At 40.6% G+C, this 72,089-nt stretch overlaps 1 long non-coding RNA gene across 2 annotated transcripts; it reads left to right on the plus strand.

The window, feature by feature from the left end:
• The first annotated feature begins 4,338 nt into the window (after window positions 1-4,338).
• Window positions 4,339-41,920, plus strand: LOC130908863 (uncharacterized). Of its 2 annotated transcripts, XR_009061659.1 has the most exons (7): window positions 4,339-4,558; window positions 5,547-5,649; window positions 7,774-7,829; window positions 11,770-11,915; window positions 34,957-35,041; window positions 38,996-39,117; window positions 41,593-41,920. It is a non-coding gene; the product is annotated as an uncharacterized LOC130908863 (long non-coding RNA). The 2 variants fall into 2 exon arrangements; XR_009061660.1 differs by lacking the exon at window positions 7,774-7,829.
• The last annotated feature ends 30,169 nt before the right edge of the window (window positions 41,921-72,089 follow it).

Below are 72,089 nucleotides of genomic sequence, written 5' to 3' on the forward strand. Positions count from 1 at the left end.
ATGTTGATTTCTGTGTTCTCACGAGTCAAATCATTCAGTCCAAAAAAAATCTTGCAATGGAATAACACCATGTAGCCATTGGGTGGGCGCAGATCACATTGTGGTTTCATGGAATGATACCAAACATCAGACTCCTAAGAGGCCTGGGTCAAGAAATGCCCACAACAGTGTATGTGAAGGGCGACAAGAATTTCTCTAAGCCACATTCCGGCATTTGGTAACCCTACAACACGTCAGAGGCAGGAACTTGAAATGTTTTAGGTGTGTACTGCTTACCCCTGGGTGTGGTGAGAAGAGTGAACCGGCCTGGAGCCAAGATGGTGGTCAGGGTGAAAACCACAACGTGAAAATAGAGGCAACTTGGACCAAGACATGTCCGGCTAGCACAGATAAAAGCCTAAACACACAACAAAGAACAGTGATGAAAGTTGCTTGATTGTGATGGAATTGGCCAGTGGATTGTTAACCTCAGCCACAGGAAATTAAGATTCACAAAAAGGACTTGTTTCAAAACGAAGGTATATAAAACTATTAAGATTTATGAGATTGCTCATGAATATACCTCATTATACTATGGAGAATCGGTGAAATGGATGTTGTCAAATGACACACATAATAACTGGCCGTCAACATTTCGCTCGTGCACAGTATAGTACAAAACCTGACCAGCAGAGGTGGGAAGAGTAGCCAAAAATTTTACTCAAGTAAAAGTAGCATTATAAGTAAAAAACATGTTTTTTTTCTCTCTGGCAACAGTCTGTGTTGAAAAAGAGAGTGTGTGTATAATGTACACATGATACGAGTCATACACACATGCTTTTTATGGAAAATAATTCAATTATTTTTGTTCATCCTATTCAATGAGGATTTTTTTTTTTTTAACCCAGATATCTATAAGTAACACATTTTGAGCTGTAATTGCAATACTGTGATACCTTGAAACCGTTATATTTTGGATAAATGTTGTCAGACCGTCAAAATATCATACCGGCACATGCCTACATCTTATGTATGTTCTTAAGTAGTTAAAAATGAGGTTTTGTATTTAGATGTGAGGAAATGAGGGAAAGTGAGAAGGTGGAGGTTTGGATTACTCTATGGCATTTTTGTTAACTGTTATTTTGCACATAATGGAAAAAAGATACAATATAATTTTGAATGAAAATCAGTTTCTCATGTATGCCTTGTCTCAGTAAGTGTAATGCACTAGCCTAATGCATTTGTAAAACCTGTTGTGTTTTTTATGTGTTTAACTGCTAAAAGCAGATTCCTTTGCCTTTCTGTGGTTTTAGGAGGTCTGCCCCCCCCATCAACCTTCCTGAAAAAAAGGTGACCCTCATGTTAGGGAGTTCCGGCAAGACATTCTAGCCACTTTCACCCCTGCTAATATGTACAGTAGAATAAAGAAGTCAAATGTAATGACTAGTGTAGCCCAAATCAATGGCGTAAGAGTAGCTTTTCTTCACAACTCTACTCAAGTAAAAGCAAAAAGTATGGCTTAGAAAAACTACTCTTAGAAGTACATTTTTCTCAAAATGTTACTCAAGTAAATGTAACGGAGTAAATCAAGGAGGTAGGTTTGTGTAGGCATGGTAGGGACATAACACAACCAACTTTTCAGGATGCTCAAATTGTCCCCACCAACCTTTAAGCAACCTTATAACGCATTATGTATATAATGAGTTCAGCTATAAAGGTAATTTAGATTGTCTTCCCATATACTGTAAGGATAGAACTGACCCTACCATTATTAAGTGAATTATTTTCATTATGTTCAAACTTACATTTACTCCTTTTCACTTACTAAATGAGCTGGTCAATTTCCCCCCCACCTCAAACGCACATTTGATTGGCTGATGATTTGACCCATCCCGTACACACACACACGCACGCTCACACCCATACAGCCCCAACAGAAATACATGTCGACAAGATGCCATCTTCTCCACCCCCTTTGAAGATGAGGGATATTAGACGTTATTTAATAAGACACCAATGTTGTGGAAGTGGGAAACACCACTAATTTTGCTACTGAAAGTCCGACCTACATCAGAGTTAGCTTAACATTAAATTGTGTAAACTTGCTGACCTGCAAAACTCGAGTAGGAAGCTGCTTAGAGAGAAGTGTCCTACTGTTTGTGTTTTGTACTGTTAACGTTAAACTGTGAAAAATGTATCGAACTCTGCTGGAAACTATAGAACCAGAAAAACGTTAGCAAGAAGCTGCTTACAGAGAGACGGGTGCTGCGTAACCTCATATGTTCCTCACACAACACAACCTACACACAACATAATCATACTTAAAGCGCATTAAAAAAATGATAACAATGTTTTTGGGGGGGGGATGCCACGAGCTAGCCCCACTGACCGACTGGTCGATCGTGACTGACATAATGAGCACCCCTGATTTAGCGTATAAATTTTTTAGGTTCATATTCATGAGAAATGTAGCCCTGCCCCCCGTTCACCCAATTATTAACCCTTGAGAGTAGAAGGACGCGCAGCGCACGTCGTCTTTGAAGCGCCCTCACGTTTTACTTACGTCACCCACATGCCGTTGGTTGGTCTCGTTTTAAAGTGCGGAAGTTGTGGTTTACTCTCGTTATTATTTGAAGTCAATCGACCAACTAAAACGTGAGATATTGTCATTTAAGTTTTATAGTTTTAGTGTCCTCTCAAAAAAAAAATTAAAACACTGCATGGATCATTTGTTTATGTCTATATTTCCATCATTTCTTGTCCTTTTTCAAAACGGAAGCTCCATGAAAAAAAAACAAATCAAACGAACCCTTTCGAAGTCACAGTGGAAGCACAAAATGCGTTTTTTTTTTATAAATATAACTGCCGTGCGAGGTTCCACCGAACGAGAGGGAGGAGTGCTCTGAAGCAGCGAGGTGGCGAGCGACGGCCGTTTGGATCGAGCAGCGACTTTGTGTGACTTTGAGAATGAACGGAAAACTAAATTTAGCGCAAGCAATTGTGCTTTTTGATCAACTTGAGGAAGAGGATGGTCCAAATTCGTCATCATCGTCTTCTTCGGAAGAGTCCTCGAGTGAAGATAGTGACGGATTTGAACACGTGGGTGACGCCATCGACAAGCACAGGTAAGCCAACTCACTTTTTTTTTTTAATGCTGAAAAAGTTTCTTCTGAAAGTTTCTTTTGATATTGCAAGACAAAGGTAATTTTGATGCAATATAAGTGTGTGTTTGTGCATATAATAATAAAATGTGCATATCAGATCAAAGTCGTACGTGCACTGTGTGTATGCCAGGCAGGAATTTATCATTTGTGGTGTTTATTCTTTCTATATGAAGATTAGGGATGTAGCACATATTCAGCTATGGTGTTCTTTCTATTGTCATACATATAGATTTCCATTATTATTTATTGCTGTATATATTTTTTATTTTATACTTTATTATTTTCATAAATACTGACTTTTTCTTCATGTACATTTATAGTGACAATGAAAGTAAAGTGAAATGAAAATGGAAGGGTGGAAAGAGGACCGACACCCCACGGAAGTGTGGGCTGTGGGATGTAGCCCTGTGTCTAATTCCAGGACGAAACTGCTTTTCGGAGTGGCATGCCTGAAAAAAATTTAACTTGTTTATTGTAAATATTTTTGAAAATACTTTTTTTTCCCATTTTATATTTTTTTTTTTTCCCACAATCAGTCTTCTCAATTTGTGTATATAAACGTGTTTTCAAGAAGCTTGATTGTGTGTACATAGTTTTCATCAAGTGATGGGCCGCAATACCTAAACTCATAAAGAGATGGCCTCTAAACACTTTTTGTGTTAGATGGTATATACTTTTTCACTGTTCTTCACTGTTTGGTCTGCTGTATATAACCTGTTTTGACTAGAGCATGTATAAAGGCAAAAAACGCCTATGGCTATACCTGTTGTTTATGTTGAATTGTCAAATATAAGACTGTTTATTCTAAATTTTTTTGGTTGAATGTTCATCCTAACATGTTGAATAAATATAACAAAGTTTCAAAACGGTTCGTTACGCATGTTTGGTTGTCAATTGGACATCAATATAAAAAATTTTGACAAAACGATTTTGGAATTTTTGGTCTTTTTGGGCCCAAAATGATGATTTATAATTGGTCAGTGAAGGAAACAACAGTTTGGACATGAAGTTCAAGGTGTCACAAAAAAAGGGACCAAACCAGGCCATCGTAAACAATTCTTTCTTTGAAATATAATGGCAACTTCAAAGGCATGCAAAATCAGACAAAATAGGCCCAGACCTTAAAGGGTTAATGTCCCATCCCCGAGCAAAAAGTGTACATGCAGGTTATGCCGTTATATTGTCCCTACCAATGTTGAGACAAAACCTACGCCTTTGGAGTAGATGTAACGCGTTACTACCCACCTCTGCGGACAAATACAACAAGTGGTTGTTGAAGACTTGTAAGATATCTCAAGATTGCAGCTTTTAAAGACACGTTACAATGAAAGACCAACAGTGACCAGGATAGAAAAGGAAGTCATTTGCAGACACTAAGCCTAGACTGTCTGAAAATACTCATGGTCAAGTTCAGGGTAAGTGTGTCTGGTTTTGGTGTGCTTACAACTTCAAGGTTTGTGGGCTGCGTTTACAAAGGCAATAGCCTCAAAAGCACGTATGGTATTGGCTCCACTTTTGCTTTAAAGACCATTAACATGTCATAGTTATCAGATATACAGGTTTAGTGACCAAAGTTGTTTTTAAGTCAATGTGGGAAATCCCTATGTACTGGATTGATGGATTTTGAAAATGATTTTGATAAATAAAAGCTGTGAGTGACGTAAGGGCAGCCACTCTCCAACATAGGGCACTGTTTACAAGGGATTGAAAGACTACTTGTCGAAGGAAGCTTTCCCAATACTGATGCTTTCCAGGGCACGCTGGAGATCAGAGAAAAGATGTTCTGCACTGTTTGTTGGCATGCTCAATGTAATGAAGTTCTCAGACACCTCAAATATTTCACAAGTTAACAAGTAGACATGGAAAAAACTAGATGGGGCGCAGACAAGAATGATGCCATTGAGACATTCATTTTTCAAACTATTTAACGACTCCATGGCCGGACCAAGATGCAGCTGGACGCGTGGGGCTTTTTCCGTGGTTGAAAAAGGGGGGAGAAAGTGAAAAACCATCTTCCACTCTGTGTGCCAGACAAAAGTGGAGAAAAAGAAAGGAACAACAGAAGGATATGGCGAGGAAGGGAGTAGTGTGTGTTTCATGACACGAGAGCATGCTGTAGTAGAGCGTTCAAGATGTTAAGTGGGAGCAGATGAGAGAAGGAGGCACAACTGAAGGGCTGTGGCTGAGAAGCACATCAATACACGTTCACACATACAGTATAGAACGTTTGAAAATTTGATGATACATCATTAGTTTCTCTTCTTATGAAAGCTTATATTTAATAACGACTCGATAACAATTGTTCACATTGTGCATATTTTTTCATCTTCTAAGTCATCATATCAATCTCTTAGATAGTCATACTTTCATACTGCTAAGTCTTATTGCTTTTTTTCTTTTCAGAACCCGTAGAGCATCTGTTCATTCATCTCACATACAATAACAGACGTGACCTTGTGGACTTGGCTGTCATCTCCAGAGGCAAACACACATTTTGAGCTTCAAGGTACTGTGCTCTTTTTAAGATTTTTTTTTAATCACTATGCGCTTAGAACTTTGGAAACTAAAACTGTTTACAGATGGCAACATAAAAGCAAGCTTAAATTGTGACTATAGCATGTCAAAACACTAATGGAAAGTGAAAAAACATTTCAACCGGGTTTTTAAATTTTGTTACAGACTCTGAAGTACACATCAGTAGTTAATAAAATGTAAGAAGAACAAATTAATTATTAGAGCTCTGACAATATATAGGCAGGGTCATCGACAGGTCCTCCTGGGGTCCTTGGGATATGGAGAGGTGCTTGATGTCCCCCTGCTGGAGGCAGGGTTGTCCTCTGGTCGCTGACACGTGGTGTGGCGCCCATTTGCGGATGCGGCGTGGGTGCCCTGGGGGTGGGGTGCATTGGGAGTGGTCTGGGGCTGGGAGTGGTCGGGGCCCTGGTTATTTTCACGCCCTGCGGCCGGCGGTTCTGGCGTGTGGGGCCCCACCTGCGGGAACCTGCCTCCTAACTCACGCACTCTTTACTTTACGCTGTAAATATCTTTCAATTTTGTCAACTACAAACTCATTCAGAAGCCCAGGTCCCCCTTAATTTTAATGCATCATACACCAATGATGTGGGGCGGGTTTGACTATTTGGGTGGGTAGGTGACATGACAGTTGCCTCCTCGCCGCCAGCCCCGCCATTACCGCACCTCTTTTAACGTACCAAATACATTGTACATTATCCACAGGGGAGCTTTGACGAGGGACGGTGGGGTCTTTAGCTGGAAGAACACCCAGGTCCCACTGCCCTCAGCTGGGCTCTCCTATTTTAATGCATACACTGCACTACCCTCCCCACACAATCCCATCATTGTGCTGGGTAATGGCTGCCTGTCGGGAACCTTTGCAAACACAGTAATTGGGCAGTAGGTGGGTCCCACACTTTTCTTTATGGCTTGGCTGCCAGGGCGGGGCCACCATTTTGCCTGGACCGCCACTTGCATGGGTCAGGCATTCCCCTCTCTTCTTTACCCGGGTATCTCCTTGGGCCCCGGCGCGGGTCGCTGCCTGAGTGCCGGTGGGTCGGCGGGGTTTCGCTCACTCTGAGTGGGGATACTGTCCTGCCCCCGGCCTAGCTGGCCATGTGGGTCCCGCGGTGTGCAGTGTCGGTTGAGGGGTTGTGACGGTGATTGGGGTGTTCGTGGGGGCCGGTGGTGCATCCCCTCATCCTTTCCCTGAAGCCCGGTTGACGGGAGCGCGGATGGTCCGGGGAACCACCCTTGATCCTAGGGGGATGGCGTTGGACCCCTTGCCAGAGCTGCAGGAGAAAGTATTGGCCGCGTTGGCTCATCCCCCCAATTAGCTGGGGATGGGCCGGGGCCCTAGGGCAACCCCCACACAGCATTTCCACTAGTCTGCAGGACTATTACACGTCTGATGGGATTCACGCATGACTGGGTGTAGAGAAACTGTTGGTGCCAGGATTAGCGATCAGGCAGCATTGAATAGGAGGTCATTAGGGCCCCCACATGGCGTCCACGGAAAATACAATTAGCTAAAGATAGCACCACTATATTATACTATATATACACTGTATATAGCACCACTATACTATATAGATAGCGTAGGGGTTTCATGTATTTCTTGTTGTTGCCTGTTCTTCTCTTCTCTCTCTCTCTCCTCTTCTATTTTCCTTAATGTTCCCCATCACCTCATCCTGCTCGCTGCTTTCTCCTAATACACAATGAATAATCACTTTAGGATTATACCATACTTCCATGTGATACACAAAAACTCTTCAGACCAATAGGGCACTCAGATTCCCATTCTCCCTGTCAAGCAGCTGAAAAGAGCTCTGACAATACTTACTGTACCTTCTAGCTTTTGATCTGTACTTAGAGAAATAGAGAATTTGATGTTTTTTTCCCAGTGCATTTTCTATAGCCATACAAATATATGCCAAAACATTTGCATGTCATTGTATTTTTCTTTTTCACCTACCTGATTTCAAACAGCAGTAGTCTGCCCGGGCTATTCCTGTACATTATTGGTTAAAGCCATAAATTGTGCCTTTAGGAATTATTTGTATTATTTTGATCTTTGTGTCATTTGAGTGGTATTTTTTTGACCCATCTATCATAGGACCTGTTCTGCTGCAACGAGCAAGTCAACAAAGTATCTCTTACCCTCTCAGCAAGGTAGGAAAGAGTCCTGATTCCGAGAGGTCCATTGGTGATGTCTCAATACTGTTCACCCTCAGCTCAAAGCAAAGTGAAAATCTGTAAAAGCTGTACTAAAACTGCTCCGTATACTCTAATGGTATTATGGTATCTGCCATTTAAATTATTGATGAGCCATTCACTTTTCAGTTGAAAAGAATGATTGGCCTGCAGTCTCAGAATACGCATTCCAATTTCAACCTTTCCTCCCTTGTTCTGACACTTACTGCTTCCAGTGAAACCACTGAACATTATCCATCAGGCCTAACATCCTGACCTGTGAGAGTCCGCTCATCGACGGCACTTCCTTAAATCTGACATTGCTCCCCCATAGCCATGCATAACAACCCGTAACTGAGCCACAGCTAATTTATTGCACCGGAATGCTCTCGGAAGTAGCAATAACAGCTGTATGCTAATAGATAGCACATGGGGGGTGCTTTGAATGCTGGCTGTTGACATCAAGTTACAGAAACACAGGTAGAGGTCAGTGACATGCGGTGCACTGCCTTAAAAACAATGGTGAGGGAAAAAACAACAACAGAATGTATAGCCATGGTTTTGGCATTTAATTTGGAGCAGCAAAAACATATGGTAGCATAGAAATAGGGTCGCCAACTCATCTGAAAAAAAATAAAGGCAGATCCGGCCGGCCTGATAACGATCACCGTTCAGTTATTTTTAGATTTTCTTTTTTTTATGTATGTGAAAAGTGATTTTTTTTTTTTTTTAAATAATAATAATAATAAAATTTGCATCTGTCACGCTTAATTTAACACTCAGGTGCATAGCTAAGCCCGTCAACGGGGGTATGTTGTCCCGGGTCTCAGGACCATAGGGGCCCCTGAATGACACTTAATTTATTTTACTTTACATTCACATATTTCTTTCTTATTTAAATCATTGTCTGATTAAATATTATATTCTACTCGATATACTTAAAAACTTTAACATATTAAATATTTCAAATATATATTTTTTCCTTTTTTGGACAATGCCCCCGCCCCATCTGTTTTATCAGAGAATGATTTGACCCCACTGTGGCGCACTCAAGGTTACACTACGTACGTGCCCTGAAGCAGGAAATTAAAATTTGTCATTGTTATAAACTCTAAACATGGCGAGTCGTCATAAATTGGGTGCACAGAAAAGAAAAGGAAAAAGAAAATGAAGATCATAGAGGTGAACGTGAAAAAATGATTACGTTTTTAAAAGGGGGACAAGAAGCCAGAGAATGGTGTATCGCACGCCGTGACCGCATCGTGAAGCGGAAGTAAAGTAGAAGTGGGACATTATAGACCCGCCCTCGCATAGAAGCAACTTTAATTCTGCTACTTTTCTCTGGTAATCTTTCAAAAACGAACATGCTGATCACGCATTGCTTTTTTGGAACTTTTTTGAAAGGACTCTAGACTAGACGAGCCATTTTGATATTTTTAGTTATTTTTTTAGCGTGCTGCTTCTGTCTGACAATGAATGACCTGAAGAGAATTAAAATGGTATTTGACTGCCAGTTACCTTTTCTGTTGTAAAAAAACAACTTTAGTAAGGGGGAAGTGTGAATAAATTATAAATTAAGTAGGGTTGTTCCGATCATATATATATATATATTTTCGCTCCCGATCCCGATCATTTTAGTTTGAGTATCTGCCGATCCCGATATTTCCCGATCCGATTGCTTATTTTTGCTCCCGATTCAATTCCAATCATTCCCGATCATTTTTCCCGATCATATACATTTTGGCAATGCATTAAGAAAAAAATGAATAAAACTCGGACAAATACATACATTAAGCATACAGTACATAAGTAATGTATTTGTTTATTATGACAATAAATCCTCAAGATGGGATTTACATTATTAACATTCTTTCTGTGAGAGGGATCCACGGATAGAAAGACTTGTAATTCTTAAAGGATAAATGTGACTTTCTATATTGTGACTAAATATTGCCATCTAGTGTATTTGTTGAGCTTTCAGTAAATGATACTGTAGCCATGCCCAAATGCATGCTGGGAAGTGCAACCATGACTGTGCGTAGTGCTACCAATTGATATATCTTCTCTGCGTTGGGAAATAACATAGGGTGTTAGGAAAAAGATCAATTACTACCTTGCTTCCCACATTATTTCTAATCGTAGGGAGAGGGATTGTAAGGCTTTAGCCAATTAAAAAAAGGCTCCAAAGGCTGCCAAAATTCACTCTACTCATTTTACGCTGCCTTTTAGCTCTTTATATAGGTAAATTGGCGCCATTACAGAATGAGTGCAACAATGCGTGAGTGGGTCGTGCAGCGCATGCATTAATTGCATTAAATATTTTAACGTGATACATTTTTTTAAAAATTAAGAACCGCCGTTATCGGGATAGATTTGATAACCCTACCTTAAGCCTAAACTAAAGACTCTGGATGAGTGTAACATATTATGTCTGTAACGTTAAATACAACTACAAAACGATTTAATTAAAATATATATATATATTTAAAAAAGGCATGTCCGATATTTTTTTGCCGATTCCGATACTTTGAAAATGATGTGATCGGACCCGATCGATCGGGATGCCGAGCAATCGGGACATCTCTAGAATTAAGATTTGTTAACAATGAAAAAATTAAAAGTGTTCGTTGGCTGTCACTGAGTAGCATTTGCGATCGTTACACAAAACTAACTAAATTACCCCAAAGAATGGTCAGAGACGTAGGACAACCAGAGGATATAATATATAAGAAAGACAGAGCTGGTGGTAAATGACAGCTTCTTGAAACAGGAGAATGTCATTGTCAGTCGCGTCAATAAAAAAGCTAAGGCTATGCTTAGTTCGGCTCGTTTTTTTTTTCGTCTTTATCAGCTTTCGACACTCAAGCCATCTCTTCTTCCACATCTTTGCCAGTGAAATTGGCACCAGGGACATCATTTTCGGAGAGAATTAGTAGGTTTAGCTCTGTAAACATCTCCTACCTACACGATTTCCATTCATTTCCTATTAGGGACAAACGGTGGTATCTCCCCCCTTAGCAACAGTAGCTAAGGTCATGAATATTAATGAGCGGAAGTGACATGTTGCTTACCTTACGCCATTAGGGCTAGAATTGGCTGTGGACAGCGATGTCGGTAAGTCAACAACAGCCGCTAACACTGAACGTGTTTCCATTCACGATCACGGTGACAAAAGCCCATTTCGAGTCTGTCACCGGCCGCTTGAAGCCTATTGAGCTGCGGTATGACAAGACATGTTGCTCGCATTGCGTGAGAGAGAGAAGGTGATGGGAGATCAGGGATATATGTTAGCCTGTGGGGAGCAGGTGCGCGAGGCTGAACAGACTCGGATCTGGCGGCTGGTTTTATCTTTGGTTAGCAACACACTGCGTATTATAGCAAACGCTAATACGAACCCATCACCGAAACAGCACAAGCGAGCAGCAGGGGAACAGAAGAGGAGCCTGTCAAGGAAAGACAGGGATAATGGTCTTTTGTCCCCGGGCTCCTGCAAGTCTGTCCCTGACGGTCACTACAGTGGACAGCTACTGAAGCGTACCTTTCTCTTTAATGCATTGGTTTCTCTGGTCTAACTGCTCAGCAATCTCAAGAGTAATCTCTGCTGCTATACTCTGTTGAGGTCTATTCAGCAGTCAGCTGGTGCAACTGCAAGTAAATATCCTCTGAATCCACGATAGCTGACAACCTGCCACCTATGTCGACTATGACTGCCGTATCCTGTCAATACTTCTATGCCCGATATATTTTAGAACAATAGACCCCACTCACATGATGTCACAACCACACCTCCTTGCCATATTGTTCGTCAGCTCGTTGTGTTTACGCATTACCGCTACGTAAATTCCTCCTATTATGGCGTGTTTTTCTGCTTAACATTAATAATCAAAATGGTGACAGCGTGTGTGGCGGTTGGTTGCAGTAACCGAGAAGATAGACGGAGAGACTTGAAGTTCTTCCGTCTTCCGAGAGACCCGGAGAGGACAGCGAGATGGACTGCTGCAATTCGACGAGAAAACTGGGCACCAAACAATCACCACAGACTATGTAGTAGTCATTTTATACCTGGTAAGATGCATTTAATATATATTTAGAGGGTTTTGGGCTGACAACCACAATTAAGATCATTGCGAGGCTAATCGCCGACAACATACAGTTTCAAATTCAAGATGTTTATTTCTTCCGCCATCATTATGTTTTGAATAATATTTAGCTGGTACCAAGTGAAAGAAGCTGGCCTCGTCTACGGATCATCAGTTAAACAGGGGTATCCAAACTTTTTGCAAAGGGGGCCAGATTTGGTGTGGTAAAAATGTGGGGGGGCTACCTTGGCTGATTTACGTAGAACAATATATTTAAACAATTTTTAGCAATCCCTTCTGTGTGTCACATTTGCTTTATTTTATTTTTTTTAATTCATAATTTCAACAATCTCGCCTTTGTGGCGTTCTCTTTCGACACTTGAGCTCTTGCGAAATACTGCTGCTGTGAAATTAAACTAGCTTCAAGTTGCTATAATTTCTCGCTGCGTATCTTCCTTGTAATGTTGTCGTACATGTCAGCGTGTCTTGTTTCGTAATATCGCGTCACATCAAAATATTTGAAAACAGCGACTGTCTCTTTGCAAATGAGGCAGACACAGTTGTTGCGTATTGTATTGAAGAAATAGTCCAATATCCACCTATCCTTGAAGCGTCAGCCATCGCAGTCAACTTCTTTTTTTATTGATTGTCGCCATTTTAGAAAATTGAAAGTAAAGGGTCACACGGGGTAATGTTGCTTAGAGTGCTGCTCTTGAAGTTTTTCAAAGTTTGGTGAGAATAGGCTGCGTTTCTGTGGACAAGATAGTTGTAGATATCAGGGTAGCAGATGTCAGGCAGAGACGGCGAAGACAGCAAGTCGAAAAAATATCGATTTAGGCATAAAATATGGATTTGGCGAATGGATAGACTGAAGCTTTTCCACATAACGCCTTTTATGCAACGCATCCAATGAGTTTACATTGTCTGAAAGCACCGGGGCTTCCATGAATTGCACTATAAATTGCACAACAAATTGAAACCATTAAGAATACGGATAAACAATGACGGACAATATGGTGGCCGGATACAGCGACACGTCATTGTGTGACGTTGGTGAGTGGGGTCTATAGTCACATAATTGTTACTGTTTTATGACTGTTTTGGTTATAATTTCCTATGTAATTGTTATATTTACCGGCAAATCATTTTAAATACACATTTTTGTGCATATTACTTGTAGTTTGCATTACTATATGCATTTTATCTTATTTTGTCGACTTCAAAAGAGTAAAGCAAAGAATAAGGCAAAGTTGTACTAAGTTCATTTTTTGCTACACTTATAGATGGATCAGAGACAAACGTTTTAGGTTGTTTTTATTGACCAATGTATGTTGTATGGAACATGATGTCTATTTTTTTATTTTTATTTGACTCAAAAAAGATCACTCTTGCAAATGGATATTACAAAGTTATTTGATCTCAGCAAGTATAGATAAGCAAGGAGGAATAAGAGAGGTAAGCTAGGTAACCCACCTAGGCAACATAAACCACTATTAGGTCAAAACCTACGAGTTGAGAAAAACTGATTAATTGCATAAGAGTTACTGTGTTATTTCCCCATCTCTGCCCAGAAAAAGTGGAGCAGCATAGTGTAGGAACAGGTAAAGGAGAGATGAAAGTTGATGCGCATGAGCAGAGGTGAATTTACTATCAACAAGGGATGTCCCAATTTTGATTTTGAATACGGATGGCTGAGAAACTAAAAACTGTCACTTTTTGAGAGAAACTTGTATTTTGTTTCAATTATATTTAGTTTATAGCGCTATTTCTGACTTTTCATGATAGATAAGTGCTTTAAAAAAAAAAATGTTCGATTGTTAGTGTCCCGCTGGGCCCCCGTATTGTATTAGGTGTAGTGATGCCCCTGAGTTCTGCCAAACTACTTCTTATATTAAACTGAATTTGGTTGATTTTTCTACCACCTCCAACCACATGTCCCTGCTACTAGAAAATGTATCACATCCCTTTTCTATGGAAGCCTTTTCCTGAATATGTCAGCACGTCTTAATACGCCTCAGAGTCAGTGGATGAGGTACTTAATGCGGTTACATATTTTGGTATGCGCAGAGACCTGAAGCAGAAAGGTGAGCCAAGTAGCACAAGAAAGAGTAAAAGACAGGAAGAAAGATGTGCAAGTTGAACCGCCCATGTTTTCCAGGCATCCTGTCCTGTATGGGCCCATGTGTTTATGTTCATTAGGGATAATAGGGATCTTAGAAAAACAGATCACTGAGCTTGACTAAATAAACCTGCTCTTACATTCCTGGCATAGGCCTCTAATTTAAGGCCTCCAGCGCCACCACCTATGCGCTCGTTTTTCAGTTTGCGGCGCTGGATCAGCAGGTAAGTGTTTTGGGAGGGACATGCTGTGAGAGGCATTCACCCTCTGAGGTACTGCTATGGGCCATAACACCCACTCTGAGTCTTGAGACTAAGAACACATTACTCAAAGTCAAAAACATTGTATTACCTTTTCCACTTATACCACCGTACGAGCTGATGGAAACAGTTGGCCATAATAATTGGCACTTTAATCACTGTCGATATTAGTCTCGTTGAAGTGGGGATAATGCGCTCAAAATTTGTTTATTCATGTGCAAATCATAGAGGCAAGGTAAGAGTTGCGGCAGAGAGGTCAGACTGAGAATGAGACGAAGGCAGTTTTAAAGACCTGAATCATGTTTCTGCTATTGGAATGGAGCATTTTCAGACATGATTAAGAGTGATAGAGTTACTATCACACAGAGACGACATTCAAAAGCAAAAACCATCTGCTTGTGTTTTGAATACATTGGCTCGTTGTTTACACTAGGTATGTTTGGCAAGGTAAAGACTGCCTCGACGTACAGCATTTATACCTCCAGTTTGGATTACAAGAAAATATAAACATCTTATTTACTAAGACCTCAAAAAGTCCAAAGGTTTGTGTTCATTTTCAATAGCTTTCACTACTGATATTTTGATATTGCTAAATGACTCTGTGTACTTACTTTATGTGTTATGTCCTCAATGTTCATTTTGTTATTGTGGCTGTAATACTAGAGTTGCTTTACTGTACAATCACTAGCGGAGATGAATTAATTGTGAGATTCTAAGGCTGCGTTAGGACTGCAGGCATATCTCATTTCAATCGGATTTCCTTTTCAAATAGGATTTTTGGGGCTGACTGTTCACACTATTTTTAGCAAGTGTCCAAATCTGATCTGGGCCCGTTCGGACGGGGCCACATTATTGACACACCTGCAGTGGTAGAATGTAACAAAGTAAAAGTACTTCGTTACTGTACTTATTGCATTTTTGTGTATCTGTACTTTACATAAGTGTAACCCAAGGGAAAAACACACTACACTGTTTCAATAATTAGTTAATAACTAAATAAATAGTTAAGATATAAATAGAGCAGCATACAAATTAAATATGTACAGTGGGGCAAATAAGTATTTAGTCAACCACTAATTGTGCAAGTTCTCCCACTTGAAAATATTAGAGAGGCCTGTAATTGTCAACATGGGTAAACCTCAACCATGACATACAGAATGTGGGGGAAAAAAAACAGAAAATCACATTATTTGATTTTTAAAGAATTTATTTGCAAATCATGTTGGAAAATAAGTATTTGGTCAATACCAAAAGTTCATCTCAATACTTTGTTATGTACCCTTTGTTGGCAATAACGGATGCCAAACGTTTTCTGTAACTCTTCACAAGCTTTTCACACACTGTTGCTGGTATTTTGGCCCATTCCTCCATGCAGATCTCCTCGAGAGCAGTGATGTTTTGGGGCTGTCGTTGGGCAACACAGACTTTCAACTCCCTCCTCACCCCGTGGCGTCAAAATGATAACAAGAACAGTGAGCAAAAATCCTAGAACCACACGGGGGGACCTAGTGAATGACCTACAGAGAGCTGGGACCACAGTAACAAAGGCGACTATCAGTAACACAATGCGCCACCAGGGACTCAAATCCAGCACTGCCAGACGTGTCCCCCTGCTGAAGCCAGTACACGTCCAGGCCCGTCTGCGGTTTGCTAGAGAGCATTTGGATGATCCAGAAGAGGACTGGGAGAATGTGTTATGGTCAGATGAAACCAAAATAGAACTTTTTGGTAAAAACACAGGTTCTCGTGTTTGGAGGAGAAAGAATACTGAATTGCATCCGGAGGACACCATACCCACTATGAAGCATGGTGGTGGAAACATCATGCTTAGGGGCTGTTTTTCTGCAAAGGGACCAGGACGACTGATCTGTATAAAGGAAAGAATGAATGGGGCCATGTATAGAAAGATTATGAGTGAAAATCTCTTTCCATCAGCAAGGGCATTGAAGATGAGATGTGGCTGGGTCTTTCAGCATGACAATGATCCCAAACACACAGCCAGGGCAACAAAGGAGTGGCTTCATAAGAAGCATTTCAAGGTCCTGGAGTTGCCTAGCCAGTCTCCAGATCTCAACCCCATAAAAAATCTGTGGAGGGAATTTAAAGTCCGTGTTGCCCAACGGCAGCCCCAAAACATCACTGCCTTAGAGAAGATCTGGATGGAGGAATGGGCCAAAATAACCCGCAACAGTGTGTGAAAAGCTTGTGAAGAGTTACAGAAAACGTTTGGCCTCCGTTATTGCCAACAATGGGTACATAACAAAGTATTGGGATAAACTTTTGGTATTGACCAAATACTTATTTTCCACCATGATTTGCAAATAAATTCTTTAAATATCAAACAATGTTGATTTTCTGTTTTTTTTTTTCCACATTCTGTCTCTCATGCTTGAGGTTTACCCATGTTGACAATTACAGGCCTATCTAATATTTTCAAGTGGGAGAACTTGCACAATTAGTGGTTGACTAAATACGTATTTGCCCCACTGTATTTAAAAAATTTTAAGTTTAAAAATGTTGTTCAAGAATGTTAAAATGTTGATTATAATCCATTTCCACTATGATGATGTGAATATTGTTGAAAAGTAAAATCTGTCAAGCAAGTTTGTTCAAGGGCAGTGTTTTTTTTTTTCTTTTCTTCAAACTGTCATTCATGTCATATGGGCCTTTTGATTGGTTATTTGTATGTGGCCTGATGTTGTATTCCAATGGGGAGAACAACAAGGGTAAGGGAATTTCGGGCTAGAACGAGGAAAATGGAAGAGCGAAGCAGTCGAGCAGAGCTTACATGAAGGGGGAAAAACGTCTGTCCTGGAGTGTGTACAGTGTGTAGACCTTAAAACCTAACTAGCATTCCCAATCAAAATAGCTATGCAAAATACACATAAAACTTTCTCAGACTTTGGTCAAACTCTATTCAAACATTTCGTTTAGCTCAACAAATACACTGGATGGCAATATTTAGTCACAATATACAAACTATCAGAGGTCTCGTACATTGTGAAGTCAAAACTCAAATGAGCGTAAGGTACAATGAACCCGGAAACTACGGTGTCAGGCAAGGGGCAAAATGCACTCATTGGCTAGATCTCTAATTAATTTAAAACTCGCCATTGACACCTTGTTGTGTATTTCAATCACTACCTTACGTAGTTAAAGACACTGTGGAAGAACGGCAGGGAGGCCATGTGACGTCCCACTCGGTGACGTCAGCAAAGGCGAGCTATTAGTTTATTTTTTGATTGAAAATTTTACAAATTTTATTAAAACGAAAACATTAAGAGGGGTTTTAATATAAAATTACTATAACTCGTACTCACATTTATCTTTTAAGAACTACAAGTCTTTCTATCCGTGGATCCTTTTAACAGAAAGAATGTTAATGATGTTAATGCCATCTTGTGGATTTATTATTATAATAAACAAATACAGTACTTATGTACAGTATGTTGAATGTCGAATTTGGAATGGAATCTTTCCATTTCAAGAATAATTTACAGAAAAATATGGTACATTTTAGAGATGGTTTGAATTGCGATTAATTACGATTAATTAATTTTTGAGCTGAGATTAACTCGATTAAAAATTTTAATCGTTTGACAGCCCTAAAAATTACATATCAATTTGACTAATTAGACATTTAAACTCTTTTTTTTTTTTCTTTTGTTTTACTTAGATCCTCATTTTTTTATACCGTTCGATGCATTCGAGGTTAGGCATTTTAATTTACTTTAAAATTAATTCATTTTTAAATGCATTCATTGGTCTTGTAAAAGTGCAATTCTGTAGAGTTTGAAGAAACACATATTTTTATTTTGTATTTGCATTTAATGCTCTTTTGAAAGTGCAATCTTGGTGCAAATGGATGTGCAGGTCAACATAAATGTTAATGCAAGCATACACACTTGTTTCTTTGTATTACATCTCCTAAAATAATTCTGCAACGCATTAAAAGTTTGTTATCAAATTACTCGATTAATCGAACTAATTCATCCATTGATTAATCGATTGCTTAGATAATGGATAGCTGCAGCCCTAATTGTGACTCTGTGCTCATGACTAAAATCTGCACTGTATAAATGGCATAGCACCCATCAGTATGAGCTCATGTATGGCAATCTTAACATGTAGCTATGAACACACCGATGTGGGTTGCGCGTGTGATTTTTCTCCCAGCCTTTTATTCCTGCTGCTCCCTACCCACACTTCAGTGTGTGTTTTCCCTTGGCCCCTGTTCTGTAGTCAACATTTAGTCCTTCATCCCAACTGAGTACAGACAGATCTTTGTTTAGGACGGTTAACCCCTCTTCTGCATGCATTCTCACCAGATCCAGAGAAACAGTCATAAATCAGAGCACAGATAGAGTAGCATGGCCTAAGCTTAGGTAAAGTGCAACTTGTCTCAGACCTACAAGACATTAATCATGGATGCACTCCAGCTCAGTTCCAGATCAGTTTCTGTGTCATGAGAACCTTGTAAAGTACATCCACCTTTGGTTTTTGCACCAGTTATTTCCATAGGATTTTCAGAATCAATTAGTTAATTTAACGGAGGGTAGCAATATTACACAAGTCCTTGACAAGACTGAACTTTCTTCTCAGTCAGTTATCATTCTTTTTTTTTCGATTGTTTTTTTTATTTATTGCTGGTCATGTCATACAGTACTTCTCAAATAGTGGCACATGTGACCTCGGAGAACATACTAGAATAAAGTGTAATTGCACATCCACTCAGTGGGTGGCAATGGCGCTGTCATTTATAGAGTGCGTGCAGTATTCGTGAACCAAACAAGAGCACACGGCAAAGAGCACTGGTGATATGAAGAGCTAAGACGAGGAAAAATGGCAAAGTGTATGTAGCGTTTGGCTTTTACTTTTAATACAGTGGGAGATAAGTAGGGATGGGAGTCGAAATCCGATTCCAATTCCGAACCAGTTCCTAGTGTTTCGAGGCTTCGACATCACAATGAAAAAGCCTTAACGATCCATTTAACGATTCCTAAAGACGCGTATTGCGTCGTGACGTGTCTTGTTGTCCAGACGCATCAAACTAGCATGGCGCCAAGAACCACTCGCTCCAAAGTTTGGCTACACTTCACCAGGAAAGAGGGTGAAAATGAAAGGTTACGATGGTTTAGCACGAGCATTGCAGCCGTAAACATAACAATGACAGCACGTGGGTTCAAACGCTCGAAAGTGTGTCTTCACTTCACCAGGAAAAATTACAACAAAGCGATTTGCAGTCATTGCAAGGTGGAGATAACTGTGCGGGAGGGAATATGACTGCACTGTCCTCACCGAGACGCTAAGGCTCAGTCCTGGCTATACAGCTAGCTAAACTCCCAAATGACGATGCAGAAGACAGTGGTATAATTTGCTGACTTTATTCAACCATCACTTGACGAGTGAAACTAAAAATAGAAATGAAACTAATCAATTTCGTCCCCAATAACAAACAGGTTCGCATCAACGTAAATCAGCGATGATTAGCTGCTAATACAGTAATAACAAAAACGGTTAGCATGCGTTCGCTAGCATTAGCACATCGTTCAAACCACTGCTCAACTGGATTTAAGTGTCCGATCGCGAGTGGAAACACACAACAACAGCCCAAAAGATGATATATACAGGCGTTGCCTCTGTAGATGTTTTACAAACATTAACAAAGAACGTAGGCTCGTAGCAGTGTTTCCCTCTCTCACTAACTCGCGCACTCGCTTGGATGCGACACTTCTTCATGTGTAAGCGCGCTTTTCTTCACGTGAGCACGTTCTTCTTCGCGTGAGGGCGCCCCTACTTAAGCGTGAAAGCACCATAAAAACTAAAAGGCATGCATTTCAATATAATGCTAACTAATACACAGGTCCCCAAACTACGGCCCGCCTCCACATTTGGTCCGGCCCCCTGAACAGTACCAGAGCATTTTGATTTTATTTATTTATTTATTTATTTTTCTCAATAGTGTTATTTATTTCCTGGCTTTTTTCTGTGAAGAACCCAGAGAGGGTTATTATATTATATTATATTATATTATATTATATTATATTATATTATATTATATTATATTATATTATATTATATTATATTATTATTTTTATTTTATTTATTTTTGTTCCGTGAAGAATCCAGAAAGGGTTATTTGATTGTGGGTTTCTGAAAAACAATAAATTTTTAGCTTTAGGCACTCTTGCAATCGTCACACTTTTTCTGTTACAAACTGACCCTGTCCCCTTATCAGAGAAGGGAAAGGTTATGTGGCCCTCACAGGAAAAAGTTTGGGGACCCCTGCTTTAACACATTGCCAAAGGCAGAACAATGACCTATATGCCAATATATATCAATATTTTTTATTTCTATTAGAAAAATGTTTCAGTAAAATGTTACAAATTCTTGTGTATTTGCCACTTATTGCCACAGTTAACATTGAGGCTTTGGGCCTCTTTTGACCTCGTTGCGAGTTTGTAAGGGTGTGACTTCTGATTAAACAAACTCGATGCCCATCAAAACGTTTGTTCTTCTTTTTCCCCAAATTAGAATCGATAAGAGAATCGATAAAGAATCGAATCGTTAAGCAATGACAATAATGGAATCAGAATCGTAAAAATTGTATCAATTCCCATCCCTAGAGATGAGGAAAGACTAGTCTGTTTACTATGTCTAAAAATGTGGACAGCAGGAAGCCAAATCAATTAAAATGTCACTTAAAGACATTAAACCCCAATCACATTGAGAGGCCGCTTTGTTTTTGTTTTTTTTTTCAGCGAAAACCTGCTGAATATTGTCAACAAAAGTCCCAGGTTGTCAGTGTTACATCAGTAAACCAGAGTGCACTGTTAGCATCATATAAGGTGGCATACCAAGTTGCTGAATGCAAAATAACCCCACGCCTTAGCAAAGGAGCAGAAACTGCCTGCAGCAAAAATAAAAACTGTCCCTCTGACCAATGACAGTCATTTTTGTTCTATTAATTTTTGCTTTTTTCTTCTCGGTCACATTGTTAAGTCTTTTTCTGTCACAAACAAAACAATGTTAATAAAGTTATACTTTATTGTAAGTTGCTCTATTAAGTTTTTTTCTTTGAAATAAAAGGGACACAATGTTATGCCGAGGTGTACTTATAATAATTTATAGACACATGATACTATATTATATTTTATGTATACTGAATACATACATAGACTTCATAATACTTGACATGACACTGGACACAGGGGCCTATTTTCAAAAACTTCAAATTCAAATATTAACAAAGCCAAAGCTGCTACCGACCTAAAACCAAAACAGGCGCCTACCTTAGCCATATATGAGTCTCCGTGAGCAGCGGCATCAAAAATGTCAAAGTCGATCCTTTATAAAACTTCGATTAATTATTTTTTTATATAAGTATAACAAAACTTAAAATGGCTATAAATTCTAAGATTTTACACTAGATGCACAAAAATCACCAAATGCAGAGATAATCACCTGTATTTTCAGGATCAATAGCAATATTTAACATATCATGTAGGTTTTTTTTCCCAAAATAGCAATTATTTTCTTTATTTACTGCAAATTTTCAACACTCACTCAATCACTCAATTTTCACATCAGAAACTTTATACTTGAGGAAAACATGCAGAGTCAATTATTAATCATTTATAAATAGATTATTAATACATTTTGTATACAATCACAGCTTATCACTCCATTTTCACATCAGAAACGTAATACTTGTGGAAAACAGGCAGAATCAATTATAAATAATTTATAGATTATTAATACATTTTGTATACAATCACAGCTTATTATAGAATAGAATAGCCCTTTATTGTCATTATACGGTTGTATAATGAAAATGTGAAGCATCTTCCTTTACAATGCAGGATAACATGAGTTAAAATCTCAAAAGTGACTTGCAAGTATAAAGTATGAAATCTAAGGAAACATAAATAATATAAAACGTATGAGATAGTCCTATAATTCAGGCAGTGCAAATAATCGATGTGGTGTTACCAGGATGTGAGCCTCGTCTTTCAACAATCATTAGCCTTTTTCTATGCCTTGCGTTTTCTGGTCAGCTTCCTCGACTTGTACAAGTCCCTGTTCCTCACCGTCTCCTTTCTGCCCTTCTCGAATCTGCTTCTTTTCCTGCCGAACGGCCACTCCAAGGCCTTGTTCTTCCTCGCTTCTGAAGTCACATCCTTGGAGAAGTTTGCATCAAAACAGTTGAAGAGGGACCACTAGGAACTCCAGCAGGTGCTCTTGTGCTTCCTGCACATCAGGGACTCCCACAGCGATATTCCGAAGGACGCCATGTGGGTCATGGGGAGAAATGGCTGGTTGAACCGCCCAGCCCGTCTCCAGGTCTCCCTTGTCCTCTGGAACATTTCCAGGATGTCGGCCCTGTGTGTCCCTGTGTTCCTCCTTGCCCGTGCAACCATGTTGGGGTTGACGACCGCCATGATGAGCCCGGCGCTCTGCTTCTTGATCCAAGAGCAGCACCTGCTGGATCAACTTGTAGCCAACCTTGTAGTTCTCCCACCTGGCCAGCACCTTCCGGCTCGAGAATCGGGCCGTTCTCATCCTCTCAGGCTCCTAAAATACATGTTTGTTCTAGAAAGATAGGTGTTTTGATTAATCTTTTTTATAAAGTGAACAATGCTGGTTACTTACTTCAGCCCCAGGACACCTGGGCAGTACCATGCAGCCGTTGTTGTGGAAGGTACTGTAGATATTCTTCCAAAAGGTGCACGGGGTCAAAGTAGATGAAGATCTGCTTTTTGCCGTCGGTGTAGGGGTTGGTGTAGGTCCATGGTGTTTCACTGAAAGGCTCTCACCCTCCCTCCTTGTAAGCAGTGCAGCCGAACTGTCCAGCTTGCGTTTGGTATTTAAAATTAATGATGATTGACACGTTTGTTGCTCTGATCTTGCCAGAGCTTGGTCGCTCTACGATCAAAGGCACACATGTGTCAATCATCCTTAAACTCTCATAAGTGTGCTGTTGCAACTAATTGTGTAAGTGAGAGGCTGTTCTCAGCAGAGGGAGTGTCCAAGCATGAGTGGATTTGAGTGGACTCACTGAATAAAGCATTTAATAAAAGACAAGCATTTTTCTATGTTATTGTTGTTTAAATATAATTCAACATTATGAAGGTGGCACGGTGGGACAGTAACATGTTTGAAATTTATTTATTTATTTATTTATTTTTGGAACAAAAAACTTTTCGGTATCAAATCGGGACTCGGTATAGGCAGATTCTCAAAATTAGGTGATTCGAGCTCAGGTGCAAAAATATGCAATCGGGACATCCCTAGTTCAAATGACGTATCGTTCAGGTTTACTCTAGAAATAATTTTCTCTCATTCTCTCTCACTTAAAGAGCATACGACACCAGAAAAAAAGTCTTAAATGGCATTATTATGTGAATTAGAATCATATTTTGAGACGATTCGACCATATACAACAATTTAGCAAAGCGCAGATGACGAGAAATTAGTCTTTTAATCTGCCGGTTAGCCACGCCTACAATTATAGGGCTTTAGCGTCCCCAACAGGTGGATGACGTCAGCGGTAGACTAGGCTCATCGGTTTTACTATTCAGCCCATTGAGGGGGAATTGTTCAGAACGAGGAAAACGAGACGAAGAGAGCTGCAAAATGTCATTGTTTCAGTCTCTCTACTCCCAATATTTTTACAGGATATTCTTTTTATCCAAGTATTTTCCCCAATAGCTATATAAATGGCTTGAGAAGGACCAGTCAGCCCGTCGAGGGGGAACTATTCACAATGAGGAAAACGCGACGATGAGAGCGGCAAAATGTCATTGTTTCTGTCTCTTTACTTCAATATTTTTACAGGATATTCTTTTTATCCAAGTATTTTTCCCCAATAGCTATATAAATGGCTTGAGAAGGACCAGTCAGCCCGTCGAGGGGGAACTATTCACAATGAGGAAAACGCGACGAAGAGAGCGGCAAAATGTCATTGTTTCTGTCTCTTTACTTCAATATTTTTACAGGATATTCTTTTTACCCAAGTACTTTCCCCAATTGCTAAATAAATGGCATGGTCATGACAAATAACTTGTGCTAAATGGAAAATAATAAAAATCCATTTATTCAAGACGACATGGCAAAATTACTCCATAATGGTCAAAACAGTCGACTTTACCTTTACTGTCACACCTGCCGAACGATATTTTATGACACCTAAATCGGACATATGTCATTTCCCTTCCCCGGCTTCGGAGAATGTAAACAGACCAGAAGGAGTGACAGCTAGCCGACATGCTAACCCGAACCGAGGGATGTTTCAAAGTCTTCGAAGTGGAAAATCACACATAACTAGCCTGGATTATTTGACATGACGACCCGGTTGTCGAGTTTCTTTGCGGATCGGCAAACCGCCCGGCGGAGAGCAATTTACAATTCGTTCCCTGGAGGAGGGTGGCTGGAATTGTTGTGTAGCTAACGTGCTAACAGCTAACTGCTAATGAGCGTGAGGATAGCTTTTTACATGCCTATCAATGATCAAACGTAAGTAGTCCTTTATGTAAAGGAATTTTATAGTGTTTACTTTGTAATCACTGTATTCGTATTTGACATAATACAAAACAAGATGTTTACTCACTTCCTTGTAAGTCCAATGGTCCCACAGTAAATATCCACGGTGAATGGGAACCTTTTGAAACTCCAAAAAGGCGCATACGCCTCTCCCGCATACAGAATGATTTTTCTGCAGCCGTTTGGCTGGCGTGATGCAAAAAATAAAAGTATTAATCCGCAAAATGAGCTGAATCCTTCGTCCTCATACACAACAGTACACTGTAGCGTGAAGAGGACGTCTTCTACCGTACACGTCACAGCGCCCTCCTCCTCAATGCGAGACCGAAGCCGGAAGTCACTCATTTTCCTGGCGCAGGATTCAAAAAACTAAATAAATATAGCGATCGCTTCCACACACATCCAAGCGGTCCATATCATTCAGGAGCATAAAATACCGCGTGTATTATGAAATAAACATGCTTTTTCGTGTCACAAGCACTTTAAGAGAAAAAGGATCCTCCGGTTGCCATGCTTTTTGCTAAAATGGGGCACTTCAGGGACCATTTAAATTAGAGGTGGGGTCAGTGCCCATGTGGTTCCACTCCTAATACCGCCACTGCCGGAGGTGTCAGTCGCAAGTGATAAAGTGTCAAACTCCAAATTGTCCCTTCAATGGCACGGTTGGTAGAGTGGGTCGTAGGGATGGGAATAGCGAACCGGTCCCTATAGAGAACCGGTTCCGTGTGTTTCAATTCCATGCAATCGTTTGGCAGTTTATCTAACGATTCTTTTATCTATTGCAAACAGTACGATTTACGTCAAGTAACTTACGCATGTTACGCACATTCAACTCAGCAAGCAAGACTACATGATTAATCAAAGAGGGACCACTCACCAAGTGTAATCTGGAGAGTCATCGCCGAGTGTTTTTGCATTGGGTTTTACAGGCCATGTGATTATTCATGAGACTATTGAAAGAAATTGTGATTTTCTTCCAAAAAAGTCTATTAATGGGTCTGTCATATTCCTTGTCCAATACTCTATAAGAAAAATATGACATATATGCATCTAAAATAATCCTAAAATATTTTTTTAGCAATTTTAATACTTCTTTTAAAAGGGGTTCTTTTGTATGTGTTCGTTCCCATGGCAACCAGTCAGTTATCCGGTTATTGTCCTACATCACACGCGCTGCGTTTTCTGGGACCGAGAATAGACATAAGGTGCACATTTCGGTCAGAGTGCGAATGTAAGTATTTTCCTCTTACATTTCTTACATTTCCCCTAATGTCATAAAGTTCTTTTGCCTGGCACGGCCAGACTGTTCTCCCTGTATTTTCCAAACACTGAGAGAAAAGTCTGGGACCCAGCCCATTAACGGCCTCTCGAGCAGGTACAAAATCAGTCAACAAATCAGATTTGTTTATTTGTGTGACGTGTTCTTAACGAGCAACGTCACTCTTGCGCGTCGGAAGTCGTCTCCACAACAACACAGATGGTGAACGGGAGAGCCGAGAATATGTTCCAATCCACGGTAAAATCAGTATTAAATTACCAAAAACACATCGACACGAGTCATTGACAACAGTCTGTCTCGCGCTAGCCATGTTGAATAAACTCCGCTCTCCTCATATGTTTTCTTTCGCGCGCAAGTCCCTCGTCCTGCCCTCGTCGTTTTACTAACGTCACGTCTGCCCGTCGCTGATTGGTCCACTCCGCTGTCTGTTTGCTGTGGCTTGCTCTGCCCTGGAAATTGTATCCGCTGTTATGGTGGCCAGACTCAATAGCTGGAACAGCGGTAAGTCTGGTGTACCAGGCAAAAAGTTCTTATGATAAATTAGAGCCATTATCAGCGCGACCGCTTCGTGTTTTTACTGTTACGTTGACTGTTTGCTCCCGCTCGTCCTCGCTGCATCGAGGAGAGCGTTATTTACATTATATTCGCGTTGGACATTTGTGTTAAGAGGGAATGTGTGAGTTTAGCATCTTAAGATGATGTTGTATATCCATATGAGTGTAAAGTGCTTAGTTTTCGCCACTTTTATGGCCAAGATACCGCACGTGCACGCAGCGTGCTTCCAGGTTGTGCGCGTGCACTGGCCCCCCCCCCCCACCTTTGTCTTCATTATTTTATGCGAGTCATGTATGTGTGTTATTGACTGCTTTACAGTCAATAACACACCCCGAGGCGAATGAACCATAAAACATATTGAGCCCAGAACCTAATACAGTTCATTAGTCCAAATTAGAATCCATAAAGAATCGAATCGTTAATCAATATCGATAATAGAATCGAAATTGTACAAATCGTATTAATTCCCATCCCTAGTGGGTCGTTCATTTTCCCAAGTGTCAGCATTTCAATCCTGGCTCCTACTGCTAAGTGTCCTTGGGCAAGACCCTAAACTGCTCCCAGCAATATATAAATCCTCTTCATTTAACAAAAATTGATCTAAAGCTAAATCTTCCAATTTCAAACAAAATTACGCATCTTCTTCCTTCTCTGAGTGAAACATTGCTGTATTAAACGAGCTAGTAAGCTTTTTGTCATTAACGCAGTTGTGGATTCATGTCGTTATCTAAATACACTTAATGTAACGGATAGTCTAAACAGATAGATTCAGTGTGCTACTTTATGTGGTCAGGCAGATGTTGACAGAGGTAGATAAATGTATTTGGATAAAGACCTTGGTGCTTTGGGAATAAGGGACCAGAAGTTTGTCAGAGGTAAAGACTCCTAGTGGGGGTTGCTTGGGCATTCCATTAGTTTAGTCTCACTGGCAAGAGATCCCGAAAAAGTCACAACAGTCAAGGCACAGCAGCTGAACCATATTAAACTCCGAATTACATCACTTCATCAAATATAAATGAACTCACTTGAATAAAGTGGATATGACTAACAGACGTAACAGTAAAACAAAAACAGCAGCACAAAAGGGCAGGATGTTTAATCAGTTGAGGCAGGTAGATCCAGCAAAGAGTTGTTGGGGTCTTCAGTACATAAGTTAACATCTTTGACAAGCTACAACATCATCCATCATTTCAACACTATGACACTTAAAAGTACGGGAGGGATAGAAAGGAGGCAAAGAAAGACAGAGAGCAGTCCCCTGTGTTGCTGGGTTAATGCATCTTGTTCTTTATCGCAGCATGGATGACAGATTGGACTTGTCCGACAATTTATCACGTCTCTGCTGTTTTTGCGCGCCTAAACGTGTCACATTTTCCAATTTTAGAAGTTCATACGAAGACAGTGCAAGAATTATGCTATTCCCCTCTGGAACTGTAAGAATTGTGTTTAAATTCATGACAGGTAAGCAGTTGTTTCTATAGTTACCACATTACAGTGGGGCAAATAAGTATTTAGTCAACCACTAATTGTGCAAGTTCTCCCATTTGAAAATATTAGAGAGGCCTGTAATTGTCAACATGGGTAAACGTCAACCATGAGAGACAGAATGTGGGGGGGGGGGAAAAACTGAAAATCACATTGTTTGATTTTTAAAGAATTTATTTGCAAACCATGGTGGAAAATAAGTATTTGGTCTATACCAAAAGTTCATCTCAATACTTTGTTATGTACCCTTTGTTGGCAATAACGGAGGCCAAACGTTTTCTGTTCAAAAGCTTTTCACGCACTGTTGCTGGTATTTTGGCCCATTCCGCCATGCAGATCTCCTCTAGAGCAGTGATGTTTTGGGCTGTCGTTGGGCAACACGGACTTTCAACTCCCTCATCTCGTCGTGGCGTCAAAATGATAACAAGAACGGGGAGCAAAAATCCAAGAACCACACGGGGGGACCTAGTGAATGACCTAAAGAGAGCTGGGACCACAGTAACAAAGGTGACTATCAGTAACACAATGCGCCGCCAGGGACTCAAATCCTGCACTGCCAGACGTGTCCCCCTGCTGAAGAAAGTACACGTCCAGGCCCGTCTGCTGTTCGCTAGAGAGCATTTTGATCCAGAAGAGGACTGGGAGAATGTGTTATGGTCAGATGAAACCAAAATAGAACTTTTTGCTAGAAACACAGGTTCTCTTGTTTGGAGGAAAAAGAATACTGAATTGCACCATACCCACTGTGAAACATGGGGGTGGAAACATCATGCTTTGGGGCTGTTTTTCTGCAAAGGGACCAGGACGACTGATCTGTGTAAAGGAAAGAATGAATGGGGCCATGTATCGAGAGCTTTTGAGTGAAAATCTCCTTCTATCAGCAAGGGCATTGAAGATGAGACGTGGCTGGGTCTTTCAGCATGACAACACCCAGCCAGGGCAACAAAGGAGTGGCTTCGTAAGAACCATTTCAAGGTCCTGGAGTCTACATGTCTCAACTCCATAGAAAATCTGCGGAGGGAGTTGGAAAGTCCGTGTTGCCCAACGACAGCCCCAAAACATCACTGCTCTAGAGGAGATCTGCATGGAGGAATGGGCCAAAATACCAGCAACAGTGTGTGAAAAGCTTGTGAAGAGTTACAAAAAAACGTTTGGCCTCCGTTATTGCCAAAAAAGGGTACATAACAAAGTATTGAGATGAACTTTTGGTATTGACCAAATACTTATTTTCCACCATGATTTGCGAATAAATTATTTAAAAATCAAACAATGTGATTTTCTGGGGGGTTTTCCACATTCTTTCTCTCATGGTTGAGGTTTAACCATGTTGACAATTACAGGCCTCTCTAATATTTTTTTAAGTGGGAGAACTTGCACGTTGGTTGACTAAATACTTATTTGCCCCACTGTATGTCATGATAGTCGCAACAGTTTTGCATATATCTACTTTGAAAAATACTGCAAATTCTGTCCTTTGATTCAATTTTTTTTATATTGGCACCCACAATGAAAAATATGTTTCTGTGATTAAATCTCTAACCACATGTAGGTCTGGGGAAAGTAAAAGATATAAGTACACACCAGGTTTGACCTGTGAGCTGGTCTAAAAACCACACCCCCAAACGCAAACACACCACCACACAGTTTAGCAGTAGCAAACAATTTTGAAAAAAAAAATTGACGGGTCACAGCTGTCAGCCACTGCGGAATGCCTTCAAATAGCGAATAACGAAAAAAGCTCTTTGTCTGTGATTCCACTCAGTCAGCTTTGACAGTCACGCTTATGAAGGCCCCCTATTAATCGGCCCCGCACCCCATGTCCGGTCAATATCATTATGAAGTCTTTGTCTGTAAAATAAGCTTGTTTTTGGGTGCCAAATATATTGCTCTCCTACAGCTATTATACGTGCACTCCCAAGCTATTATGAAGAATACAGTTTTAGCCCATGATCATGTGCTTACCGGTGATTGATCACAATCTGCTGATAAGTAGATGCACACACATATGTTGATTCATCACACAACATCTCAGTACTTTTCCATCAAGCTACAGTACTTTGATTGCAAATGTGGGTTCAAAACAAAGATATCTTGCCTGCTCAGGAAATTCAATCAGGAAGTGTGACTGTTCAATCACTGACTAGAATAAGGAATTTGCCCGACCGAACCTGCCACGTTGGACAACAGTGTTGTAACTGAACTCTGCTCATCAACAAGCCCTCAATAAAAGTTAGCAGCGCGGGAGAGTTCAGAGAGAGAATCACTGACATTGCGAGTAAAGCGGAACGCTCTGTCAAGTCCTCTCCCTGGCGGCCGCCGGTGAAAACATATCTCCGTTCCTGGTCTGATCCTTCTCCCGTCCCTTTCTGGGTCTTTAATTAATTACAAAAGTGAGTTTAGACCTAACAATGTCGAAACAGAACTAATTTTATAAAGTGGCATTCCCTTCATAGCAGTGAAACATACGGTCAGGGCCGGCGCTAGCTATTTTGGTGCCCTAGGCATAAATGCTTTGTGGTATCCCCCCCCCCCCCCCCCCAGCCCCCCATCCACCAATACAAGACAAAACATTCAGGGATTATACGGTGAAATATTGTTTTGAACCATGGTACAAACATTTTCTAAATTAATTATAGTATTATGCAGGTCCATATTTAAAACACAGATACATGAAAACTTTAATATTATACCTTTATAGACATGGACTGATAGGGCACTATATAAACATTCTGGACATAATGTGGAAACAATTTCGGTATCAGCATAGTCGTTGCATAAAACCACTACCGGTATGTCTCGTAACATTCCATTTAATTTTCATTGTGCAATGAATTTGCAACTCACATCATTTCCACCACAGCATTTTGGAGTGTTTTTTTTTTTGGTTGTGCACACTAATAAACCGATCATAACCCGATTTCTGGAGTTACCAGATTATTCAAGTGGTCATGTAAAGAGCATGATCCGCTATCCTTTATCTGATAAACACCGCTATTTTACATCTCGGAGCATGTGTACAAATGGAAAAACGGATGTCGCTAGAGAGGCCTTAGGGACGCCAAACTGATTCGCTTTCAGCCTATGGGCCTACTCTGCAGTTAGCGAGCATGTGTAACGCAATCGCCACACTCGCATTTGAAGAGGTTCAGTGGGACAACTTCAAGCAAGCATGGGTTTTTGGTAGACATGGAGGAAGACCTATGCTGAGACCAAGAGTTTTATGTCATGTACTTGGAAAGAAATCGAACTATTGACTTAACATGTAAACCAGGTTTTTCCTGATTATCACATCACTGAAGTGCACGTAAATGCGTCACATCTCATTATTGTCATTACCTGGTTATTCCCAGTTATCAGATTATTGTAGTCATGTAAACTTAGCTGATAATAAATTAACAATTGTTTAAGAAAAAAAAAAAAACATTCTTACCTGCAAGTGATGCGCGGGCATCATCTCACTGCTTTTTCCTCTTCCTTTTTTCCGCCCCCGACTCTTGTTGTCTTTTCGATGACATTTCCTTTCAAGAATAAACTTCTGCCAAATTTGCGACTGAAGCATAATGGAGCAAACCACTAGGGAATTGGCCGGGATGGGGGGGCACCAAAGGTAGACTGACGAGAGGGCCGCACAGGAGATTCTTTTTTTTGTGTAAATAATGAGCCTGTGTTACTTATACTTGCATTTATCAGTTATACGTTTTATTTTAAATACTATATATTGTTGTTATTATTACAATTAATATTTTTTAGGATTTTTTACAAACTTGATTTTTTTTTTTTTTGTGCCCCTTCAGGCAGAGTTGGTGCCCTACGCGCAGTGCGTGTTATGCGTATGCAGAGCGCCGTGTCTGCATACGGTCCATACGTTTTTTGTTTGTTTTTGTTTTTTCATCTTAATAATCACTGCAATACATTTTTCTTCATTAGTGTGGATTAGTCCACCTCACTCTACAAAGAGCAGATTGTTACCTCATTTCTATATCAGCTATTAGGGGGACTATATGAACTACACAACAAACCTCTCTAGTGGCTTCCAAATGGTCCATCTCTGTAACTGAAGGCGATTTTAGGAAGTTGTCCTTATACAAGTCAGCCTCCAGAATGAACCAAGGACGAAGGTTTGCATAAGGACGGTAGGGGCATAACACTACCAACTTTTCAGGATGCTCAAATTATCCCCACTAACTTTTAGGGCAACCTTATTTGCAATATATATTGAGTTCTGTTAAATAGGTAATTTAGATTGTCTTCCCAAATGTTGGACAAGGATATAATCGACCCCACCATTATTTAGTAATTATGTTCAGACTTACATTCACCCCTTTAGTTGCTGAATGTGCCGGTCCATTTTTTGCCCTCAAACGCACGTTTGATTGGCTCCTGACCAGGGGTTAATTTGTTTTTGGACTCCCTGTGTTCAGGGATTTATTTGGGCAGATCCGGCACCTCTCGTTTGACAGAAAAGAAAAAAACAAAACTTATATGCAGACTAATATGCGATATCTTTTCTCACAGCATTTGAAAGTTAAAGTTTGTAAACCATTACACTCTTATATGGGTGAATTTTTTTTTAAAAACGGGTGACTTTGTTTTTTGGGGGGGGAATGAATAAGACTGTTCAATTCACTGATCATTTAGCCTTTCAATTAATTAGGTTCATATTCATGAGAAATGTAGTCTGTTTAGTCCGATTAATGTCCCCTCCCTGGCAAAAAGTGCACATGCGGGTTATGCTGTTATATCGTCTTTCCAATGTTGAGACCAAACCTACGCCCTTGCAATGTACAGTGCTGTGTTAAATACAAGTTTTGTGTTGGTTTATTAGTTTTACCTGATGGACTGTGACCATTATGGAGGATTTTAAAACATCCAGCATAGTATGAGGTTTTGGTATCTTTAGGACAAATAAAGAGTTAGCAAACAATCAGAGCAATTTGTAGTTAAAATGTTTTAAAAACCATTGTATCTGAAATGTTTTGTTGAGAATGGTTGTATATTTGAGCTGGAGCAGTCACCTGCTGTGTGACTTTAGCATTGCAGCCAGTTGCAGGGTGGGGGTGCGGTGTCATTTTATGATAGGCAATAAATTGGGCCTCCATTAGCTGCAACCCAAGACCAAAATACATTTCATCTAATGCTTCAGCTTCAACTTCAATACTGGTCATTTAGAGTGGCGGCTCAGTTGAAAAACAATCCTCCTTAGAAATACTCCGCAAAGCAACGACAGGCTTTGATACGCCATCTCTGGGCTTTGTCTTGTTACCTGATAATCCCGTGGAGACTGTTTGAGGGACATTTAGCAGGAAGCATAAATTTGGAAGTCTGTCATTTGAAAAGAAGCATAAGAAAGAAAATATCAGTTTGAGATGAAGGCTGATAGTTGGAGGTCAGTTGAACAGGGTATGGGTTGTTGCCATTAAGAACAGTACAGACAGCAGAGTCAAGCCAAAACATTCTTGTTTCTTAGTCTGCTGGCAGATACAGTTTGTGGGATTGTTAAAGTTGGAGTACAAGTAGTGTGTGAGCAATATTTCATGGAAAGGCACTATTGTTACTGTTTTTACATGTAAGTCTCAAGTTTCATTCATGTTCTTAACCCAACCAACACTGGTTCTTTTACCGCAGTCAAGTTGGCCCCCCATCATATACCAAATTAGAGAAAAATTATGTCATTTTTATTGTTTCTCAATAACTGAGGGGTGTCCCAACAACAAGTGCAAACGTAGCACAAAAGAATGGCACCCCTTCAGGTCCATTTTGCAGTAAATGGGGGCTTCAGATATTAATTTCGAGTGATGACGTGATTCGCAGCCCCACATTTACTGCAAAATGGACCCTAGGAGTGCTATTCATTTGTGCCACATTTGCACTAGTTGTTGAGACACCCATCTGTTATTGAGAGATTTGGTACGCTTCATCAGCTTCATTGGTTGACGTCAGCACTCAAAATTAACATCTCAAAAACGATAGCACAAACATATTTTTTTACAGCACAAACTGGCACAAACGTAGCACAACGATTGATACCATTTATAGCAGGGGTCCCCAAACTTTTTCCTGTGAGAGCCACATAACGTTTCCCTTCTCTGATGAGGGGCAGGGGTCAGTTTGTAACAGAAAAAGTGTGACGATTGCTGGAGTGCCCAAATGTTAAATTTATTGTTTTTCAGAAAGCCACAATCAAATAATCCTTTCTGGATTCTTCACGGAACAAAAGTAAATAAAATAAAAAATAATATAATATAAGATAATAATAAATAATAATAACACTATTAATTAAATAGATAATAACCCCAAAAAATCTCTGGGTTATTCACAGAAAAAAGCCAGGAAATAAATAACACTATTGACAAAAAAAAAAAAAAAAAATCAAAATGCTCTCTGGTATTGTTCAGGGGGTTGGACCATATGTTGAGGCGGGCCGTAGTTTGGGGACCCCTGATTTATAGCATACGCGGAAATTAAGGTGGGGGTTGGAATATCCCCTAGTGGCTGAAAATGTCATTCATATAATTGACTTTCCTATCTATGAATTTTAAAATTAAGACTTTGCCGGTAAAATGATGTCTAAAAATATTTTTTTTTTTTTATTTTTAAGTTGTAAAGCAATTAAACAAACAACAAAAAAAGAATGAAATAAACAAAAAAAAAAACATTTTATAATATGTCCAAATTATTTTCCGAACAGACCATGTGACCAGCAGCTAAGAGATGGTCATTTGCTTTGCTTAACCAAAACTTCCTGAGGACAGATACAAATACAAATACATAATTTTTTCAAACCTAGCCTTTCAAAAGAGACAACATCTACTGAGCGAGAACCAAGGACTGAAAATGTGGACCATGAAACACCGAAGAGCACTGCCAAAATGGTGAGTTTCCCCCACTAAAGATGTTAAACAGGCCTGAACGATATTGGAAAAAACTATTGTTGTGATTTTTGGGGGGTTTGCGATATATTGCGATATTATATTGCTATATTATAAAAATGTATATATATTTTGTTTAAGAAATTTTCACTAGATGACTTGAATAGCTGTTTGGAAAGACTTTGGATGACTCACCTTCACCACAGTGTACAGTGATCCCTCGTTTTTCGCAGTGAATGGGGACCAGAACCCGCCGCGATAAGTGAAAAACCGCGAAGTAACACACACACACCCCAATTTTTTTGTTTTTGTTTTTGTGGGGGTTTTTTTGCTCAATGTATTTATTCAGATTTAGCATTGGAAATAGATACCAATAAGACGTGTTTTTTTCTCACTTTTCCCCCCAAAGTGATTTAAAAAATGTATATAAATAAATGGTTTCTAAGCACTTCAAATGTCATAATTATGATCGACTTTAAACATAACTGTCCAACCAAATCATTTTTGAACAAGAATATAGTACTGTAGTAGATAAATGCTTGGCTTTATTAAATGCTTCTGTTTATCTACCTTAGCTGTGAGTGGTGAGATGACATGTAGAAATTTCAAACTCCTCATGATCACTTCTGGCATTTATATGTCTCCAACGTCTCCACACACACACACATTCATTCCAGCGCGGCTTCCTTGCAGAAACTGTTTAACAAGTTAAACGATGATTAACAGATTGCTGCCCGGCTTCTCTGGCCAGATTAAAGCCATCGTTAACTTTAATAAGCAAGTACCACAGTGACTGAGAGGAACAAAGGGCTGGGAGAAGGAGAGTGTGAGGCTGTGCGCAAAACAGAAAGCAAGGCGTATGTGGATTAAAAAAAATAAAAACTATCGCATGTGCTTGCGATGGGACTATCGCGCACATCGCGATGGCGATGTTTAAACGATATATTGTTCAGGCTTACAACAGAGCCACCACCAGGCGTACCATATTCAATGGACGATGAGCTTTGGCCAAAACCATAGCTGTACTAAGCAGCCTGATTTATAATTCCCCTCAAAAATGATAGGAAACAATAAAAGCACGTGTTTCAACGTATTATGAATATTCCTGGCTGGAATATTCAGTCAAAAAGGATGCAGTGTCTACTTCTTCACTAGGTAAGACAGAAAAACGCACGCGCACACACACGGAAGTATACGCACACAGCTGGGATACCGGTGTGTACGAGCATGGGCTAAGCTATTATGCGAGTATATATCTTGTAAATTATTTTTTTTTTACTGTTAGGTCTAAACTTATTTGTATCTAGCAAAATAACAAAGACCTAGAGGAGGACGAAGGCAAGGATCAGACAGGAGACGGAATCTTGAGTTTCACCGGCGGCCACCAGGGAGAGAGCTGACAGGGTAATACGCTCGTTCGCAAGGTCAGTGTGTCTCTCTCAGCCCCCTCCCTGGGGGGTCGCGTGTTTTATTGACAAGTGGGAGAGCATTCATTGCACATGCGTAAGTTTCGTTTACCGAGAGATAGCTGTTATGGTATCGTTGACTGAGAACAGAAACCGTGAATGAAACATTATGGTGACGTTTACTGAAAACAGAAACCTTGCTCTTTTCATTGTATAAGCACTAAAGCACAAGCGAATAGACTGTTACATGAGAAAACATAATCATAACACCTAGTTTTAAACACACATAATTGGTTTAATTATTGTAAATACTGTTAGTGTGCAAAAGCATTAAAGCACATCTTACATTTACTGACATAGGTTTTGCACCCCCTGCCACAATAGTCAAACTCCGTCTATGATTAATCAAAATGAGGGGCTCGTTGGCGTCATCACTTGAAATTAATATCTCAAAAACGAAAACAGCACAAACAAGTTCTTTTTACAGCACAAACCAGCACAAAGGTAGCACAAACGATTCAATCATTTATAACCATTTTTTAATCAAAATGGGGGGCTGGTTGACCTCAGATTGACCAATGAAAGAATTGTTAATATCTCAAAAATGATAGCAGCACAAACGAGTGACATCATTTTTCTATACTTCTCTTTTTCTATGCTTCTCTCTCATCTTTCAATCCACTATGCTGATGAAGGGCGTAGGTTTGCATAGGGACGCTAGGGGCATAACACTAGGTTCAGGATGCCCTAATTGTCCCCACCAACTTTTAAGCAAACTGAAATGGATTATATAATAAATTCAGTTATATAGGTCATTTAGATTGTCTTCCCATATGTTGTAAGGATAGAATTGACCCTATCATTATTAAGTGAATAATTTTCTTTATGTTCAAACTTACATTTACCCCTTTTCACTTGCTGAATGCGTCGGTCCACCCCCCCCCCCCCAAACGCACGTTTGATTGGCTGATGACCTGACCCACCACGACAAACACACGCTCACACAGCCCTGACAGAAATACATGTCGACAACATGCTGCCTCCTCCGCCCCGTTCGAAGGAGGGGTTATATTAGAAGGTTTTTTTTCGGCTAGCAGCAGCCACTATAAGTAATTTAGAAAGACCCCAATGTTGTGGAGGTGGGGAACACTAAAAGTCTGACCTGCATCAGAGTTAGCATAACATTAAACTGTGTGAACTCGCTAACCTGCAAAACTCGATTAGGAAGCTGCTTTGAGATAATTAATTAATTAATTAATTAATTAATTAATTAAACTGAGAAATGTAGTGAACTCTGCTGGAAGCTATAGAACTAGTAAAACATTAGCAAGAAGCTGCTTAGAGAGAGAGAGGTGCTGCATGACCTCATATGTTGCTCATATAACACAACATACACACAACATAATCATCATTAACTATGTACATTAAAAATATATATAATTTTTGGGGGGCGGGGTATGCCGCGAGCTACCCACACTAACGTTGCGATCGACTGGTCAATCGTGATCGACGTAATGAGCACCCCTGACTGACCATATCAATTAATTAGGTTCATATTCATGAGAAATATAGCCCTGACCCCCGTTCACCCAATGTGTTTGATCTTATTAATGTCCCATCCCAAGCAAAAAGTGTACATGCAGGTTATCGTCCCTTCCAATGTTGAGACCAAACCTACGCCCTTGGTGCTGATCAGAATGATGTATGACTCCAAGGCTCTTCATAAGGGTTGGAGGTCGGAGGCGTTCTGATTACAATAAACAGAGTTTGACATTTCAAACAAACCCTCACAGCAGTAAAAGGCCTTTACCTTGTACCATTTGCAACCATGCCGGGCTTGCACTTGGGTTTACTCAGGTGTTGGTGTGCAAACATGTGCATGTGAATCGGCCAAATACATGTGCTCCTTTTGGAGAGTGAAGGATTTGATCACCCCCAAGATCATCTTATCAGTCTGATCCGGCTCTTCTCTGATAAGTGATATCTCATCTGCTTTTTTTTTTTTAACCTGTGAACATCCTTCCAGATTTGTTTTTGCAATTTCCAGGCTTTGTCTTGGTCCTAAGGGAGATGGCCACTCAGTAATTTAGTGGTTGTACAGTACGGGCAAGGGATATGACAGAAAAGAAAAAAATCAACTGAGAAAAGTCACAAAGTGAAAGCAGAGAGGCTTAATAAATTCGACTTTACTGGCTATTTAACAGAATTGCTTTAACTGGTGTACGGGGTGAAAAAAAATAAGATCTTACCTTAAAGGGCCTGTGAAAAAAAAAAAAGCATGTTTATTTCATATTACATGTGGTATTTTATGCTCCTGGATAAAACAGACCAGTTGGATGTGTGTTGAAGCTATCAATATATGTATTCAATTTTTGGAATCCCACGCCATGAAAATGAGTGACTTCCGGCCAGAGTCTGGATTGAGGAAGAAGGCGAATGTGACGTCAGCGGACTAATCATTTTCACACTACAGCCATTAGTATAGTATGCAGAAGGACTGCGGATTCAGTTGAATTTGCGGATTAATTCTTTTATTTTTTTTGTGCTGCAGGCTTTTGTTGCTACACCAGGGAGAGTGGTCTGAGGCTTTTTGGATTTCCAAAAGAAACTGATCACCGCAAAGAATGGGAAAAACAAGTCCAACAATCTAGAGACCGTTGGATGGATGACGAAGTGAGTAAGCTACCTGTTTTATCCATCCATCCATCCATCCACCCATTTTCTTCCGCTTATCCGAGGTCGGGTCACGGGGGCAGCAGCTTCAGAAGGGAAGCCCAGACCGCCCGATCCCCAGCCACTTCTTTGAAAATATTTTAATGAGGAGGTGGCTTGCATTTTGTGGGTGACAATGTTCCCTGCCACTCGGCCGACAACCAGCGGCTTGTCGAACACCATGGTCGCCGGCCGATAAAGGCATGCCCAGGTACAGAGCGCTATCCTCAGCTTGGCCCAGTGGAGTCCCCCGCTTCATCTTCGGTTCTCAACTGTGTCGAGACTGCCAGCCCCCTCAGTCCTCTTCGCATGCCAGCCTATAGAGCGCTATCCTTGGCTTGGGCCCGAGGAGCCCATCGTTCTTGTCCCCGGTTCTCGATTGTGTCGAGATTTCCAGCCCTCTTCACTTGCCCGCCTAGAAAGCGCTATACTCTGCTTTGGCTCGGGCAGCTACGCGCCAAGAATGTGCCATTTTCGGCATTCATTCCCCTCAGCGTCCCCGGCAATGAGCACTGCCTGCCGGGGCCGCAGCAGAACGACGAGCCGAAACTTGCTCGCTGCCGGAGGCTGGCCGATCGGTGAAGACAATCACCCTCGCCACCATGTGTGATATGAGTCGGGGTAGTTTAGTGTGATTTTTCCTTTTCGAAAGACGAGGAAGAGACATTGAAGAGCCGCTCGGCTCGGGTTAGCATGTCACCTAGCTCTCACGCTTCGTGCTTTGTTTATGCTCTTTCCGCAGTCTTCGAAGCCCGGGCTAACTCCGGTGGCATAAAATACCGTTCGGGAGGTTTAACAAGTCGGCAGTTTTGACCATTACGCAGTAATTTAGCCCTGTCGCACTGAATAAATGCATTTTTAATATTTCATATTCCATTTAGCACAAGACTGTTATTTATTTAGCAATTGGGGAAAATACTTAGATAAAAAGAATATCCTGTAAAAATATTGGAGTAAAGAGATTAAAGCAGGGATGTGCAAACTTTTTGCAAAGGGGGGCAGATTTGGTGTGGTAAAAATGTGGGGGGCCGACCTTGTCTGACGACCTTTACGTAGAACAATATATTTAAGCAAATTTTAGCAAGCCATTCTGTGTGTCACATTTCCTTCATTATCTTTTTTTTTTAATCAATTTAAACAATCTCGCAACTAGCCTTGTAGCGTTCTCTTTCGACTCTCGGGCGCTTGCGAAATACTGCTGCTGTGAAATTAGACTAGCTTCAAGTTGCTTCAATTTCTCGCTGCGTATCTTTCCTGTAATCGTCATGTCGTACATGTCAGTTTGTTTGGCAATATCGCCTCACATTGAACCCTTTAAAAACAGCGACTGTCTCTTTGCAAATGAGGCAGACACAGTAGGTGCGTATTTTAGTGAAGAAATAGTCCAATTTCCACTTATCCTTGATGCGTCGGCCGTCGCAGTCAACTTTTTTTGTTGATTGTCGCTATTTTAGAAAATTGGGAGTAGAGGGTCACACGGGTTAATGTTGCTTAGAGTGCTGCTGCCTTTTAGTGCGTAAATGAGGAGCAGCATTTAGTGTGTAAGCTACTTCATATGCTGGTGGCAGTACTGCTGACCAATTTATTAAGTCTGTGTGCGGGCCAGATGTTACTGATTTTATGACAAAGGCTGGGGGCCGGATGAAATTTGACCACGGGCCGCATTTGGCCCCTGGGCCGGACTTTGGACATGTCTGGATTTTGCTGCTCTCTGTCGTGTTTTCCTCATTCTGAATCTTCCTCCTCCATTGGGCTGAATTCTAAATCAGCTGAAATCGTTACTCTGCCGAGGTCATCATCCAGATGGCGGCGCCAGAGTGCCATAATGACAGGAGCAGCTAAAAGGCAGATAGACTCATTTCTCGTCATCTGAACTTTGTCAAATTGTAGTATATAGTCGAATCGTCTCAAATTAGGATTTTAATTCACATAATACTGCTATTTAAGATTTTTTTTATGGTGTCAGGGGCACTTTAAAGGCGAGACCTTGGTGATAAAGGACATGACTGAGCTTGTTCTCCCCATAGGAATACATTCGATTTATGGATTACAAAGGACTGATTCTGTAAATTAATTGGTAAGAGTCAAAGTGCGGTGAAGGGCAAGGAAATGCATTTACTGTAGTCTTTCATGAGTCTTTGGTTTACAGTGATTGATATACATAGCTCCAAGGTTACAGCGGCGCAAGAAGGAGGTTGGCACGAGAAGCCTGTGTGGTTTGTTTTCATTTAAATATTACATTTTATATTTATAGCTTGGAAGTGTTTTTTACTGTGATTCTGACTTTATGGGCCCTCACAAACTGAGGATCCCATTTATTCTTATGTTTGCACAGTGAGTAAGAAAACAAAGCAGTTACACTTTTGATGTTTCCTTGCATATACAATTTTAAACCTACTTAAGAATCAAGATAATGTGTCTCTTCTAATGTTTCAGCTCTCTTAGGCACTAAAGCAACAATTCAGATGTTCCAGCAGTCATTTGATATGTCCCAGTGGCCTGGTGATGATTCCAAACCACTTCAACAGTCAAGTCAAATTGGCTCAACATTTCCTTATCAGCCTCAATTCTTTGCACAATGTTGACATACAAAGTCATAGCTCTGGAGAATTACAGGAAATGGAAAATAGACCTGACTGGTGTCAAGTGTACTCATTTAGACACAAAAACACATCATTACATAAAACTGATAAGTGATGGAGAATTGGAATGATTTATACACAGGACCGCAAGCATATTGCCTCCATACGCAGTTGCACACTTGCTCCAGCCTACATCCAGACCAGGAAAAAAAAACACTTGATTCATCCATTTTTGGGATTTAAGAGCAGCTGTGCAGGAATGCAGTGACAGTTTACAGGCCGCTGTCAAGTCTCATCACAGAACAGACAGGGACAACCGGCAAGGCTATAGGTCTGAATGATAGCTGGGCTTCGGGCCTAAAGCTTCAAACTTGATGTCCCAGTAATCTTTCCAGAACAATGGTGGTTGAAGGCCCTCTGGCTGAAGAAAGGAGACACACACGGTATGAATGAAAAGTTGCAAATAAAACAAAATATGCTCAAGATGGAAAATCAGTCTGTTGATAAAAGTCTAACGGAGCTACTGTTTGTACAATGACACATAATATGCATACTATAATTAGGCACAGCAATTTTAGCTAAAAGTACTTACAGGAAGAGGTGGGTAGAGTAGCCAAAAATTTGACTCAAGTAAGAGTAGTGTTACTTTGAAATAATATTATTCAAGTAAAAGTACTGTAAATTTCAGACTATAAGCTGCTTCTTTTTTCCCTCATTTGGAATCCTGCGATTTATAGTCCAGTGCGGTTTATTTGTTGATTTATTTGGGTTAATAGGTAACACTTTATTTGAGAACGGCGTCATAAGACTGTCATAAGACCGTCATAATTATGACATGACACTATCATGGGCATTACTTAATGCTTATGACAGACGTCATTAAGTGTCATCCGGAAAATTATGTCCCCTTTTGTCCTGCTCGGATCTTTTACATCCATTCGAAAGTGAGATAATTTGCTGGATGACACTAAATGAAATCTGCTATAAGCATTCATTAATGCTCATGACAGTGTTGTGTCACAATTATGATTGTCTTATGACAGTCTTACGACACTACTGTCAAATAAAGTGTTACCAAATACCATGACTAGCAATCAATGAAACAACTGGAACAGTAACTGAAGAAATAATTCGCACAGAACATGAATTTTAATTGTTATTTACATCTGTAGCGATGCGTGCTAGGAGGAATGTTGGACGACAACAATGTTGACAGCACGTGGCGGCAGTGGTTGACTGTCTCTCCAAGGGAGCAGTGATGGCCAAATGAAGCTTCTTGAAGCAATGAAGCATTGCAGCCAATTGGTTTAAAGCTTCATGGTGGTTCATTTGGTCTTATGAAAGTCTTATGATGGCACTGTCAAATAAAGTGTTACCGATTAATATCTTTTGGTGTAAATATCCCATAATACAGTGAGGACAATACAAGTAAAAAGGCATTTGGTAAAAAGCATACTCAAGTAGTGTGTAACATTGTGAGTAACTGCTTATGATGTGTTTTTGTTTTGTTTTTTAAACACTGGTATTTTTTTATGTGTTTATTTTTATTTGTTTTCTATATGAACAGTTAGTCATAAAATATAATTGAATTATTCATTGAAATGAAGCATCATTTATCCAAAGAGCATGAGTGCCCTCTAGTGGAGAAAATATATTTCCTATTACAGGTTGTCTTTGGCCTTACGACTTATCCAACTTAGAGTACGTGATTTCGACTTTATGACGCTGGAGTCTCAATTTATTTATTTATTTAAATAACGTTGACTTGTTTTGTGATGCATGCTTTTATCTTGGCGCAGGAAGCGTAGAGCAGGTAGTTCTCATGGCATGCGGGTAAGAGCGCACATACACACAAAAGAAGAGTGTACCGGTATTTGCGCACCTGAATAAGAGCGCACGCACACACACAAGGAAGTCGCGCAGCCGAGTGAGAGAGAGAAGGTATAAGATTACAGCTACAAGCCTGCGCGCATATTTGTTGCTTGTGAAGCATCCACAGAGGCGACACCTGTACACTACCGTTCAAAAGTTTGCTGTCTAAGTGACCCAAATGGTGTATATAACACCTTTTGTACTTTTTATTGTGCATTTTCAATTGTGGTCGAATACTTGGGGCGAGTTGATGTGATTGTTCTTTAATGATGTGCGGATGCTAACTGATAGATGCTAATCATTTGTGTGGATTGTTATTGCTGTATCAGATGACACTGATTTATTATCATTTTTATTTTAGTTTCATTCTGCAAGTGTTGATCTCATGAGTAGCTGAATAAAGTCAGCAAACCACACAGACGTCTGACATCATCATTCCGGAACTTAGCTCGCTGTCCAGCTAGGACTTAGCTGCAACATCTTGGCGAGGACAGTACAATGGCGTATAATACATCATTTTTGGAGAATTATGTTGAGAATTAGAGGGTATTTAGGGGTACTTAACGGTTAATTCCGACTTACGCAGAAATTTGGGTTACGTCGCCAACGTAGGAACTCGTTCGAAACCCGGGGACTACCTGCATGAAATCAAAAGGATCATATCGCCAGTTTTCCATGGTCAATCGATGCCAAATGAAAAACTGGGAGAGAGGTTAAAATCCCTGCTTTTGAGTCGGCAGTGCTCTATGTCAAATACTTTTTTTTTTAATTATGTTTTAAAGACGCCACGTGACTGAACAGGCCGTATATCGTAGAATGGCAAGCTTGAGTCTGATTGGTATAATGGAGTCATGTCATCAATGTTGCGACATTTCAATGGTGAAACTGGTAGAGCCACTGTTGGCATCTCTGGCAAAAAAAAGTCAAATCTAATATGTAGGAAAGAGAGGAAAAATGTAACAACTAGTGTAGCCCAAAAAAGCGAAGAGTAGCGTTTCTTCTTAATAAATCCACTCTTGTAAAAGTAAAAAGTATGGCTTCGTAAAACTGTTCTAAGAAGTACAGTTTTCTTAAAATTTACTCAAATAAATGTAACGGCCTAAATGTAGCACTTTACTACCAACCTCTGCTTACAGGCTTTTTTTTTTTTTTTTTACTGCCTTTGTAGCATTATGTGTTGCCTAGTAATACTGCTGAACGTACTGTGGGATCTCCAAAAGTGAGTTATGACACATTGTGTGATACTAGAAGTAGAATTAAAGAATTATATGTTGCCAGTTTTGCCAGTTATTTTGCATTAAATTTCAAGATCCATCAAGTTAGGTGAGAAGCAATGGTGCAGAGTCATTTTCAGACCTTCAATCATATTCCATTCTGGGCTCCGTCAAGGATGATCATAGTTCTGAAACAACCACTGTGATATCTGGATTCATTTTTTTTCTTGGGGTCGCTGTCCTGCTGAAAGATGAAACGTCTGAGCTTAAGATTGCTTTGGACCAGGTATTCAACCAGGATGTTTCTGTACATCTACATTAATATTTCGCTCTTTTGCTGAAAAACATTCACACAGCTGCCACTACCATGTTCCATAGTAGGTATGGTATTGGCCAGGTGACAAATGGTGCCAGGTTTTCTCCAAATGTCTAGACCAGTAATTGTTTTCTTTCATGGTCTATGATCTCTCATAGTCCCTCAAGTGCCTTTTGGCAAATTTCAAGTCAAATGTGTGCATGAGTCTATTACAGCTGAGCTTGAACAAGAGAAACTTGTCACCAGCAACTGAATGTGTGCATTTCACTTCCCCCGCCATAAATAAAATTAAGCTCTCACATAGAGGGCATACCGCAGAAGTTACGTGTGAAGACAGAAACACGCTATAGTAGTTTTGGTGACCCGCTGTCGTCAGGTGACTAGCAAGACTTTTTGAAAACACACTACTGTAGCCAGTGCCCAACGGCTTTAGCTAGTCGCACGACTTCAAGCCGACGGGACGTTCTGCTCGGCTTGCCCAGGGCATAGGCGAGCTAGGCGGTTGCCTAGGTAGCCATCTAGTGGCGGGTGTGCCAAATTGCTTTGTAGGGGGGAAAATACCTTATAAAAACTTCCCACACTACAGTACACTTATAGAACGTTTTTTAATATATCAAGTACATTTGTTCTTTCTGGATTGTATTAGCCACATGCTAATTTGTGGTACATATGAGGCAGGGAGAAACAGTCCACGCTTACAGTATGTAAGTAAATCCACTTCACAGAAAATAATAAATAATGGCAAAATCATTCAAACTCACGGTTTCCAAATGAAACAAGGTATCATACAGCAACAAACTAAACCGAATAACTAGGAATTAAATAAACAACTGGAACACTAAATAAAAAAATAATTACCACTGAACATGAATTTTAAATGTTATTTACATCTGTAGTGCTGCAATGCATGCTGGGGGGCATGTTGTATGACAACAGTGTTGTCAGCAGGTGGCAGCAGAGGTTGTCTGTCTCTCCCAAGGGAAGTGAGAGATTACATTGAGCAGTGAAACAACGAAGCCTTGGAGCCAATTGATTTAAAGCTTCATGGTGGTTCATTTGCTCTTTGGCACTGTCAAGTAGTCATGAAGCCCAAAAGGCAAACAGTTTTGTAAATTCTATGGCTATTTGAGAAAATTATATCAATGTGCTTGTGGTACTAAATGAACAAAATGCAACAAGTTCTATAAGGATAATTTGTTATTCATTTATATTCAGAACCAATAGCTTCTACAGTGTTTTAACAAAGGTATAAAATATTTTTTTTAAATCTATATTGGTATTTTTGGGGGGGCTCCTAGCTACACGTCGCATAGGGCACCTAATCACTCAGGTGCGTCCCCTCTTGCCATCTCTGAAGGCCGGTTGATGGGTGCGCGGGTGGCCCGGGAGACCACCCTGGGGGGGGGGGATGGCTCCTTTGCTGGGCTGTGGAAGGAGGGATGGGCTGTGCTGAACCCCATCCTCCCTCCCTCCCGGGGCTGGCTGGGTGGGAGGGGGCAGCAGCCCTGGATAGGCGCCCGCGGGGCGTCTCTTCTTGTCTGTATGGCTGTCACGTGCTTGGTGGGGCTCGCGTGCGACTAGATGTGATAGGGCGCGCTCAGGTGGGGGGTCCCGGTGCCGGGATAGGCGATGGGGCGGCGTAGGGTTTGTTACCAACGGGCTTACACTCACAAGGAATTCACACGATTACTGGGTTCTAGATCACAGAGCTAATTTGTGTACACTCTACCCCTTTCACTCACTTAGTTTATAGACTCCCCCTCACCCATCCCCCTCTTCCCCGGTCAACAGGCCCCCCACATGGTGTCAACCGGAAATACATCTAGCTGACGCTAGCACCAACATATTAGTAGTTAATGTAGACGTTCAATGTATTTCTTGTTGTTGTTTGTGTTTCTTTTCTTTCTTCTCTTGTGCTTCTTTTCTTCTGTCCCCCCATAAACCCTTCCTGTTCGCTGCTTTGTCATAATAAACGAGGTATGTTGAATGATCACAATGGGAGTATGTCATACTCTCAATGTGAAACATTAAAACTGTTCGGACCAACCGGGCACTTAGACTTCGATTCTCCGAGTCAAACAGCTGAACAGGACAGGTTTAAAAAAAAAAAAAAAAAAAAAAAAAACTTCCACATGTCTGTGCGGTGTGGGTAATGTAATCAACTTTTTCTAATATACAGCATATATACTTACTGGACTGTCTCAGAAAATTAGAATACATAATATTCTAATTTTTTGAGACAGTCCTGTGTATATATACAGGACTGTCTCAGGAAATTAGAATACACAATATTCTAATTTCCTGAGACAGTCAGGAAATTAGAATATTGTGTATTCTAATTTCCTGAGACAGTCCTGTATATATACACAGGACTGTCTCAAAAAATTAGAATATTGTGTATTCTAATTTCCTGAGACAGTCCAGTATATGACCTAATGTTCATGGATTAATGGTTTTATGATGACACCTTTACCCTTTAATGCATTATTCCAGGTAGTCCACGGGTTACGAACGAGTTCAGTTCGTACGCTGGCAGAATAATGTAAGTCAGAATTGCGTACCCCTAAATCTAAAAAATAAATATCCAAAAAGTCCAAAAGTATTGTATTTTGTTTCATGATGGAGGATACACTGCCCTGTGGTGACAGCGTTGGGTCTGGCTAGACTGTCGCCTTGAATGACTGAGAACATATTCAGACGTCTGACATGGATAAAGGACAGCTGCACTCTGGTTTGGCCCACATGAGGCTGTAAGTTGTTTTAGCTAATATATGTTGTGTATGCATTTATTAATAAGTTTACATCCAAAGCTGATGGAGTTACATGACAGTGATTTGCTACAAGAATTTTAAATACATCAGCATTCGTAGCATTTAAGATAGCAGAGTTTTGTCGGGCAAATTAGTCTAATTTAATCTACTAAATTTACATGTTGATCAAACTAGATGTACGTTTGAACACCAATTGTTTTGTGTCAAATATTTTATTGTTAAAATGCATGTCGTTTTGAACATAAGTGTACATATGTGTGTTAAGGAAGTAAAAAGCTTCAAAAAGTACAATTGCCTTGTTTGCCGTTAGTAAAGCTGAACAACTTCACGTTTAGTGAGGACAGAACATGTCATTTTAATAATGTAAAGCAAAAAATAAGATACTGTGAGATACAATTAAGGTACTGTTAATGTGACTTAAAAAAAAATGACTGTAGACAAAATGGTGGACGAGACTCCGGCGTCATAAGTTGAGTATGTCGTAACCCGGGGACTACCTGTAGCCCCAAAAATTGTACAGTGACGATAGGGAGGCACGCAAAAAAAACTAAATAAATAAATTGCTCATCATGTAAATTTTCAGTGAACCTTAGTGAGACAACAGTTACTCTTATTGTTGATAACAAATATTTGCAGGGAAACTTGACGGATGTTACACTGAGAAAAATATAGAGCTCAAACACACACTCTACTCTGTTATGCTACTAAAAAGGAGACAAAATGACGGAGGAGACTCCGGCGCCATGAAGTCGAAATCACGTAGGAGGACTACCTGTATTTTCTTTTGGTAAAGCTTATGTTGAAATCACCATTCAATTAGTGATCTTGAGATCCACCGTATCATTTTCTAGTTTTTCTATTTTTTTTTTCTTTTTACTCCCCGAGAAAGCCTAACCCTTACATGTTAGGCGTTATAACAGTCAAGATCAAGAACTACTGAGGACATGATAGGTGGCTGTTCAGTTTGTCTGTAAAATGTCTAACTTGAGGACTTAGCAATACCTACAATGAGCTTGAGAGAAGTAGGAACTTGCACAAGAGTGCTGATAGGTCCCGAGATGAAGGTAAACACTAGGCAGAGCGTAAAGTGGTGCTGACATAGGATTTCAAGATTTGACTCCAACATTGAAGTGGTGCTGAAGTTTTTGCTCCTGCCTGTATGTTTCATGTTTTATGGCATCAAATTTAAAACTGCCAGTCGATAACGATTCTTGGAAAATGTCATCATCGTCTGTTTGATTTCACATAGCCACGACAAATTTCAATAGTTACTCACTACTATTCACAAAGTCTCAAAAACTCCACCCGGTGCTCAAAGACTTTTCCTCAATAACATCGGGGTGTAAAAGGACACACATGCAGTGCTGGTTAGTTCATCTTTGTAAGAGGACGTCAGAAACAAATGAGAACATACCAAGTGGCACATCTGCTATGGTAGTTGTTGCTGCACACAGCTTACTTAGAAACTTTGGAATTTATCTGGTGCTCAATGAGTAAACCCAACATTTGAATTACCGTACCTTTATTTACAGTTCAGGACACTTTCCAAACGTAGCTCCATGGCATAGAAATGTACTTTTAATTCAGAAAGTGCATAGAAAGTTCTTTGTCCTCTAGGTGAGCAAGAAGTGCTCTTGGAACGTGCAGCAGAAGTGGCCTTGTGGAACTAAAATTAAAAGGGAAAAAACTGCACGAAAGCATGATCACCGGCCAACCAGTGTTTAATCCTAATCAGACCATGACTCCAGAAGGCATGACCATATCAAAAACTGGAGCGCTGACTGCTGTCTGAATTAAAAAACAGAGCATTCGAAGGATTTGTGGATATAGAATTAGAAAAAAAAAAGTTCAATATAAGGTTGTATGAATATGGAACTTTGCAATGAGTTGGAGGCAAAAGCACACTACAACAAAGAAGCAGTGTGTGTTCCTTCTCCACAAGCTCTCCGTGCGTGTCATGTTTGCTTCCAGAAATACCCTACAGACTTAAAATACACACAACACCATGAGGAAATATGTGAAAAACATCACTAACATGCGTACGGGCTGCAAAGAAAAAGAAGAAAGAAAGAAAGAAAAACATAACATCCATCTTAATCCTCTTCAGACACAAGTAATAAGAATCACACTGAAGGCTGGTAGGGTGCAAGAGCTCACTAAGTCCACTCAGGAAATTCAAACCGTCTTTGTTTGTGTTTTGTGATCAAAGGAAAAAGCAGTGATAACAACAAGAACAATGACAGCCTTGGGCCTTGATCAATGTGAAGAAAAAGTAGGACTTACAAACCCTAATCTGCAGAAAACCAGACGCACTTGAGGAAGGACAGTCTGGCAAAGAGCGGAGGAGAGTGTGTGCCAGTGACTAAACACTTGATCGATGCAGAGGTGCGCTGATGAAGGGAGAAGGAATGGTCTGGATATCATAGAGTTGGATAGTGTTTCTGTGCCTGAGTCCTGCAAAACGGCTTGAGGCATCTGCTCACTGTCCACCACCCAGAAGACTTCTCGACAAATGAGTTATAGCTGTTACTGCTATGTCTTCCCACTGCAGGGGATCCAGTGTCAGGCCTTAGTTAATCCATCATGGTGTACTCTGTCGGTTGGTCTGCTCCAATAAGTGTTGTTGACTGTATGGCAGAGGGAAAAGCATTTCATTGCAGTTTCAAAAAGTTACAGTTACAGTTTTAAAAAGACGTCAGTTAACCACATGACCACATGATAAATACATTGACAAAACGAGCGTTTTTTTTCCACAATTTTTATCAACCATGTCCTATTCAAACAAGAAATAATATTTTTTTCTGTGGGGTAACCCTAACCCTGATCAGGAATAATGAAGGAACAAGTAGCATCTAAAGAGCTGAAGTATTACAATTTGTGACCTTGGATGTATAGTGGTGCCTTGACACACGATTCTTTCCACACCCGAAGTAAAATTTGACTCGTCATTTGTCCAGACCAATGGTTCTTAACCTTGCCCAGGGTACCAAACCCCACAAGTTTCACATGTGGATTCACCGAACCCTTTGAATTAGATAATAAAGCTTTTTTTTTTCAAATTCAAAACCAATATATCGAAGCTTGCAGGCTAATATTCATCCATCCATCCATCATCTGCCGCTTAATCCGGGGTCGGCTCGCGAGGGCAGCAGCTCTAGCAGGGAACCCCAGACTTCCCTCTCCCCAGCCACTTCAACCAGCTCCTTCGGCGGCATCCCGAGGCGTTCCAAGGCCAGCCAAGAGACATAGTCTCTCCAGCGTGTCCTGGGACGTCCCCGGGGCCTCCCGCCAGTGGGACATGCTCGGAACACCTCTCCAGGGAGGCGTCCAGGAGGCATCCAAACCAGATGCCCAAGCCATCTCAGCCGGCTCCTCTCAACGCGGAGGAGCAGCGGCTCAACACCGAGTCCTTCTCGGATGGCCGAGCATCTCACCCTATCTCTAAGGGAGAGCCGAGTAAGCAGTTACTCACAATGTTACTCACCAGTTGAGTATTCTTTACACTAAGTACTTTTAACTTGTACTTGAGTACACTTTTGTATGACTACTTTTACTCGAGTCGTATTATTTTGAAGTAACGCTACTTTTACTTGAGTTTTTGGCTACTCTACCCACCTCTGCCTGTTTCAGGCCAACAGCATTTCAAAGAATAATTATGTATGTTTAATTACTGCCTGTCTTATCTGATGCTAAAAGTGAATGTGGTTCTTGAGAATCAAATCTCTCAGAATAAAGGAACAAAAAATGTCTACACCCATCTTCAGCATGTTACAAGCCTTCGTGGAGGTCTGTTTTTCTCTGAGTACAAATTGCGTATTGCCGGTTTTATTCCAGACTGCTTACTAATTCATTCTGCAACACCATGATTAAGTTTAAAACAACTTTTGATTCATCATTTTACTACAGTCACTGCCCATGTTTAAAAGGTTGTTGTGATTCATTAAAACCTAGAATGCTACTTTTACTGCAGTGCAGTTATTCATACAAGTTTAGTACGAAGCCAATGTCAGCCAGTTTGTCTGAAAATGAGCTCATTCATTTAAAATGTTCCATTAAAGCACAAGTGTTGGATGCAGCACCTTTAGAAGTAGTCGTACGAACTAGCAGGCCCACATCATAATTGCAGTGTAATGATGTATTGCCAGGCCTATTAGCAGCTAACAGGAGCAGACAGGAAAACTTAATAACCGCAATTGAGTGATCTTGGGGCCTGCTGACAGAAACTTGGTCTTCAAGTAAAGTCCTACCTGAGGCAGGTGGAAATTGAATATCGGATTGTACTTCCTGTGGTATTTTTTGTGGTGCAGCAACTCGGCTCGGAGAAAGAGAATACTGTGGAAGTTGCATATAAAACACTTAAGCATATGTAAATTAGTTGAATAAACTGTAATTGTGTTCTTTAAAATCTGACAGGACTCAATTCGACTCTTTTTTTGTTAAAAGCAAAGGCGTAGGTTTGCATAGGGAAGGTAGGGACATTACACTAGCAACTTTTCAGGATGCTCAAATTGTCCCCACCAACTTTTAGGCAACCTTATTTACATTATATAATGATTTCAGTTGTATAGTAATTTAGATTGTCTTCCCATATGTTGTAAGGATAGAACAGACCCTATTATTATTAAGTGAATTATTTTCATTATGTTCAGACTTAGAGTACATTTACCCCTTTTCACTAGCTGAATGTGTCGGTCCATTTTTTCCCCCTTGTAAATATAGCATCAATGAATTAAAACATTCAGTACTTGAAGAATACACCCTCAAACGCACGTTTGATTGGCTGCTGACTTGACCCACTGCACCTCCCTCCAGCTACAAAGACACACACGAACACTCACACAGCCCCGACAGATTTATGTCGACAATATGCCGCCTCCTTCGAAGAGGATCTATATTAGAAGTTTTTTTTCAGCCAGCATCAGCCACTGTGAGTAATATCAAAAGACGACAATGTTGTGGAGGCAGTGCAGAAGCCTTTGTTTGCAATTACATACTGTAGGTCAGACATGTTCCGTAGTTCTTTACCAGGTTTTCACAAACGGAAACAGGGATTTTGGCCCATTCTTCCACACAAATCTTCTCCATATCTGTCAGGTTTCGTAGCTGTCGTTGAGAAACACGAAGTTTCAGCTCCATCCAAAGGTTTTCTATTGAATTGAGATCTGGACACTGGCTAGGCCACTCCAGAACCTTGATATGCTTTTTACGCAGCCACTCCTTGCTAAACTTGGCGATATGTTTCGGATCATTGTCATGTTGGAAGATCCAGCTATGACTCATTTTCAAGTCTCTAACTGAAGGCAGGAGGTTGTGGCTCAAAATCTGATGATAAATTTTCACCATTACTCCTCTGCTTTATACAGTAAAGTCGTCCTGTCCCCTATGCCGAAGAGCAGGCCTAAGGCATGAGGTTTCCACCCCCATACTTCACAGTAGGGATGGTGTTCTTGGGATTGTACTCATCCTTCTTTTTCCTCCACACACGACGGGTATAGTTTGCACCAAAAACTTCTACTTTGGTCTCATCTGACCACATGACTTTCTCCCATGACCCCTATGCATCATTCAGATGGTCCCTGGCAAACTTCAGATGGGCCTTCACATGTACTGGCTCCAACTAGGGAACCTTTTGAGTAATGCATGATTTTAAACCATTTCACCGTAGTGTTCTACTGAGAGTATCCTTTGAAACTGTGCATCCAGCTCTCTTCAGGTCATTGACCAGCTCCTGCTGTGTAGCTCTAGGCTGAGCGCTCACTTTTCTCGTCATGAGTGATGCCCAACAAGGAGAGATTTTACATGGAGCCCCAGTCCGAGGGAGTCATGTTTAGCCTTTTCCATTTCTTCGCTATTGCTGGAACTGTTGATTTATTCTCACCAAACTGCTTTCCAATTGTCCCATAGCATTTCCAGCTTTGTGGAGCGCAACAATTTTTTCTCGGGTGTCTTTCGAAAGCTTTTTGGTCTTGCCCATGGTAGCAATTGAATTATGACTGACTGTGGGGTGCTCAGGTGACAATAAATAGCTCAAGAGGGTGGTGGATGGGTGGTGTAATCTTTTTGAGGTAGACTGACAACTCGTTCAGTGTCATAACTATTGCTGATTCTAAGCGTTACAAATACTTATGAACCCCAGTGAATTACAAATGAATTACTGAAAAATCATACAATGTGAGTTTAGGAATTTTTTTTTTAGATTATATCTATAAATGGAAATTAATCCATGATGGTGATTCTAGACCTCTACCTATTTTCCAAGTGGGGGGAACTTGCAAAATCACAAGGGGTGCAAATACTTCTGCTCCTCACGGTATAAATCAATACAGATTTACTTTGCATTGATTTTTAGCTTACCAATTAATTAGGTTTATATTTGTGAGAAATGTAGCCCTGACCCCATTCAATAATGTTTGGTCTTATTAATGTCCCGTTCCCAGCAAAAAGTGTACATGCAGGTTATGCTGTTATATCGTCTCTACCAATGTTGAAACCAAACCTACGCCCTTGGTTAAAAGATTATAATTTGGACATACAATATTTGCTACATCCCTAGAACATACAGTAATTGGATTACAAGAAGTGAACGTCTGCTAACCGTGTGATGAATGCGAATGACACACAAAAGAAATCTGGTTTCAATCTTCAAGCAAATCTCAAATCTTCTTTCCCTTTTGTCTGCCATTCTGTCCCCGACACCTCAATTGCGGTTCCTGTCAGATTAACATGATATTTGTGCTTGATGTGTCTATTTTCACTAGGAAGTTCTTGAGGAATGGAACGGTCTGCGTATTTAAAGTGATTCTATTGAGAATTTGCGGTGAGACATTTGAGGAAGGAGACGACAAACGTTTTAATAATGAAGTGCTACTGATGGTAGCCATGTTTGTCTGGATGTGCGTGCGCATGGCTTTGCAGTAAGGTGAGACACTTCTATACTCTTGTGGATTTGCCAGTCGCTCCATTTGGCTTACAATGTGACAGGCTGCCTCATATCTCTCTGTATCAACTCAAAACTACAGGAAATGTTGTTCTGCTTGTTTAGACCAAGGCTGGCAATGGCAATAACAGAATCTCAAGAAACTAATACAATGATACAATACATTATGTAACTTCTGTAAAAAGAAAAAAAACACATATTTATTAGGTTTGGTTAACTGCTTTACAAAACAAACTCCATGCTTTCCGATATTATGTTGAAAAAAAAGACAAGAGTGAGTATAAATGGCTTTAATGGGAAATACAAAGAATCTAAATATTGTACACAAATTCTAGAACAATTATCATGTTTAAACATTGCCGATGGATCATGACACTGGTCAAAATTTAAATCGTTAAATGTTAAAACACAAAAATTACACAACATGTCAGTGCAGACGTAACATCGGTCATGCCTATGTGTACAGTATAAAACACTGATACACTCGAAATGGGTAAAAAGTAGCTAAGACAAGCACGAGTGTGCTACAGCACAGTAAAGGCTGAAGGCTGCGCACGGATGCCCTCTAATGGATAGCTCGTAACCTACGGGCAACATAGGCACTAATGAGTTTGCAATTAAATAATCAGCCCTGATACATCCCAGATTATTGATACATGGCAGGCCCATGACACATTGCTATCAAGTTGCAAATAATAGAGTAGAAGGACTTTAAAGTTAGTTTTCACAAGAAGCCTTTAAAGCTTGTTTCTCCAACAGAGACGCGTGGCTCTGTGTTGGCGCCAGCCGCACGCGGGGCTCGCGTGCGGCTGGATGTGATTGGGCGCGTTCAGGTGGGGAGTCCTGATGCTGGGACTGGCGGTGGAGCGGCGTAGGGTCGGTTGCCAACGGGCTTACACTCACAAAGGATTTACACGATTACTGGGTTCTAGATCACAGAGTTGAATTGTGTCACTCTACCCCTCCCAAATTTTTAAATTTTTATTTTATGGAATTTTATTGTCATCATCATCGGTTTCATTGACAATCATTGCAATTACAAAATGTGATATGATTTGCCCGAAGGAACCAAAGAAGACGACAAAGGCGGACGAGATAAAGCATATGCTTATCAGTTTCCCGTACCCCATACAACTAAAGACTAAAGACTCACATTCAGGCATGGAACATATATCAAAACTGTAAAATAACAGTCAACAATCTGGGTTTGGTCACTAAGCGTCCAGTCAGACAGCTCAATTAATTTTAGGGCGTACAAGGTTATGACTTTGTCATGTCCCTGACATTTTGTTGTGGCTATGTGTGTGAAATGTTATCACAGCTGGTGTGAGTAGCGACTCAAAATGCTTTTCTTATAATTGGTGCACACAAGGTCACTGTAACAGTTTCATCAGACATGAATGTATGAGAAAATCAAACAACATGCTGTACATATTTTATCCCAAGATTAATGTCTCCACAACAAAAACATGCTTATTATTCGTTTTATACAGTATCTTTTCCATATACTTAGTAAACTAGACATTTGAATCAGGAGCTCGGTAGACTCACTTAGCTTATAGACTTCCCCACCCACCTTCCCTTCTTTCCCGGGTCAACAGGTCCCCCTCATGGTGTCAACCGGAAATACATCTAGCTGACGATAGCACCAACATATTAATAGTTAGTGTAGGCGTTCAATGAATTTCTTGTTGTTGTTTGTGTTTCTTTTCTTGTCTTTTCTTGTGTTTCTTTTCTTCTGTCACCCCATAACCCCTTCCTGTTCGCTGTTTTGTCATAATAAACGAGATATGTTGAATGATCACAATGGGAGTAAGCATATTCTCAATGTGAAACATTAAAACTGTTCAAGCCAACCAGACACTTATACTTCCATTCTCCGTGTCAAACAGCTGAACAGGACAGGCTAAAAAAAAATTTTTTTTTAAAGAACCTAACAGAACCAAACAGCACTTACATAAGAACTCCCATGCGGCGGTCCCGCTGCCCTAAACCGGACTCTCCTATTTTAATGCATACACAGCACCATCCTCCCCACACAATCACGGTGCTGAGTAATGGCTCGCATTCTGGAACTGGCAGCCACAGTAATAGAGCGGTAAGTGAGTCCCACACTTTTTCTCTATGGCGTGGCTCCCAGGGCGTGGCCTCCCCTCTGCCTGGGCTGCCTGCCGTGAGGGCAGGGGGGGTCGGGGTGCCACACCCCGGCGGCTTCTCGGCGCTCTCCTGCTTCCGCCTTCCCCTCTCTTTTCTGCCTGGGTATCCTCCCTGCGCTCCGGCACGGGTCGCTGGCCGACGCCGGTGGGTCGGCCTGGTATCGCCTGCTTAGTGGACAGTGGGGGTCCCGCGGTGTGCCGTGTCAGTTGAGGTGCTTCGGCGGTGGTTCATGGGCCGGGTGGGCGGGTGGTTTGGTGTAGGCGTGGGGGGGCGGTGGCGCTTCCCCTCATTCCATCCCTGAAGGCCGGTCGATGGCGCTGTGGGAGCAAGGATGGGCTACGCTGGCTGACCCCCCCACTGGGGTGGCCGTGGCCCTAGGGCGACTCCAGTGCAGCATTTCCACCCGTGTGCAAGACTATCACATGTCTGATGGGATTCATGCATGACGAGGTGCAGTTAGACGCACTCAAGTAGAGAAACTCGGTGTCATGATTAGCGATCAGGCAGCATAGAATAGCACGCCAGCTTGTCCATACAAACAAGGGATTCACACAAATACAGGGTTCTTCACCTCTCATGGCTAATTTGTGTACAATTCACCCCTCCCAATCACTTATCTTTCTGACTCCCCCTCCCTTCTTTCTCCTTGGCCACCAGGCCCCCCACATGGTGTCAACCAGAAATACAACTAGCTAACGATAGCACCAACATATTCATAGTTAGTGTAGGCGTTCAATGTTTCTTGTTGTTATTTGTACTTCTTCCGTCTCTCTCTTATTCTTTTTTTTCCTGTCCCCCCATAACCCTTTCCTGCTCACTGCTTTTTCCTAATAAACAAGGCATGTTGAATGATCACAATGAGAGTATGTCATACTCCCATGTGATACATTAAAACTGTTCAGACCAATCGGACATTCAGATTTCCAATCTCTGTGTCAAGCAGTTGAAAGTTTAAAAAAGTAATTAATTACAGTTACAAATTACTTATTACTTCTCCCAAAAAGTAATTGCGTTAGTAACTCAGTTACCTGAATGTAAAAGTAATTAGTTACTTGGCAAAGTAACTGGTGATCATTTTCTTTTTTTTTTCTCCCCCCCAAAAAAAAAAAAACAGGTCACACAATGCGAAGTTTAAAGGGTTTTCGGGACAATTGGCCCTAGCCCAATTCTTTAACCTAAACTTAACTAGACACTGGGGTGTTGCGGATATTGCGATAACTAGATAGTAACCTTTGCTATGTGTGGAAGTCATTTAATGTTCTGAATCAACCGTTAAAGTTGTTAAAATTGCTCCCATTTTTGCATTAGTTCCCTTCTGTCTACTTTCGACATGTGTAAGTTTTAAAACTGTTTCATCATTTAAAGATAGATTGAAGTCAAGATTTTGCTGATTTAGGAGCATTTTAGATAAAAGGTTACTTAGGGTCGCTAGGAAGGTTCTCTACAACAGAGCTTTCCTAAGAGGTCAACTGCTTTAAGATGGCGGCTGTTTACTGACGCATCTAGTTCTTTAGATATGTTGCTAATGCCACTGTGTCTGTCATTTGCATCTAGTTCTACAATATATGATTTCTACCGTAGCATTATGTGGGCGAAGTTTTTCGGCTATCGGCTACAGTCAGGTATTATTGGAGCCACCCAGCATCGTGTTTGCAACGGCGTCCCCACTCCTGCCCTGCTCTCTCGTCTCCGTGAGTCCGTCTCTCTCAGACTTTTCTCGCGTCAACCAACATACTAACACAGAATAACGCACGCCTTTCCCGCCTCAGTAACGGTAATGGCGTTGCCAAGATAAGAAAAGTAATTAATTAGATTACCCACCACTGAAAAAAATAACGCCGTTAGTAACGCCGTTATATTCTAACGCCGTTATTAACAACACTGGTGATAAAGTTCATTATTTTCTGTAACGTACTGATAAATATTAGACTTTCATATATTTTAGATTCATTACACACAACTGAAGTAGTTCAAGCCTTTTCTTGTTTTAATATTGATGATTTTGGCAAAAAAGTCAATAAAAAACAAAAATCGCTATCCCAAAAAATTAGCACATCATGAAAAGGTACTCTGAAGAAGCTACTAACCTAATCATCTGAATCAACGAATTAACTCAAAACCCCTGCGAAAGATTCCTGAGGCTTTTGAAAACTCCCAACCTGGTTCATTACTCAAAACCGCAATTTCGAGCAAGACTGCCGACCTGACTGCTGTCCAGAAAGCCATCATTGACACCCTCAAGCAAGAGGCTAAGACACAGAAAGAAATTTCTGAGCGAATAGGCTGTTCCCAGAGTGCTGTATCAAGGCACCTCAGTGGGAAGTCTGTGGGAAGGAAAAAGTGTGGCAGGAAACGCTGCACAACCAGAAGTGATGACCGCACCCTAAGAAAGATTGTGGAGAAGGGCCGATTCCAGACCTTGGGGGACCTGCGGAAACAGTGGACTGAGTCTGGAGTAGAAACATCCAGAGCCACCGTGCCGCATTCCCCAGGTCAAGCCACTGTTGAACCTGAAACAGTGGCAGAAGCGCCTGACCTGGGCTACAGAGAAGCAGCACTGGACTGTTACCCAGTGGTCCAATGTACTTTTTTCAGATGAAAGCAAATTTTGCATGTTATTCTGAAATCAAGGTGCCAGAGTTTGGAGGAAGACTGGGGAGAAGGAAATGCCAAAATGCCTGAAGTCCAGTGTCAAGTTCCAACAGTCAGTGATGGTCTGGTGTGCCATGTCAGCTGCTGGTGTTGGTCTACTTTGTTTTATCAAGGGCAGGGTCAATACAGCTAGCTATCAAGAGATTTTGGAGCACTTCATGCTTCCATCTGCTGAAAAGCTTCATGGAGATGAAGACTTCATTTTTCAGCACGACCTGGCACCTGCTCACAGTGCCAAAACGACTCGTAAATGGTTTACTGACAATGGCATTACTGTGCTCAATTGGCCTGCCAACTCTCCTGTCCTGAACCCCATAGAGAATCTGTGGGATATTGTGAAGAATAAGTTGAGAAACACTAGACCCAACACTGTGGATGAGCTTAAGGCTGCTATCGAAGCATCCTGGGCCTCCATAACACCTCAGCAGTCCCACAGGCATGCCACGCCGCATTGAAGCAGTCATTTCTGCAAAAGGATTCCTGACCAAGTATTGAGTGCGTAGCTGATGTAATTTGTACTAAGAAAACACTTTTTGTATTGGTCGGATGAAATAGGCTAATTTTATGAGATAGGGATTATTGATTTTTCTTGACTTTTTTGCCAAAATCATCAATATTAAAGCAATAAAAAGGCTTGAACTACTTCAGTTGTGTGTAATGAATCTAAAATATATGAAAGTTTAATTTTTAAGTATAATTATTTTTTAATTACCGTTATTTCCCGAATATAACGCACACTTTTTTCCCCCAAAATCAACTTGTAAAATCATGGTGCGCATTATAAACGGGTACAGGGATGGAGACAAAAATTATAATACATATATATATATATACATATATATATATATATATATATATATATAGGCCATATCATTGACACGGCCATGTTGTGTTGAAGAAACGTATGCGCCGATCCGTTGCCGACCATTACGGTACGTGACGTCACCATTTTGTTTCGGTCGTGGCGAGCTAGGGAAGGAGTCGGAGGCGGAGTTTTAACATCAGAGATAATCCGCTTTGCTTTATTGACATTTAGACTGCAACAAAATACGGTAGCAATGTCCGTCTCACATGCAACCCACGGAATATAACTATCTTTCCGGCTGTTCCCACAACAAAATACACCCCCCCCCCCCCCGGGAACTATACAACGTGCCAACATAAGTTCCGCCGGTGAATTCTGTTACGGTAGGCTACACGGTAATACTTCCCTCTGATTGGTCGAATGATTTCGCCTGTGTTAAAATACTGCTTTTTTCTCTTTTCATAAAGCACAGAATTTAGTTTCTTGAACTCATTTGAGTCAACGTTTATTGCAGCTCCGCAACTCGGACCATAACAAACGTAACACAACACAGACTTCCTGTGTCCGTCAACTATATCTGTCCCTTGGGAAACTGCGCTCTTCTGATTTCCGACCTAAATCACCACTTTTATTTTACCGTATCAATCCATGGAAGAAACATTTATTCATCATGATGAAACTGGATTCTGCTAGGTTGAAGAAGTTGTCTGATCATATTATTACCGTACATATTGTCAGTTTACGGTGATGTTTTGAACTACCAATGTGCTATGCTTGTGAAGTGTTTCACCAGTCAGTAAAATGACATTTCTGTATCTGTACACGAGCTCTGTTTTCTTGCATTCTTCTATTTATTGGTTCTAAAATTAGGGTGGGCGTTATACACGGATAAAATAATTTTCCCTAGATTTTACAAGTAAATTTGGGGTGTGCGTTATACATGGGTGCGCCTTATATTCGTGAAATTACGGTATACTTTGGAAAAAAACTGAAAAAACATGTCTTATATAGCTCTCTTTCCAATGTTAAATCTGAATAAATACATTGAACACTAAAGTGTGCTACTTTGCGGTTTTTCATTTATCGCGGTGGGTTCTGGTCCCCATTAACCACGAAAAATGAGGGATCATTGTATGTTAATTTCTCCTTGAAGGCTAGGCTTGCATTGCAGGTTTTAGTGTAATTCTGATTTATGGTTTTATCAATTTTGGGGGCTTTATATTTACAAGGACATCTCAAGCTCACACATTTTTCCACATCGACACTATCTGTAAAGATAGGGGTGAATAGCAAATCTGCTCTTAAGAGATTAGAGGTGTAATTAGGGTGGTATAGAGGCAAGGCTCAATATTTTCTAGGCAGCAGAAACATGATGCCACCATCATTAGTATTATTCCATCTGACTCATACTGTGCAAGTTTTTTTTTTTTTTTTTTGTCTTTCTTTATGGAACCAGTAAGAACAAGAGCCTAAACATGCACAAACCCTTAGCATCATTATCCATGTTGGCTTTTTATAACATTCCAAGTATCAAATGAATTCTGTCAGTTTTGCTCAGTGCTAGCAGTAGGTTAATACCTCAGTACCTGAGGTGTAGCATAATTCAAACACTTGCACACAACACACTTGATCCTGAACAAACATAAGTACCCATGGCAGGGGAGTTTGAAAATTACACTTATTTTCTCTCTCGAGATTGCTTGAGTGAGACATGGATTTAGTCCGTTAAAAGACCACCAAAGGAGTAGGTATTTTACGTGTCTATACATTTAGAATGTTTTGTAGATAAGCTCTTTCTCACTCGATTAATACAATCTGAACAATACTTTTATTTAACGTATAAATGATGAGCAAACAATCTGATTTACATCAGGAAGTGGAGGAGGATGACTACACATTGCAGAGATTCCCTTGTGAAGATGAGGCCAGACAGACACAATGTGTTTTTTTCATTATCGCTATCCGTCTGCAAACAAATAAAAATATCAGGTGTGTTCATCGCAGCGTTCAATCTGCCTTGGCACAGATTGTCAAAGGATCTCTAGCGGAGGGATGGAATACCTGCAAGAAATCAGAGAAAATGTTCCCCAGGTGCTAAATTAAATGAGTGGGAGAGTAAAAAGCCTCATTATTTTCATGAATCATCACCATTAAGTGACCCCTTGTGCATTTTTTTAGTCAAGATTTGAAATGCTCTATTTACAGTTAAAACTTCCTTTCCATTAAGAGGGAATTATTCATACATAAAAATGCACTATTTAGATGGAACGTATTGTTGCATAGGTTAAAGAATTTGAAACCCTGGGAAATACAGTGTTATTGCTAAAGGCTAGTCCTGTCCTAACTATGCTATGAAATGTCTTCCAAGGCAACCTAGTAAGTCCAGTTGTGAATCGAATCGAATCGAATCGAATCAAATCGAATCTTAAATCGCATTAGACTGCATGGGTAACACAAAATGTCTTCGTTGGTTTTATCTCTCTACTCTCAATATTTTTACAGGATATTCTTTGTCTCTACCGTAAATTTCAGACTATAAGCTGCAACTTTTTTCCCTCATTTTGAATCCTGCGGCTTATGGTCCAGTGTGGCTTATTTTTTCTTTATTTGGGTTAATAGGTAACACTTTATTTGGCAGCAGCATCGTAAGACTGCCATAAGTCCGTCACAATTATGACATGACACTATCTTGGGCATTAATGAATGCTTTTGATGGTTGTCCTTTGGTGTCATCTGGCAAATCATGTCACTAACTCCATTTATGTCAAGCTCGGATCTTTTACATCCACTCAATAGTGAAATTCAGTAATTTACCGCATGACACAAAAAATATCTGTCACAAGCATTCAATAATGCTCATGGCAGTGTCATGTCATAGTTATGATGGTCTTATGACAGTCTTATGGCGCCATTATCAAATAAAGTGTTACCAAATGTCATAACTTGCAATTAATGAAACAACTAGAACAGTAACTGAAGGAATAATTAGCACAGAACATGCATTTTGATTACAATTTACATCTGTAGCGCTGCAATGCATGCTAGGAGGCATGTTGGACGACAACAGTGTTGACAACAGTTTGGTCTTATTAAAAAAAAAAAATAATAATAATAATAATAATACATATTATTTCTAGAGCGCTTTTCATGCCACATAAATATGCTTGGACGCTTATGACAGTTTTATTATGCCACTGTCAAAAAAAGTCTTAACGGTTGATATGTTTTGGTGTAAATATCCCATGATACAGTGAGGACAGCTGTGGCTTAAATTACAGTGCGGCTTATCTATGAATAAATGCCATTGTCGTGTCAAGTTTGGTGGGGGATGGCTTATAGTCAGGCGTGCCTTATAGTCCGAAAATTACAGTATTTTTTTCCCCGATTGGTATATAAATTGTATGATCAAGACAAATCTTGACAAGTCTAGTGCTAAATGAAATATCAAAAATGCATTTACTCAGTATGACAGGGCTAAATTACTGCAGGATGGTCAAAACTGGCGACTTCTTAAACCTCCCGAATGGTATTTTATGCCACCGGAGTTAGTCCGGCTCTTGTCATTTCCCTGCTCCACCCTCGGCGACGGAAGAAGAGCGTAAACAAAAGAGGCAGCGTGAGAGCTAGGCTACATGTTAACCCGAACCGAGCAGCTCTTCTAAGTCTCTTCCTTGCCTTTCGAACACGAAAAATCACACAAAACTACCCCGACTCATGTCACACACGGCGGCTTGCTTTCACCAATCGGCCAGCCTCCAGCGGCGAGCAAGTTTCAGCGGACTATGACTATGATAGCTCGTCATTCCCCTGCTGCGGCGCCGGCAATCAGTCCTAATGGGCGCTCTGGCCGTGCAGGCGTTGGCCAGGCCACGGGACCGGAGGGGGTGACGGCGGGCACTGGGAGGTAGCGCATAACAATATATTGATCGCTTCCACACACATCCAAGCGGTCCATTTCATTTATAGGAATAAAATATGGTGTTAATATGAAATAAACATGCGTTTTAATGTCATATGCACTTTAAAGAGCATATGACACGAGAAAAAAAGTTTTAAATGGCATTATTATGTGAATTAGAATCATATTTTGAGACGATTCGACTATATACAACAATTTACCAAAGCACAGATGACGAGAAATTAGTCTTTTAATCTGCCTGTTAGCCACGCCTACCATTATAGGGCTTTAGCGTCCCCAACAGGTGGATGACGTCAGCGGTAGACTGGGCTCATCGGTTTTACTATTCAGCCCATTGAGGGGGAATTATTCAGAACGAGGAAAACGCGACAAAGAGAGCCGCAAAATGTCATTGTTTCAGTCTCTCTACTCCAATATTTTTACAGGATATTCTTTTTATCCAAGTATTTTTCCCCAATAGCTATATAAATGGCTTGAGAAGGACCAGTCAGCCCGTCGAGGGGGAACTATTCACAACGAGGAAAACGCGACGAAGAGAGCGCAAAATGCCATTGTTTCTGTCTCTTTACTTCAATATTTTTACAGGATATTCTTTTTATCCAAGTATTTTCCCCAATAGCTATATAAATGGCTTGAGAAGGGGGAACTATTCACAACGAGGAAAACGCGACGAAGAGAGCGGCAAAATGTCATTGTTTCTGTCTCTTTACTTCAATATTTTTACAGGATATTCTTTTTATCCAAGTATTTTCCCCAATTGCTAAATAAATGGCATGGTCATGACAAATAACAGTCTTGTGCTGAATGGAATATGAAATAATAAAAATGCATTTATTCAGGACGACATGGCAAAATTACTCTATAATGGTCAAAACTGTCGACTTCGCCTTTACTGTCGCACCTCCCGAACGATATTTTATGACACCTAAATCGGACATATGTCATTTCCCTTCCCCGGCTTCGGAGAATGTAAACAAACCAGAAGGCGTGACAGCTAGCCGACATGCTAACCCGAACCGAGTGATGTTTCAAAGTCTTCGAAGCGGAAAATCACACATGAACTATCCTGGATTATTTGACATGACAACCCGGTTGTCGACTGTCATCGCGGACCGGCAAACCGCCAGGCGGAGAGCAATTTACAGTTCGTTCCCCGGAGGAGGGTGGCTGGAGTTGTTGTGCAGCTAACGTGCTGCTGCTAATGAGCATTAGGAGAGCTTTTTACATGCCTATCAATGATCAAACGTAAGTAGTCCTTCATTTAAAGAAAGTTTGTAGTGTTTACTTTGTAATCGCTGTATTCGTATTTGACATAATACAAAACAAGATGTTTACTCACTTCCTCGTAAGTCCAATTGTCCCACAGTAAATATCCGCAGTGAATGGGAACCTTTTGAAACTCCAAAAACGCGCATACGCCTCTCCCTCATACAGAATGATTTTTCTGCAGCCGTTTGGCTGGCGTGATGCAAAAAATAAACGTATTAATCCGCAAAATCAGCTGAATCCTTCTTCCTCATACACAACAGTACACTGTAGCATGAAGAGGACGTCTTCTACGTCACAGCGCCCTACTCCTCAATGCAAGACCGAAGCCGGAAGTCACTCATTTTCATGGCGCGGGATTCAAAAAACTAAATAAAAATAGCGATCGCTTCCACACACATCCAAGCGGCCCATATCATTCAGGGGCATAAAATACCGCGTGTATTATGAAATAAACATGCTTTTTCGTGTCACAGGCACTTTAAGGCTAATAAAAAACAAATGTTACAGTGTACAGAGAGGGGGAATAAAGTGAATATGTGATGAGCACAAGTGGCGATGTAGTGGTAGTACAATAGTGCGTATATGACAATTTATAGTACTGACACTAAGAGGCAAATGGTTGACTTAATATTGTCATGCAAATGACAGTTTGTATATAGAGACTGATATAACAATGAAAAAATGCTCTAATGTAACTGCAAATATTGCATATGCATTACACAGATAATGCGGAACCCAGATTGAGACAGATGTCTGAGAACATATTACTTAGATGCATGTGACAAAGTTGTGGCATTAGCAGTGCAATGGACAATGACATTTCAGAACAAACACAGTAAACACAAATTTTCTCATCCTACAAAGTACTGTTTCTAGTGTTGGCTATGGGTTTGCCAGTGAACAGTGGCGTGACAAAACATTCCTTTAGAAGTGGGAACGCGAGGCTTCATTTTAGCTTTTTGGAAAAATGTTGCATGAAAACAAATGCTTCAGGTAACCAGTTGGTAAAGTAGCCAAAATTTTTACTCAAGTAAGAGTAGCGTTATTTCAAAATAATGTTACTCAAGTAAAAGTAGTCATCCAAAAACTGTGCTCAAGTACAAGCTAAGCAGTATTTGGTGAAAACAATAGTCAAATAATGAGTAACATTGTGAGTAAGTGCTTACGATGTTCAATTTTTTTATATAATGGTTTGTTTGTTTTTCACCACACAAGTTATCTATATGTTATTATTATACTGTACTATAACCTATAGTTAACCAGATTAAGCCCAATAAATTAAAAAAAAAAAAAAAGAATTCAGGAAAGATCAAAAAATAGAGAAAAGAGCATGAGGGTTCCCTAGTGGAGAAAAGAAAAAAAATCCTATTCTGAAACTAATCCTGTACTGCTTGCCTGCCAGAACGCCTGCCTGCCTGCCTGCCCATTCAGCTGTTCTGTCACCAAACTGCCCACCGGATTCTTTGGACACTATCTGTAACTCCCTCTAATCGTAAATAAACTCTTGTTACCACAACCAGTTTGCCTCCCGTTTCTCGTTTAGGCCCCCGGTTACCCTAGAAACCTAACAAATACAATATTTTGTTTACAGTCTAAATATGGCTGATCTTTATTGTGGAGTTGCTTGTTCCAATTAAAATATTTTGTGAAAAACAATTTTGTAATATTACAGACATAAAAGAGAAGTGTTGTCATTATTGCATTCAATAGACAAATTTAATTTGCAATATAAACACATTACAGTATGATACATTGAATAAAATGGACTCAAATTTAATACTGAAAAGGGTTTTGATACAAATCTGCCCCAATGCTGCCGCAGATTGGGCAATGTCTGCCATTTCCAGGCCATACATTAATGTGTTATGACGGCAAGCTGTTAATGTGGATCCAAAACACAGACCAGGAGATCAATAGAGTGAATGTTTGTATATTTAATGAGTACAACAAAGGGAGCACGCTAGGAAACGCGAGTATAACAAAGTACAACTGAGAGAGCACGCTAGAAAACGCGAGTATAACAAAGTACAACTAAGAGAGCACCCAAGATGGCGTGAATATAACTGAGTACAAAATTCTATCTACAAAATCCAAAAGAGCACAAAAGTAAATAAGATCAAACCAGAACACGACCGAAGAATGTCGGGAAGCACCGAGGATGACGATGAGCACACAGCGGTAAGCAAGGCAGGTAACAAGCATATGCAATAGTCCGACACTTGTGTATGGTGACAGGACTCCTTAAATAATAAGTGCTCCTGATGCGTCGCAGGTGTGTTGTGCAGCCCCGCCCATCTAGTTGATTCATGTGCTGGAAAGAAAAGGAAAATAACTGAGAAGGCACACGAACGTGGCAAATGTGGTTTCTGCTACAACTCCGAGCAAAAAGTATGGAATCTCCAATGCAGATTCTTGACTCTTGACACCTTGTCCAATGCAGATTCTTGACTCTTGACAAGGTGATGATGCTGGAATTTTTGTTTGGTGCTGTTCCAGTGAGATTTACAAAGATGACTGCCTGAAGACGACATTTAAGTTACCTCCATCTTAGATGATATGGGGCTGCATGTCAGGCAAAGGCACTGGGGAGATGGCTGTGGTTAAATCTTCAATAAATGCACAAGTTTACATTGAAATTTTAGACAGTTTATTTATCCATTCAGTTGAAAATATGTTTGTCATTTTCCAAGATGACAATGCATCATGCCACAGAGCTAAAACTGTTCAAGCATTTTTGGAGAACGACTCATTCAGTCAATGTCATGGCCTGCAAATAACCCAGATCTCAACCCTATTGGTAACCTGTGCTAGAAATTGAAAAACAGGGTCCACACCAAGGCTCTGACCTGCAAGGATGATCTGGCAACTGCAATCAAAGAGAGTTGGCACCAAGTTGATGAAGAATACTCATCAAGTCCATGCCTGAGAGACTGCAAGCTGTCATAAAAGCCAGTGGTGGTGCTACTATATACTAGAGATATGTTTTGATTGTTATTTCTTTGTTTGTTTCTCATGATTCCATATTTTTTTCCCTCAGAATGGACTGATTCCATATATACTAGTATTTCCCTACACTTGATCTATTGAATTAACATTTACTGACCACCACAATGTTTTTTATTCATTTCTTTTAGTGTTTCTGAATGCTAAAGAGTTGCACTTTTGACCTAATTTGTTATTTTTTCAAGCTTTTTATCTGAGTTTGCTTTACATGATAAAATGTCTGAGTGAGTGCTCGTCCGAGACTGGTGATTCCATAACTTTTTGCTAGGGGTTGTACTTTGGAGCAGTTCTGGCCCTAACTGTTTGCTGATCCAGCAAGCAAATCCATACTGAGTTTGGCCCATTGTTCTAAAAGACACTAAGGTAGATCCGTTTCACGAAGTTGGACTGAAATTTGCAGTACATCTAGCCCATTTAGTCATATTTTGCTATCTGGGAATGTGGCATTAGTAGTACAATGACAGTGACAATTCAGCGTGATCACAGTAAACACAAATTATGTCATTCTACAAAGACATCCTGTTGTGTAGTACAGTGTAGTACAGTAGCTAGCGTTAGCCAGCAGGTGATAACATCCTATGGGCTTACATGGAACCGCAGTGTGACAAAACATTCCTTTAGAGGTGTGGCTAGCAAGGCTTCTTTTTAGCTTATTGGAAAAATGTTATATTAAAATATGTTCTACAAGTAGCCCATGTATTAACTGAATAAATACTTTCTTCAAATACAAAAATGCCACCGAGAAAGAAGTGTTTTTCAACAGAAGTCTTATTACATCAATCCCTGCGGTTTGACTTAGTGAACCTGTCCCCATGATGTGATTATCAAGGTACTGAATCTGGCATCCTCATTATGTCAAACTTAACTTTCTGGCTTACGCAAGACTGCCTGAGGTCAGCTGGTCCCTGAGATCACCTGGTCCCGGAGGTCGTTTGCAGGTTGCAACTCCCTATAGAGCATCTCGCAAAATGTATTAATAAAATATTTAATGAAACATAGGATGTGGATAATGGATGTCGGATGTAAAGGGGAAGGCTCAAGGTAATGTCATTACCATTGGGAATGCTAATATACTACTGGTAGGGGGGTTAAAAAAGGGATACTATTATGTTTTCTTTGGACTTTTAGGCCTGTGCAATTTAATTTTAGCTCTCATTAGTGTTTGGAAATCTTAAATAAGCATATTCTGAGTATGTATATTCTGCGGGGTCCACAAAAGCAACTTGTTTCACAAGGCATATACAATCAGTTAGTAGTGATCACTACATCCTCTACATAATGGCAGAGTTATGCTTCCGCGTCAGACCTGCACCATCAAGGAAGACCCGATTTACAACCCTCCCCCGTAGCCTCTCCTGCTCCTTCTCAATTTTCTGACTTTGCGTCACATCAACGTGTGTGATGTGGCGCAAATAGGCTGTGACTGTTGTTTCCAGTTCAGCGCGAAATAACTGCCATTGTCAAATATTATCTTTTTCTTTTTGCAAGCAATTCGTAGAAGGAAATTGCTGAAAATACGGGGCTGGATGTCAGCCAGCGATTGAATAAAAAAATGGAAGAACCACAGAGACTAGTAAGTGTGTTTTCGGAATCAAATGGCCACATGAAGCGGTGACCCAGTCGGCCAAAAACTGCCAGCTTTTTATCACTTTGTCATATTTTTGGTTGGTGCGCTTCATCATTTATTGTGTACATATGTTTGCTGTGAGTCTGACTTATTTTCTTGTCACACTTCAAGTTATATGAGCACACAGGTTTGGTGTTAAAGTTGTTTTGATGATTAATTTTCAACAACACAGTTCACACTTGATACTGTACATCATCACTGATTGAGAGTGCCCCGGTGCTTTTATGATAACCTTAACATTAAGGCTTCCAACGCAGTTCGGGAAGTTCCATAGCCGCCAGAAATCTGCGATGGCTTCCTACTGGCCGGTTGTAGGAAACGGCAAACAAATCGGGCTGGAGGACAAAACGCTGGACGCAGTGCTCGACGCCAGTTTGAAGCTAGCCGCCACAGCTTGCTGGTTTCCACCCGAGGCTAGAACTCTCTGTGCGGCATCAAAAGTCGGACAGACCGCCTCGGAACCATCTTCTGCGTCACCTGCGCCTCAACATTTGTATGATCAATATTATATTCAATGTTGATGAGATCAAGATCCACATTCAAGCGTTCCATCTTGCGTTATTTAGTTTTCTCCGTGAAACTAGACTACAGGAAGTCAACAAGCATGCCCCAAAACCGCACAAACATAACGCCACACCCCTCTAGTGGCTTAACGGTGAATTACAGAGCAGCGTTTTCCCTCACCGCAGAACTATCGAATGCTCATTGATGCCGTATTCACTTCGCCGTCACCGCAACGCAGGAGCATAACTCAGGCTTAATTCACACACGGAATGAATGTAGGGGATGTTGTGTTCCGGAGGGGGAACTCTTGGACCCACAGGTTTCCGGGTCAGACAGAGACTAGAGACACGATGTCGCTTCCGTGCCAACGTGTCTGGTTGCTGCGAACGTCGCTCCAGTGCTAGCGACTGTGAACCTCGACAACGGCGTCACTCCTGTTTCGTCGCCCCTGGACGACGAGAACATCGCTTCTACTTCGGATTCGACGCGTCCTATGTGGGTGAAGTCTGGTGGGGCCTGTGTAGTGATCACTACATCCTCTACATACAGTGCTGGCCAAAAGTATTGGCACCCCAGCAATTCTGTCAGATAATGCTCAATTTCTCCAAAAAAATGATTGCAATCACAAATGCTTTGGTCGTAATATCTTCATTTATTTTGCTTGCAATGAAAAAACACAATTTAAAAAAATCGTTATCATTTTACACAAAACTCCAAAAATGGGCCAGACAAAAGTATTGGCATTCTTTGAGAAATCATGTGATGCTTCTCCAATTTGTGTAATTAACAGCACCCGTAACTTACCTGTGGCACATAACAGATGGTGGAAACTTGCAGCCAGTTAAAATAAATTAAAGTTGACTCAACCTCTGTCCTGTTTCCTTGTATGTACCACATTGAGCATGGAGAAAAGAAAGAAGACCAAAGAACTGTCTGAGGACTTGAGAAGCAAAATTGTGAGGAAGCATGGGCAATCTCAAGGCTACAAGTCGATTTCCAAAGACCTGAATGTTCCTGTGTCTACTGTGTGCAGTGTAATCAATAAGTGTAAAGCCGATGTGTAAAGCCACTGTGGCTAACCTCCCTAGATTTTGACAAAAAGAAAAACTGACGAAAGATTTCAACAAAAGATTGTGCGGATGGTGATTAAAGAATCTCGACTAACATCCAAATAAGCTGTCCTGCAATCGGAGGGTACAACAGTGTCAACCCGTACTATCTGTCTGCGTCTGAATTAAAAGGGACTAGATGGTAGGATACCCAAGAAGACCCCACTTCTGACCCAGAGACATAAAAAAAAAACAG

The sequence above is a fragment of the Corythoichthys intestinalis genome, chromosome 20 (genome assembly GCF_030265065.1).
Source record: "Corythoichthys intestinalis isolate RoL2023-P3 chromosome 20, ASM3026506v1, whole genome shotgun sequence".
In the NCBI taxonomy this organism is placed as follows: domain Eukaryota; kingdom Metazoa; phylum Chordata; class Actinopteri; order Syngnathiformes; family Syngnathidae; genus Corythoichthys; species Corythoichthys intestinalis.